Source organism: Coenobita brevimanus, chromosome 116 (genome assembly GCF_032717465.1).
Source record: "Coenobita brevimanus isolate Jiangsu-jjx chromosome 116, ASM3271746v2, whole genome shotgun sequence".
Classification (NCBI taxonomy): Eukaryota; Metazoa; Arthropoda; class Malacostraca; order Decapoda; family Coenobitidae; genus Coenobita; species Coenobita brevimanus.
This window is the reverse complement of record NC_137069.1, coordinates 49,074,329-49,146,417: the sequence shown is the minus strand read 5'-3', so window position 1 is coordinate 49,146,417 and position 72,089 is coordinate 49,074,329.

Genomic DNA, 72,089 nt, shown 5'->3' with positions numbered 1-72,089 from the left:
GGTGTCCTGCCAAACTGGAATCATGAGCCACTCGAATGATATCCTGCCTACAAACACGAGGGATGACAACTTGATGTACAACCTCCCATTCACAGTCGGCTGATGCTGTTGGGGGTCTCCACTTCCTCATAAGTACTCCTGACCTTACATAATAACAAGTAGAAGCACCGGCTGACTCTTCTTCACTGTAAGCAGTGTTAGCTAGACCTTTCAACTCAGGGTCAGCAACCTGCAACTCAACCAACTCTTGACGAGACAAATTATCAACACTACGGGGTACTGCCTCATCTGGTGAGTGGTCCAAATTAGCAAGAAAAGTGTCAGCTAGGATAACATCATCATCATCATTATCCTCTAAATCACCAGTAACTTTAGACTTAGCCCTAGTGACAGCACATGCAGGGAACACATCAGGGACATCACAATCCTGGGACGCAGCCACTGGCTCACTAGACAACTGAGGAGCTGGACACACTTGACTTCCACCAATATCATTTCCAAGTAAGAAAGTTACACCTGACATTGGGAGTGTCTCAACCAACCCAACCATAACGGAACCATTAACAAAACCAGACTCTAAATTCACTCTGCACAGAGGGACAGAGAAGTAATTATTCCCTACACCTTGTAAGATTACAGTTTCATCAGAGGAATTAAAATTAGAGCCTAGAACACTGGTCAGCATAAGGGATTGGCAAGCACCTGTATCACGATATATTTGAACTGATTTCCTGTCATTACTGTCCAGAGGACTGACAAAACCATCAGACAGGAAATTAGCACATGAACTCTTGAGAGTGTCACCCACGTTACTGCTCAAAAGAGGAGCTCCATCATGAGAATTTAAGTTACCCCTCAAAGCAGGTTCAGTTTACTCAGTTAAAGAATTCTGGGAACTCTCAAGAGTGGACACTAGACCAATTGACTGAATATTTAAAGACTCCTTTTTGTTCACATCACGCTGTCTCCTGAAACATCTCTCCGTAGTATGACCAAGCTTACTACAATAAGTACATTTACGTTTCTGAAATCTAGAGGTGAAGCTGGTATTTACTTCCTGAGAAACATCATCCTTATTCTCTTTCCTGTTATCTGTACTCTGAGTAGAGGCAACGTACTTACTCTCAGCTTTCCCTTTTTCTCTAGAATATCTCTTGTGAGTGAGAACATACTCATCAGCTAAAACTGCAGCATCAGACAAATTATCTATTCTTTTCTCATCAAGATATAGGCTTACATCTTTATAAATACACCTTTTGAAATCATCCAGCAAAATCATCTGCTTAAATTTACCAAAATCAGAATCCACATTCTTAGAATTTAACCACTGCTCTAACAGATCTTCTTTGATTTTTGCATACTCAACATGGGATTGCTTATCTTGCTTGTAAGTTGTCCTAAATTTTACTCTATAGGCTTCAGGAACAAGCTCATAGGCCTTAAGAATCAAGCTCTTAACTACATCATAATTATCAGACTGATCCTGAGGCAAAGATGCATAAGTTACTTGAGCTTTACCGGTGAGAACAGTTTGAAGGAGTACTGGCCAATACTCCTTAGGCCAATTAAAACCTGTAGCTACCCTCTCAAACAACTGAAAATACTTTGTTAAATCAGATTCATTAAAAGGAGGGACAAGTTTAACATTTTTAGCCACATCAAAATCATCAGAGCTAGATGATCCAGTTCCACCTTGTTTCATGCGATACTCATGGTCTGCCTGAATCCTGGCAAGTTCAACTTGTGCCTCAGCCTCCTTAGCTTTTGCCTGAAATTCAGCCTCCTTAGCCTTAGCCTCCTGCAGGGCTAGCTGTAACTTGGCTAATTCAATCTGCGTTTGCTCATTTGGAGGAGTTACATTGAACAAGCTTTCATTAATCATGGCAACAATCTGATCTTTAGACTGATGAGAGCGAACAACAAATCCCAATTGTTGAGCAACAATCTTAAGTTCATTCTTTGTTCTGTTTTCGATATCACACACTGTTTGCACATTTGACAAAAAATACCTGGCTTCATCAAGTGTAGAAATAGTAGCCATCATGAATATATCACAGTCACAAAATATCAAACAATATCCTTATGATAATATCCTGAATATCCTGATATGAGGTCGCCAAATTTATGTTACGGAACAGAGAAAGATAATGTACACTTTAAGTGAGAATACTAAAAATCACTACTGTCCCGTAAAGTTCCAGGTTCAAAACAAAAGAGTTAGGTAAAATTACAAGTTAAGGTTTAATGCTTAAACTAACAACAAAACATTCAGGACTCATAAGGATAATGTAATGGCAAAAACAGGTTAAATATATGGTTAACTGCAATAGCCTCTATTAACACGAAATTAGCAAGAGTAAATTTATCTAAGTCAGCCCTGATAAAATGAGATACCAGATAATACTCAGTGAATGCCAGATAAATAATTACAGATACAAACTATTATCAGAAATGATTGACATAAAGAACCCCACACGAATTACAAAAACTTCACTAGGCCTACAAATTAAACTTATGCTATACAGTACAAGAAAAAATGCAACAACAGTTATACTCAAATTACACACAGCTGCTAGATGGTTGGAGACTTCTTGAGCACTCACAATAATAATATCTGTACAGGGGAGGACAGAGATGTGAACAAAATGAGGAGCAGATCTAAGTGGCAATGATGCAGAGACTGAGCTCATTATATAGGAGCCGGCAGAGCCTGACACAACTTGTAAGAGGGACGCGCAAATGAAGCGATGGGGACAAACGATCGACAATCCCGCACTGAATAACAGAAAGGACGACTTACTCTACTATAACGGTAGAAGGGGGGGACTGAGGCAGAACACGCTCGTGATCAAACATGCAGCATACTGTGCGTTAAAATTACACAAAGGATGATGAAATCATAGGCTATGTAACAATATATATATATATATATATATATATATATATATATATATAGAGAGAGAGAGAGAGAGAGAGAGAGAGAGAGAGAGAGAGAGAGAGATAGGTAGGTAGACAGATAGATAGATATAATATTATGTAAACACAAGCACTCACGGGCGGAAGAAATAGACCCACAGGCAAACATACAGAGAAGAAAAAGAACAACAGATAAATACAAAGCGTAAAGTTGGCACCACCACCCGTCCATGTATATTGCGGTTGCTCCATACCAGTGCCAGCCAGTCAGCAAAAGGTGACATAATAATTTCCTGGATCTATATTTTCATCCCCCTTGCTCAAAGGCAGTCCACAAGTCAGCCAGGTTTTATTCACCTGTCTGCTTGGCTGTTTCTGACCTTTCCTGATTTTTTAAGCGCTTGTATTTTTACATCCCCTGCTCACAGCAGCAAGGTGGCTGATACGTTGTGCTTTGTGTGTGTGTGTGTGTGTGTGTGTGTGTGTGTGTGCGCGCGCGCGCGAAGTAAACGCTTCGAACGGCATTTAATCGATTTTGTAAGAATTATTGAATGGGTATAAGAGGGCAACCAGAGATTACGTATGTTCTTACTGTGAACGGCAGGTCAAATGTGAAGACCATACTGAAAGGTTAACTTCAACAGTTTTGAACTAATTTCAGTTAAACTTGGTTGAAGATTGGATAAAGTAAGAACAAAAGAGTTAAGTTCTGAGAACACTCAGTGCAAATTCAGGGTCCAAGGGCAAGCTCATAGTTGGATCTATGTGTGTCTGCGTTTTCAGTGTAATTAAAAAGGGTCTCACTTGTTTTGATGAAACTTAGCGTTAATGTTGAAACTCAGCCAAGGTCTTGTTTTATTATTTTTGAAAACAGTCAGCCAAAGGTCAAAGTTACATATCAAGGTCAACTTGAACTATTTTTATCCGATTTAAACTAATCTTTATGGAAGAGTTCAAGACATGATTAACTTGAAGAAAGGCTATCCAATTTAAACCATACATTGTAAAGGTCCACAGTAAGGCATGGACGAAGGAACTCGATTTTCAGAACAATAAGACAGTCAAAAGTCATGGTCACCAGGATGCTAAGACTCCTCTCAACAAGGTGGAGTCAAAGGCTTTTCGTGTCATTAACTCTCCTCTTACGGGCTCCCATCAACCTCTGTCTTCTCGCCGCACTGTTACATCTTTATCTCTTTTCTATCGCTTATTCAGTGGTCACTGCTCCACTGAACTATCTGCTTGTACCAATCCACCACTACTACAGGCACGTAGCACCCATCTATAGTATCCCTCGCGTTAATGTGTGCCTGTGGTGTGACCCGCACCTGTGTACAATAGTGCCACGTTTCCCCAACTTGCGATGTGAAACGGAAGCTATTTATGTACAAGGCATCACAAATACGATAAATTCAGATGAATAAAACTTACACTTGTGTATTTTGAAGGATGAATCAACAGTAATCTTATTATGCATAAAATATTTATACAGTAACACAGAAACATGGCATACATATTGTACAGTTTGCTAAAAGAAATTGTAGTCACTTTTAATGGTTTTTAGCGTAGTTTTAGGGTGGGTAATAATATCACAGTTATGGATATAAGATAATGAGCCTGAAAAAAGAAGAAATATGCCAATATCCAAAGTAAAAGAAATAATTCATATAATTCTTGTGAGTGGCAACACTGACACACCCAGTCTGGCCTAAGGTAAAGTACGTACCCCCATAGACCCAAGCATAGCTTGTACAGATATTGCTAGGGAAAAATGCTCACATTTACTGGCTTTTACCGTAATATTAAGGGCGAGGAATAATCACATTTATAATCATAAGCTAATATATAGGACAAAATAGTAGGCATATGCCAATACCGAAGTAAAAAAAAAAAAACATTATTCACTCGCAAGAGATGTGGTAATTGACCATTACATCGATTCTTTCAGTATCACTTTCACCTCTTCTGATGAGGATACATCATAACTCTTCTATCCTCTTTTTCGCACTTTTCTTCCTCATGTTTCTCTTCCTTCTTTTTCTTCTGTTTTTCTGCCTTCTGTGAGAGATAGAGGAATAGGCCTATTGGGGACACCTCTTAAAAAAAAGTGTGCCAAGACAAAAACCTCAAGGGTGGTGTGGAAATGATGTCAAATTTACAATATATACAATATTATGAAAAAGAAAATATCCAAAATGTCTCTTGCAATAAAAGAGAGAGAGAGAGAGAGAGAGAGAGAGAGGCAGGCAGGAGAGGGGCAAGGTTGAATGCATTGTCGGCATGACGGGGGATGGTGGTGGTGGAGGCATTGTCGGGCTGAGAGAGAGATGGAGGAAGGGGAAAGAATGAATGAATGAAAATCAATCATGGTACTGCAATAACGGGTCATCTGCCGCCGTATACAAAAAATGATAAATATCACTAAATATAACAAAACCAAATTAACAATTGAAAGCACAATTATAAATAACTTATAAAAGAATCAAAAATATTCAGGGTGGCTCACATCTCCCGCCAGGAGAGAGAGAGAGAGAGAGAGAGAGAGAGAGAGAGAGAGAGAGAGAGATAACGGTATAGAAAACGTGGCAACACTGTATACAGGTGCGGGCCACACCACAGGCGCAAATTTACGCGAGGGATACTATAGCAACAACTCTCATCCTTTTTCTGACCAGTGCTATAATGGCGGAGTTAACCGTTACTCCCAGCTAGTCCTTCATTTATGCAACAGGTAAACTCTGGAACTGTCTTCCTCTGTCTGTATTTCTTACTTACTATGATCTCCAGTCTTTCAAACACAGTGTGTCTAGGCATCTCAAACTGAACGGATATTGATTTTGGCTCTCTGTTGTATTGTTTTTGTTTTTTCTTGGAAGGAACAGTTTGCTGGCTCCTGGACTTTGGTTCCTTCTTCCCTGCATTAAAAAAAAAAAAAAAAAATGCTTGACAAAGTTAATTTACACATTTTCTTCCAATTTAACCCGCCCTCTCCCAACTGATTTTCCACCACTGACTCCCCCCAGTCCTGACCAATTTTGGAAAAAAAAATTTTTTTGGCTCAAACCACTGCTTTTGGTGAGAAACATCGAAAATTCATAGAGAAATCGCTCACCTGAGGTTTATAATAATACAGGTAGCAGTACCCCTTACCTTACTAGGTTTTCTATCAGGCTGGCTCCAAAGAAAACGAGTTCTGTGGGAGGGTAACTATTCCACACCATTTATAAACAGTATGTATTTATTTACTTGGTACAAATTTATATGTAGTACGAGAGTATATTGGTTTTCACACAGTAATATAGGCAATATAAGCATTGTTTCACTCACCAAACACATCAACATATCTGATCTTTTTTGGCGACATTACCTGATCATCATTTCTGACTGTTTCTTCCTCTAATGATACGTAAACTTTGTCCTCCACATTGTCATCGATTGGGGAATCACTCTGGCTCTGAATTTCGTACCATGGCATGACATGTCTTAACTGGCCAGGTCACTGGTAACAGGTGAATTGCCGAGACAATGGCGTGCGGGGGGGGAGGTCATGCGGGGTAAGACATTGACCCTGCCTGGCATCTTGTAGAGGAAGGTGTCCCGTGTATACGTACCAAAAATCACACACAAAAATTGAAAATTGTGCAAATTAGGGACCTTGCAATTGATGCACGTTTATATATTTCAACGGGACTGACAGTGACAAAATGTGTGGATGTATATATACGTCAACGGGACGTGGCGGGTTAAGGGAAATCTGGAGGAAGAGTTTAGCGTAAGGCAGGAACAAAGGAATTGATTTAAAAAATAAGAAGTCGATGTTGCATGTCGTAAGGAAAGATGTCAGTGTGAGAGTTTGATATGTGTTAGCCTGGTTCTGATCAAAATTGCTAAAGGTGTTTTATTATGATTTTATCAAGATTCAGTGGAAGAGTTGAGGATCGGCCAAAGTGAATCCTATTATTTTTAGAACAGGATGTTGAAGGTCAAGGTCAGATGGCAAGATGAGATTAGACATTATTACCAGATTTAGACTTTCATTTTATGGTAGGGTCAAAGTAAATTAAGAATGAAGGGACAAAATTTCAAATGTCTAAGTCCAAAGTCACAGGGTGAGGTCAAATATTCATGCCTATCTCAGAAACAGTATATACTAATTCGATGAGGACCAAATTTTGTGAAAGGAGTGAGGGTTAGCCAAGGATGAACGTATTCGATTTTGAGAACAATAAGTGACAGGTAAAGGTCACTGAGCAAGGTCAGCAAAAGTTTTTCATTCAATTTGGACAAAAGTTGGTGTAAAGATTGAGTGTCAAGTAAAACTATGGGAACTTGATTTCAAGAACAATACCTCAAAGACTGTTATTACAGGACAAAGTCAAATGTTCGGTCTTTGGGCCAACTGAAGACAAGAGTGTTGCACTCCCATAGTCCTCCTCCTTTTTACACCCGTATTCGCGAAGCGAGAGCAGGTGCTATGATTTGAAGTGTGTGTGGGGGGGGGGGGATGGGTTTTAACAAGATAACACAATCAGTTATTATTCAGTTTTAACCAAACATTGCAGACAGGTTTAAGGACCATAAGACAATTACACTTTTCCTTTTGTTTCGTGTTGCTTTGCTTTAAGAACAACAAGCCTAAGGTCAAGGTCCCGGAGAAGGTCAATTTCATGAGTATTCATCCTATTTAGACCAAATGTTAGGGAACGACTGAAGAAAAGACATGATAAAGATAATTCGATTTTTGAGAACAATCAATCAAAGGTCAAGGTCACCTGGTCATCTCAGACCATTTTCAGCTTATTTGAACCCAAACTTGGTGGAATGATTAAGGGTACAGCTAAGAGGTAGGCATTCAGTTTTGAGAACAATCATTCAAAGGTCAAGATGTCATAAAGCAAGATCAAAATTCTTCCCATTTGTCCACAAAATAACTAAAGTAGTTTCATATCTATCTATCTATTGCCAGACGCCTCAATCCTGTTTGGGGTGGCCACAATTATGATTTTGATAATACTTGGTAGATAGACATAGGACCAGCCAAGAGGTTGACTTATTGCTTTTGAGAATGACAGATAATAGGTCAAACTTTTATGGAAGGAATTGTGTTACAACAAAGATAAAGATTTCGGTTTGAGAACAGTCAGCCAAAAGTCAAGGTATAAGAGAAAGGTTAAATCCTACACGCTGGGTATTTTCCAACGTTACCCACTCCTCCCTAGAGAGATTTCTGTGATTTTGGAAAAAATACCCTTACTTCAAACCCAAATATCTGCCAAACTATAATAGCTAGAGAAAAAATGAAGATACATAAGACTCATCAACTCTTTTTCAAATGAAAGTATCCACAGGTCTCCATTCGGTCCCGTCAATGAGCAAGTATAAGTTGAAGCTGAGTGGCTTTCCAAGTTTTGGCGGGCTGTTTCTGAGCGCGTGGCACTGGCAGTGACTTTAGGCTCCCTGGCTAGCATTAGCAGCGCTGACTGGAGTGGTGACTGTAACACTGCCTGGGCTTCCTTCGAGTGAAACTGGAATTTTCCACTCAGTCTTTGACTTTTCCATACTCACTGTCGTAAGGATGAGTCATCACCCTGTTAATGTGGCTCCCTGTTGGGTTTTCCACCCATTTCACAGTGCCACTATGCCCTGTAAGTGTGAGGGAAAAGAATAGCACTTTGATTTTCTGTACTCACTTCTTGTGTCAAATATAATAATTTCCCTCTACTATGGCACTTATACTTGCACTTGACATCACAATTACAGGAAATTGCATTTTGAGAAGTAAATGCTGTGGCTGTTTCATGCAGTATGGTTGAGTATGAGGTAATTACTTGAACTAAAGTTGTGACTGATTGGGACTAACCAGGGATATTGTGAAAATATTACTAATGTTATACACAACTTGCATTTGTTGTACTTTACATTGCAAATATGCATATTCTCACATAATCAGCATTACTTTCTGAGTAACAAAGGAAAAAAATTAATTGTAGCCAACCAGGTCATTCTTTTTCTCACCCACTCACTCATGGTTTTCATTCATGTAACAGGTAGGCTTACTCAAGGTATTTCCAATCATTGTTTCAAAAATAACTATATACAGTAACACTTATTGCATTGCACTTGTAATGCTTATTATAAAACACTTGCATCATAACACTTACTAGATTTAACTTATATCTTACATTTTTCACTTATGTATAAAAAATAACACACTTGTGCATACCTGTTTACTATTTACAATTTCCCACACACCTACTCAATACTCACGCTCGGAGTGGCACTTGCCAGAACATTTAGGGCACAGGTGGCCCTTGCATTCCGTGCACTGACAAGCTGTCTCTTTTCATGCTGGGTGACGGCATTTGGTGGTATTGCAGACATGGCACTGCCCGCAAGCCTGATGACCTGCAATGGTACAGCCAATCTCCACCAGCCTGCGGCACCGGAAATATTCAGCACAGCTTAGCCTGTCAGCTGTAGGTGCTGTCTGCGTCCCCCGCCTAGTACCTGGCACCAGTGCAGTTGAACACTTTTGAAGGAGTACTCATGCAAGCTCTCTCAAACTCTCGTAGAGAGAGAGGTCTCTTGATGACCTCCTTGAACAGTATGAAACTGTTCAGGACGGTGATATCAAGAAGGTGTAAAAACGCCTTCTTGTACCACTTGCGGGACTTACGAAGGAAATCAACTTCACCAACCTGCATGTCCGACTTATCAACAAGCTGCATGTTGATATTATAATCATTGTCAGCATTGGGCTTGAACACGGGTTCCTTGGTCCTGTAGTATGCCTTCCTTGTTTCCTCAAACACACCCTTATGTACTGTTGGCAACATGTTAACCCGTCTCTTGTCATGCCAGAGAAGGGCTAACATGTCACATTTCTTGGTAAGAAGGGCACCTTTCTCAGTATTTACTGGGAATTCAGGGAATTTTTTCCTGTTTGCCCAGACAGTACCACAGGCCCCAGTACCGTGTTCAAGCAAATACTTGGTTCAACACCGGGGCTGTGTAATAATTATCAGTGTACAGAATGTGGTACTTGTTGAAGTACCTTTCCATTAGCACTTTCACGACTGATGCCGAGAAACCGTGAGGATCGTCACTAGGTATATCAACATCCGTAGCCGAATAAACTATCATATCAAGCACATATCCAGTTTTGCAGTCTCAAAGGACAAAGAATTTTAGTGACGCGTTGATGGCACGTACTGAATAAATGCCAACCTGCCCCAGAAGAACACCAGCGACTCTTCAATAATCACTTTCTGAAATGGACGAAAAAACCCTGGAAAATGACTCCTTAAGCATGGTCAGGATGGGTTTAATTTTCCATAACCTGTCATTCGGTGCAAGCCTATAATTTCAGTTGAAATGCAGGAACCGTAGGATTGCCAAGTACGTGTCACGGGCCATACTTACTGAAGACAGATGTGCCCACGAGTTCATCAACTGACCAGTAGTCATGGAGCACATGTTTTCTTACATGCGCCATCAACATGGTAAGGGCTAGCCACACAAACAACTCCCCCACATACACAGGTATCCAGACCCTCATATGCTTGCTTACACTGGTAGGCATGTCCAGCCACCGCACACTCATAGCCTGGTGGAAATTTATTTCTTCCACCCGGTATTACATAACTGCAGCGATAAATATTGCCTTACAAATATTGCTTATAGTCCAGGGCCTGGGGAAAACTGATCCTCCTGAACACCTGTCCCTTCCTCATGGAAAACAGGCACAGAGGGCTCAAATCCTGCTCCATCCTCCTACACAGTGGTATCAACTCTGCCGACACCTGGTAAAATAGATCGTTTTCCATGGCCAACACGTCTTTCAGAGTGCGTGCACGCCCACTGGCAGGGGGTGAGGGGGAGAGCTGTGGGAGGTGGGGGAGTGTCTGTGTGCAGGGACATTATTGTGATGTCAATGGTTGTCTGTGTGTCGAGGGGGGGGGTTGTTGGAGGTGGGGGGGAGGTGTTGTGTTTGGTGTGATAGGAGAGGTACCAGTGGGTGTATTGTGCCTGTCACACACCCATGTATGGTGGCTATCTCTGACGTCTGTTAGTGTAATTCATGTGATGTGGGTCCATTTTCTGCAAGATTTGCACTGAATAGGTCCACGTTTTCGGCTGGTGCTTGTGATGTGTAGGGAACAGGAAGCTTTTATGTATCGTCTTTGACGCCCAGGACTGGTCCAAGTGTCCCTGGCTAGCGTGAGAAACAGGGAAATGACCACCGAAGAGTGACTTCCCTTTATGTAAAAACGGCGTAGGAAGCGGTTTGCTCCATGCGAGATATGGCACCATCACAGGCTGGACTGTGGTCCTGCTTGTAGGACGCAGGGCAGGATGAGGAGATTTCGTTCCTAGGCAGGATTTACATCTACTTCTCTCCACTCAGGGAAACTACGAAACCTCCAGGATAAACTATAGAAGTAAATTATGGCTGTGGAAGGAATCATACCGAACGAGACAACTATAAAGCATGCAGAGTACGACATTGTAATTAATAATGCGCTGCTCTCACTTTTACATTTGGTATTACATCCAGTGTGTCAGGCAGACATTGCAATGGGCTTAGAAAGAGTAGTTATATTGTCTCCAGTAGCGGCTAAAAAATAATAATAAATAAATAAATAAAATAAAAAATAAAGTAAAAAAAAATAAATAAAAATAATTATCATAGTAGTGCATTAAGGGTTCATTAAATCCTCATAGAATCGGAAAATAAGCTGATATATGGCATAAGGCATAAAGGGAAACTCCGAAATATCATTCATATAAATATCCATGCAGTATCTTGTCCCTTGAAATTACCTTTTTCTCCAAATCAGCTAACCCTCCCTCTTCTTCTTCTTCTTCTTCTTTTCACTTGTCTTGACCTTACACCAAGTACCCAAAGTTTCATAGTAATAAGACAATGTTTACTTGTGTCCATTCTAAAACCTGATTTTGCCTGGTAGTTAAGCAGACCACACTGGAAGCCTATTTTTAATGTGCTTCTTAACATGACTGAAACATACATTTGTTGGATTGGATTGCTATGCTAAACACATACACATGATAAAATAAAACTGAAATATTTGGTTGCTGATATAAAACTAATATAGCTTCAAGTGCATGAGTAACTGTGAGACAATCTTCACATAGAGAGTGAGAAGTCAATCTGTGCACCGACTTCATGGTATACACTGGACTTTTTGCTTTATCAGTGGATGGTACAAACACTACCTTCCATGTTCGTCTTCTTTCTCTGATTTGACAATCTACAGTATGTCGTTAACTTTCAAACACTTGCAGTATGTTCTTGTAACGACCCTCCAGTTCAGTAATAGGAAGTTACTGACCAGTCTGACTCTTCATTTTGGATTGTCTTTTACAGTTTGTAGACCACTTACAATTTGCAAATTAGATTCATAAGATTCAGAGTCTTGCTACTGATTAACCTGCTCTTATAGGAAGTCAGTGCTGAACTTAAGAATGCTGAAAAATCCCTAAGAGCCATGTCTCAAAAAAGGGAATTTCCTTAGTTATTGGAGCTCAGAAACTAGGGTTTCCATAGCTCGTGCCATAATTCTGCTGAAACTGTTTAGTTCTTTCATACTTCCACAGTTCAGTGCACAGAATGTCTTTGCATAATTTAGTTGCTTTCTTGCTGAACAAAGGAAAAGGCATTAGTTCTGCAGTTATCTTCCGCAAAATTAATGCCTAGCAAAAACTTTCAGAGCTAAGGTAGCAGTTGGTTCGTCGACCGTTCATAGTTCTTAATATTCTCAAGTAACGAGGTCATTTAAGCATACATCGATTACAGTACAACAGGTGATCATGGAACACAGGTGGAAAAAGCAAAATTCACAAAGCAGCAAATGCTGTGCTCTGTCAAAGATACACCCTGCTGGAAGAACCTTAAAAATTTTGGTTTCCAGCCAGTTGAGCGTACTTGTGTAATAAAGGTATGCCATCCATGTTGCCTTGAGTAAGGCACTGGACCTTAAGAAAGCAAAACTTGTGGCATTTTTCCTTAACTACAGAATGGCCAAAGTCAGAATCTGAAAAATAATTTCCCATAAGGCCTGATTTGTCTTTACTTAGTAACAAACAGTTCACAGTTCCTGGATCAGTTTTTCAACTCTTCCTTTTGAGCAGGCAGTCCAGGTTCAACACTGTCAGTTTCAAAATGAATGTTAGAGAAGTCTCCAGATGTCATCCTGTCAAAATTTTGTCGATATCGTTTGAAAGGCGAAAATTCTGGACTTTAGCAAGCCTAAATCGTCAAAGCATTCCACACAGAGGTGAGAAAAACCTCGGCCATATGATTACACCAAGCACACCAAAGCGCTGATATTTCAGATTTTCTCGAGCTGATATACAACCTGTATTTAAATTACAGTAAAAACAAGAAATGTCATGAGCACTGGACCAATTACTAGTTTCTTTAAAACATAATTTCTTTTCAAGGAATCCTACTGTCAACAAAGATGTAATGTAACACGTTTAACATCATTTTCACACTACCTGAAGTGACTGCAGTTGTGTCAAAGACCATAGCAGCCACTGAATCAATACATCGCCAGTCCTGTATCTTTTTGAAACATGCATTGGATATGAGGTTTCTCATCAGTTCACTGTCAGAGTCACACTTTCTGAGAAGAACTGGGACTCCAAGTAATTTTACTCCTTCATCACCTGGTGAAATTAGAATTTACAACATGCTTAATTATGGGATTCCAAAAAGATTTTTCTGATGTTTATTATTTCACTAGCAGCTGAACTGAAATTATATCTTAACCGAAAGTAGGCTGACAGACGATCCTCTTCATATCTGCCTCAAAGGATGTGAGTGAGTTTCCCATCCCAGAGAAAAGTGTCAACCATATTTGGTTTCCATGTTTCTTTTATGTTTTGTGCGATGTTTATATATATATATATATATTATATATATATATATATATATATATATATATATATATATATATATATATATATATATATATATATATATATATATTTTTTTTTCACATAGTTCTTGGATAAAAGTCCATGAGTGACTTAAAGAGAGTTTTAGGGCAATTATGTAAAGAGAATGGTCAAAATGAAACATACTTTCCCTGGAAGTATACGGGTATACGAGTATAAACAAAATTCACTTCTGTGCCGTTTGATGGATGCAAATTAACTTTTGCAGTTCTTGCTGTGATGGCAGATTTAAGTGGTCCTGATAAAGCTGTGGATGTAATGTTGTTCTGACCAACTGCTGAAATTACCATTGTTGATTTCAAAATATCAAGGGATGTTCATTTTTTTGGTGTCTGTCTTTTTCCTGTGCCTCCTCCTCTAAACTCCTGGCTCTGCTGTAACTGAATCTGTGTGTCTCTTATTGCTGACACACATTTCTGACTAATCACCTCCAACGAGTACTTCACCACTTCTGGGCAGTTGTAAAGTCTTCGTGCTGCGTTGTTCGCTTTCTTAAAATGTTTACGTATCATTATAAGATTTTCTCCAGAGTAGATTGGAACCCTTTTACTCATCATCCAGTATACAACAATTCTGTGTGTGTGTGTGTGTGTGTGTGTGTGTGTGTGTGTGTGTGTGTGTGTGTGTGTGTGTGTGTGTGTGTGTGTGTGTGTGTGTGTGTGTGTGTGTGTGTGTGTGTGTGTGTGTGTGTGATATTTCAACGTTATACACGAAGATCGAACACAAGGATATAAAAAAGAAGTTGGATTGGACAGTGCAAGTTGCTTTTAAAGGACTGAATAAGAATTTGATCGCAGTAGGTGAACACGAAGGATACTGAGTAAATAAATGAGATGGCAAAAATTTTACGTTCTCAGAGGATCAGATATAATAGATATGACAAATTACCTGGTAGAAACCTGCTTTTTTATTTGTGGAAATATGGTTTTCAAACAGTGCATAGGAATACCCATGGGAACAGACCCAGCCCCATTCATGGCAAATCTATACTTATATGGTTATGAATTCAAGTGGATGGAACGAATGTCAAGGGTTCAATATTCAGTAGCGAAGAAATTTAACAAAACTAGACGATTCACTTATGATCTAATATCCTTAAACAATGATGGAGAAATGAATGCAAGGACAAAAGAAATATATCCGGAAGCACTAGTATTAAATAAAGAAAACACCGACCACTGCCAAGCAAGCTTTTTGGAAATTAATATCAAAATAGAAAACAGAGATATCAACAAAACTCTATGATAAAGTAGATTATTATAATTTTGATATATATATATATATATATATATATATATATATATATATATATATATATATATATATATATATATATATATGTGTGTGTGTGTGTGTGTGTGTGTGTGTGTGTGTGTGTGTGTGTGTGTGAAGTGGATTTATGTCTTGAATACAGACTGTTCAAAGCACATCTAAAGAAGACAAGTGAACCATGTGGTGTGTTGTAACTTATTAAAAAATGGAAAAAAATAAAAAACTTTCGACCGTCCATTTAACATAAGGTAGTTAAGTTTGGTTCCATGTCAGTCATTAAAAGATAAATTATGTGGGACTTTCCTCAGCTGATATAAACTGAAGGACCTTTTCCATAAAAATATACACAGGTTTATTCAGTGTATTGCATGGCAGATTTAAAAAAGATAAATAAATAACCTTGGATCCTGTTAGATAATGATAAAAAAAAAAAAACTTGCCACGCTTGGCTTTTCTCAGATACGAGTAAGTAGGATGGTCTGGCAATTGCTAAAATAAAGACTAGTTGGTCCAGTCCTGCATAGGGATAAAGAGGTCAACTATTTTTACTCGTATTCACATGCAGATTTAACTTTAGATGACATATTTTGTAAATTTTTTTACAGTCAGGCTCCAGTTACATTCGGTTTGATTTACTTGGTGCTTCACACCAAAACGTATTAGTATTTGGTGTTGATTGCTTCTGGCGGTTGCATCACCTATGTGATGAGTCGACAAAATATGGCAGCAGGTACATCAGAGACAGCTAGTGATATGTTGTGTGTCACTGCATGACAGGATGAGATGATGCACGTAATTTCCTTTTTGAAGAGTCTCAGATTTAAATAAATCGATCTAGGGACTCGTTTGGAAGTAATGACAACATTTCAAACAGTGGGTGCTGCAATAAGAGAGCGGAATTGTGCACTGCCCGATGAAAGTAGGAATCGAGTTGGAATCCCAGGTGGCAGGGAGTGTGCGTGGGATAGGGCGGGTGTGACCGTATATTTGTACTCGCCAAAAATGGAGCAGCGGTTTTGTGAAAGCGGCCTCGGCAGGAGGGGACATTAAGGAACCCTGAGAGTGCAGGCGGAGTGAAAGTAGGCCACTCACAGTGGCGGGTGTCGGGACTATCAACACCCACTGCCATGAGGGAGAGAGGAGAAGGAGGAAGGGCAAAAGGAAGTGGGAAAGAGCGAGGATAGAAAAGCGAGAGGGAGCAAGGCTAGGAGAGAGTGACAGGCCTGCGAATGAAAAGAAGCTCGGATTAGGAAGAGAAGTTTTGTGAGCGTAAAGAGTACGTTCCCTTGGGCTCTTGCCTTAAAAAAACTGGTCTTGAAATGGTACAGCAATAACGATATGGCAGTGCGTGCCTTCCTGTCTTAAATGGTCAAAGTAGGCTATGCAGGCTTGCCTATTACATATCAGGAAAAAAATGCAAAAGAATCATCACTTTCTTGTATTAATGACAATAATAAAAAGAAGCATTATATTGTGTTTCTCTGTCCACTCAGGAACATTCACTGGAATAAATAGAAATTCATATTCGTGACTAAGTTCAGAAGACGTGGATGATTTTAGGATTTTATTAGGTTGATTACGGTTTATCCTGTACCTTTTAAAACAAACCCTAACGCTTAATCCAACCATTGATAATATTATTGTCCTGCGCAGGAAGCAACCTTCTCTGTGAAAACATTGTCTATTCTTTATAAACCTATGGTATCGGGACCCTTTTCATAAAATATCTCAACTAGTTCGTACGATAAGCAGTTCTTCATAACAGACAATTACTGCATTATGTAGTACTGTTTTGTCATATTTTTCACGCTGTTATTCATTTTACTTAAGTCATGAAGTGTTTGGCGGCAGTACTGAATGGGGAAAAAGCATATTTAAATCATCTTAATCGCATCCTAAACCCAAGAAGTTTTATGAACTCTTCACCACAGGCGCTCAGTCTCTTCCGCTTAAAGACCGAACTTTACAAAAAGTTTTGGCGTGTTGCATCCTTCATATAATAAATGCACGTAAAGTGACACGTAAAAGACATAAGTGGTGAGAGATGGACGCCTTCCCGCGGTGGTACCAATGCGATCACACAGTGGAGCTGCCATTTATGCAAACGTCTGTCAGTTCTCTCTCCATCTTCCGATTGGGGGATGATGAGATGTAGATGGGCAACTTTAGCTCGTAGTCCACTGGGTTTAAGTCCGGATGAACTTGAGGTTGCAATTACTGCTACTGCTGCTACTACTATTGCCACCACTACTGCTGCCACTACTACTACTACTATTACGAGTACTGCTGCTGCTGCGGCGTAAAGCACACGATTACCAGTATTTGTTCAGTGACTAGACTAGACTACTATAATTCACGATCTGTTATGCCACAAGGTTGATTATTCATTTTAGCTGAGTCATGGTCATTGTTTCAGTAACCAGTAGTAACAGAGGAGTAACCTCGGTCTGTCTGGACGAGCAGACTAATCAACCGCAGGTAAGCAGTCGTCCCTGCAGAGCCGTCGATTGCAGTGAACGAATTTTCCCTTTTGATGGACAGCATCCTTTCCCCACTGTGGCGCAAGGAAGAATGTGGAGGTTTGGTTCCCGGATGGAGGCCGCATTTGTGTGACCACCCAGTTAACAGGGCACCACAATAGGGTCCACTCTCCCCGCTAATTGGTTCCATGATTACCAACCAGAGTTATAAATGGATTCCTGGTTTACAGAAAACGATTAGGCTCGTCACTCGTTGTAGAGTCACCTATACAACAAGTAGAAGCATTACAGCAAGTGAGTGAATAATGGTTGCCACTACCTACCGTATTCCAGTGACCATAAAAACATGAGATTCGAAATATGACTAAATTTTGGAGATCAGTGTCGACAAAACAACTGATAACTGGTATAGTCACTAGTTTTATGCAAGGGGGTTTGACGGAAGTGGAGACGGCTGGCGGGACACCCCTGGTATAAGAATGTGACTCTGAAGGCATGCTTACACAGTCAGAAGCCTTGGAGCATATCTGTGCAGTTTGATTTTTACCCAGCGAAACTGCAGTACTCCCGGAACTTGAATACTAAGTCGTTACTTGAAATTTGATGAACCTCAGCTACTGGGTACAAATGAGTTACCTTGGTTGCTGATCGACCTTCCCCTCTGTACTTTGTCTTCAGATGAACTAAAAGGGGTCAGGGATCTTCGTCAGATTAGAAAAAAACACTACAGTCTCTGTCTTGATGCCAGGGCCCTTTGTGATTTAGTTTTATTTAGTTTATAATTACTGCTATGGGGAAGCCAGCAGTGTATAGTATAACATGCTGATCTTGCAGCAGGAAGAACTTGTGTTCAATATTTGTGGAGGACAGTCTCTTGCACGAAGAGATTCCCCTTTGTCCATGTTAACCCAGCGGGACAAATATTTTGGACGGATAACTGAGGGCCCCGATGTAACATCAACAAAAGCGGACCATATTCTGCTGAAAGAATGGAACTTCACCAAACTCTGCCTGCCTGATTGACCCTGGTGCGCCCGGTAGGCTTTAATCGTAAGCCTTATTCTTATTCTTATTATTTTGCTTCGTTCCCTTCCTGACATCTGACAAGATTAAATTACTTATCTTAAGGCAGCTGCTGCCAGACAACAAGTTGAGGTGTTTTATGATTAATACTGCCAGACGAACATTAACTGAGAGACGAGGTGGTGAAATGATAGGAAACAATTCTTGATATCCTCTCCAGTTGCATAAGTATCCTTTTATTCCTACTACTGACAAATAATTATAATAAACTTGGGATATGGTATTGGACCTATAATAAGAAAATATATATATATTTTTTTTAGAATTTATGGTCATTATCATTTCCAACAATAATTGCCCATGGTAACTGATGGACGACTGGTGGTCTTGTGAAGGAGACTAACACTAGTCGATAGGCCGGTAATCTCAGGATTAATGAAATACTGAGAGACGGAGAGGTGGTGCCCTCGTTTCACCATCAAAATATGCAAACCATGGTTTTGTAATAACGATAATAATTTATCATACACTGATATGCGTTTTCCTTAAATTAACTGCATTCCACTGCAATTTTTAAATATTTGACATGATGGCAGATGATGAGCTCCAGCGGGATGGGGGTAGGGGGGGGGGACGGAGAAGCGAACATAAGAAGGCCAACCCCTGTCCTGGTGACAGTAAACTGAGATGTCCTGTAGCAGTCTTTGACCCACTTCCTGTAAGTGTCTGCAACTTTCGTGAACAGCAGCACCAGCCGAACAGGGTGGGAGCTGGAGCTCTCGTTTCATCAGGCCGTCGCATTAGTTTCGGAGCACCCCTTTTGCTTAACCTCTTCAGTGTTTCAGCAATACAGAGAGTAGGTCATCATATTCTCCTGTGCAACTTCCTCTGACTGTCAGCACCAAACTACTTGCACATTACACACCACACATCCTATTCTAATTTCAAAAAAATAAAAAAAATAAAAAAAAAATAAAAAGACTCCAACACCCAGCATCAAAGTCCCCTGAGGAGGGGGAGACGGGGAAACCATAAAAGCCCCCACCATCCATTGTGTTTCCTTGTCTAACCCTTCTCCATAATCTGTTATGTTTATGGTATCTTCAGGCTATATTTATGTACCGGTAGTTTATGACAACAATGCATTATTAAAAAAAAAAAAAAAAAAAACTAAGTTTTGGTTTATATTGGCTACCCTTTATATGAGTCCAGCTCTGTCCATAAACTTTATAGTCCGTTGCTTGAGACCCAGCAGCTCTCCTGCCAGCCACACACCTTCAGATGTCGTCATCTAGGCGCTTATATCCCCGAATTATATTTTCATCTGTGTTAAATCGTACACACACTTTCATATTTCACCACATGGGTAGCAAAACGCACCATCTGTAATAGATACATGCTAGATATGTCTACACACACTTTCATATCGTCAACCTTGGGCTCTAATACCCAACTACCATACTGAATACATTCTTGGGCTATAGTATTTAAGTACTGGTGTGATGTCACTAGTGGGAGTGTTATTATGACATGTCAGTAGGTGTTGTGAAGACCAGTAAAGTCGGTTCTGAACAGATTCAAACAACTACTCCCTCGGCCCGTGATAGAAACGGAGTCTTCAAGCATCAGACCACATCAGAAATGTTCTGAATAGCACTAATCCCACTAGTAACCGCTGACCGTTGTATCAGTGCCAATACATGAATGCCTTGCTTTCCAAAACTTTTAGTACTGTATATAATTAGGAGCATAATGTATCATGTCGATTAATACGTTACTCGGTTTGTTCAACTTCATCGCGATATATGTCTTAAAACCCTTCAGGATAGTTACTCAACCTGATGTACGTATGTTGGACACTCTCAGCTTGTACAGCGGAGGAAATAATATACTATGTGACTGGAAATGAATGACAGTCGTTTTCTGCATCACGACTGAGCCAGAGTTGTGACGGACATATTGGTGACTCGCTACAGTTCCTAGGTAATGATTTTGAATATTGAGTTGCTGGTGAGATATCTGAACCTTGAGCAGCTGGCCAGCTGCTTTCGACGGTTTCCTCCCCCCCCCCCATCTCTCTCTCTCTCTATAAAACATCAGGATTGTTATCAGCTTATCTTTTTTTTCACACCCAGAGGTAGGGTAAGGCAAAAAAAAAAAAGAAAGAGAAAAAAAGAAAATGAAACATGATAGTGGAAGAATCAACAGCAACCCCAGTGAAATAGGCCACATAGTCATTCACTCAACGCTGAAGCTTCCAAAGTGTACAGGACCTCACAGACATACCTCTCCACACATATACGCTGCATATGTAACTATCAGACAGTCGATCAAACAAAGGTCATGTTAGAAAAGTAATGTCAGACCATTACAAAACCTGTCAGTAAGCTCAGTCACCAATCAGTTCCCTAGCCTCATAAAGCTTACAGTACATTCTCACACACTCCTTTACTACATCTATCTCCCTACTTCTTGGCCTACCACACCTCCTTCTTTCAATTTCACTTTAATCCCTTTTCACCACCATGTTTGTCTATCCTCTCCATATGTCCATACAGTCTATCACGGGGTTATTAATGTATACAATATTAAAGAATAATTATTCAGTAATACTTGAGAACAGGACAATGAATTGTCTTGTGAAAATCAAGCAATGATTACTTTATGCCGGCTTACTTCGCCGATTCTCTAAGGACGAGAATTTATAAACTTTCTCAACAGTACACAGCAGAGACTAATTACTCACAAATGCTGTTTATTAGTACTGTTGGCCTCTGGAGAAAGTGACTCCACCCCTGACAATCAATAACTAATGATATTAATGATAACAGATTCTTGCTGATGCATCAACTCCTGGTTGCACAATGGATTTTAAGCTTAATACAAAAGGACTGGCCTAAGTACCAGGTATGAATAGCAAAGCATTTATGCAAACTAGGAGCTATAAGTGAATTAAGCTCGTGGATAAAATAAAACACGAATTTACATTACATTAAGCTCAAGAAAAAAAACTGTTAATTTATTGATTACAATAAAATAAATTAACGTTACACGAGTCTCAAGATGAATTCAGATAAGGAGATCGCACTCACTCGCTCACTCAAAAGCTAAACTCTTAAGCCTAGGAAAATACGAAAAGAAAATACTGGTCAGAAAAGTGGACACAGTGGATGACTGGGCGTCGTTACTGAGGAAGGACACTGCACACACTGAATCTCTCGCCAATCATGCTACGTGGAAATCCAACGGCGGCGGTGGGAACTAGGCGTTGTTGCTTAGGAAGGACGCTGCCACACACACTACCTACTTCCGCGGCTCTCAAACCTTGACTGATTTCAAATCGTGAGAGAGAAGCAAGTGTCAAGCCGCACTTACTAAGGGCTAGAATGAGCGAAACGCGCCCATAATAAATCACTCAGCGGAAGTGCTAATGTCTTGCACAAAGACAATCACTTATGAAATAGTGAAAATTGTGCTGAAAACATTCCCAATCGGGTGAATACGTGGCAGTTAAACTGAGCGATAAATACTGGGATTCCACTAGAGTTCGCGGTTTCCCACCAAAGTTAATGTCACGAGTTTATTCAAATACTTAATCGCACCGACTCGTGACATTACGCCCCATGAAAAACAAATTTTTTTCTTCAGAAAAAAGAAAAATTTCAATATACATACATATAAATCCTAAGTCAGTCACACAAGATTCACGCTATGGTGTGTGTGTGCTATCCTGCTACAGGAAAAAGTCACAGTCGCCAGTGAGCGAAAAAACCTCGTATTTACGTTAATAGAAGCAAGCTTGAGGGAAAAACTCCATGACGATGGTGAAAAATCCTGTACTCAGGTCAAACTGAGCAAAAAGTTCATTACATTTACAGTAACAACTAATTGTTATGTAGCGTGATGTATGTAATACATGGTGCAGGTGTGACAGTTGTGGTGTAACTGTACCTACGTGTAAAATTATGTAATACAAATTTATAGTAAGTAATGACGACGAGGCAGAAGAGAAGGGGCAGCAGCATGCGACAGGGACGACCAGCTGTTCTGCACGACAATGCTGCACCCATCAGCTGCACCTGCGAAAGGAATCAAGGTGGAGCATCAAAAGTGTCATTTCTCTCTCTCTGCCTAGCAATCAGTACTTATGTCATTATTAACAAGGAAACATAGTCTTAGGATTCACAAATCTCTCAGGACTCTTATAGTTTACTGGTTAACACTTATTAACTAGGAAACGTGCCAGTTCTTGAATTGCTCAAACCTCTTAGAATGGGCAGTTTACTAGTTAACCTAACATTATTAACCAGGAACGTGCCAGTTCTTGAATTGCTCAAATCTCTTAGAACGGGCAGTTTACTGGTTAACCTAACACTACACTTACGACTAATAACAGGAAGCTGAGAATCGCTACACAATCTCGGAGCAGGTCACATATTAACACCCACCGTGGGTGTGAACACTCATGTGGATATTGTGCATTCTCCGGGAATCCTCAGAGAGGCCCACAGCTCGAGACGTTCCACAATGTAATTCATACACAGCCTCGGACTGTCTCTGCGGGGTTCTCGAACTTCCCCCTTAACTTATTGTATACATGTATATACAGGCCCTGGACATACTGTGTCCTGTGGGGCCAATGGGTGAGACGTCAGGTCTACACTTTTAACTGGGAACCAGGCTGGTCCTTGGATTACTCAAATCTCTGAGAACGCCTATCTTACGGAACCCAGCATACAACAGTTGCCCGTGTTAGTTAGCAGTTAGCAGGCGAGACATCAGGTCTGCACCTACTTCACCACTGCCCTGTCTCTCAACTGACTCAGAGATTACAGGTGTGGTTTCAAATGGCACAGGAAGGACATGTCCCTGATTAGTGGTACATGGACACTCATTGCAGGAACGCACAAAACTATCTATTTCTCGTCCCATCCCTGGCCAGAAAAAGTCAGCTCAGATACAGCCCTGGGTCTTCCTTTTGCCCATGTGACCTCCTGAGGCTGAACAATGACCCCATTCTAACACTGCTAGCCGGTACTTCGCGGGAACGATGAACTGTAGTCGAACCTCGCCCTCGGGTGTTCGTGACTCACGGTAGAGCTGTCCTTGTTTACGAAGGAATTTGGCTCTACTTCCCTGTGAATACTTTATCACTCTACCCTTCTATTTCTTCCGCACGGTAGCAAGTGTTGGGTCAGAGTGTTGTTCTTGGACAACAAGTTGGCTACACATCAGATCTTGCAGCGATTCAATGGTCACTGGGGTGACACAGTTTGGAGCCTCAGCGATGGCTCGTGTTACTGCAGCCGAAGTCTGAGTAGCATCATCTTCGGTGCAACTATCCTTGGCACCGGAAATATTGCCTATGATAAGGTAAAATAAAGGTTCTGGCATGACAACTGCGAGTGTCGTACCAGTGTAATATGGAGATGCCACCTGGATACATGCCTCAGGGAACAATCTCACTGATCCATCAATAAGGTTAGCTTGGATCTGTCGACCTGTGTACTGCTCAGGCCAAACTAGACTCTGCCTGACAGAGCAACCTGAGGACCCATTGTCTCTCAGGACCTTCACAGGAATGCCTCTCACAAACCCTGGCTGAACAAAGAAGGCACTGTCACCTGTGGGAGGGCCTGTGGAGGAAGCAGCTAGCCACTGATTAGGCTGCTGAATAAATGATGCAGCAAACATGGTGGCTTGTAAATTTGATACTTGAGGGGTCGTACTCACTGCCTGGGGAGATGTAGCATTGGCCATCTGTGGAGGGGGGTTCACTGTCGCCGTGGGACTAGTGAACTGTGGGGAAGTACCCATACTGCGAGGGACGACACCACCGTGCTGCTGCTGAGGAATGAAGGCTGCGTTCACCTCCTACCTCCGATACACTGGGGCTGGTGCTGAAAAGAAGAGTCTCGACGGTCGGTTGCGTGGCTGATACTGCTGGTGGTTAGTGGACTTGTTGTACCTCTTCCACTCAAACTTCTGAGTGTTTTGCCCCTGGTCCTTCCTCTGCGGTTTTGGACCTTGGCCATTATTCTGAGAACGGCCTTGTTGCTGGGGTTCAGTCTGAGACGGTTTCCCAGATTTATCAGGTTTCCTGTTCCAGGTATGCTGCTTGCGAGTTTGATACCCGTATGCAGTGAAAAATGCGTCGGCCTTCTTCACCATTTGGCTGGCATCCTTTACCTGGCAGATCTTAAGCTGAGCCATAAGTTCAGTAGGCCACGACCTTTCTAGCTGCATGTGCAGCATAAGATAAATTTTCCCCTCACACGTGGAAGGAGTTTCATCTTTCTCCATCTACTCACCTAAGTAAGCAGTAAGACGGTCAAGAAACTGAACAGCATCTCTTTTTCCTGTAAACGCGCCCTCATGAACTGACTCTTGGCGTCGTCAACTGTGAGACTGTACGCTTTGAAGAGTGCGGCCTTCATCATCTCATACGTGAGATTGTCTCCACGAATTCTGTGGAGAATATCGAGGGCAGGGCCCTCAAACAGGCTAAGAAACTGAAGCCGCTTAGCTGCATCATCCAGCTGGTAAAGCCGAGCCATGTCTTCAAAACGAGCTATGTATGGCACGATTCGCTCGCCTTCTTTGTATGGGGGAAGCTTGATGTGTGGGGCCGTCATAATATGTGCAGGTATAGCGCTCGTGGAGCTTGGGCCAGCTGCACCAGATGTGTCTGAAGCCAAGGAATCTCGCTTGAGCTTCAACATTTCAATTTCATGTTTTTTGCATGCTTCTCGCTCGGCACGTTCGTGTTCTCGTTGTTCTCGCTCATGTTCTAACTCGAGTTCACGTTGTTTCCGCTCATGTTCTCGTTCTCTCTCACTTTCCTCGTGCTGTTCTCGCTCGTATTCACGCTCTTTTTCGCGTTCCTCACGCTGAATTCGACACTCCTCACGAGCATCACTCTCGCGTTGCTGCTCGTAATTATACTGAGAGAGGACATAATCCTTTATTTTCTCCAGATCCGTAAGCCCCATATCTTTGGCTTCCTGTACATAAACGCTGGTAGACATGATGCTAACTCAATCTAAGTAAACTAGTGACTCAGTATTGACTGCAAGTTTTTCAGAGAAAGACGCCAATAATCGAGAATAAAGAATATAGGCACAGGTTAATGGTGACGAGTTTTATCTAATTAAACTGGTAAAGAAAAAAAATAAACAACAACTGACTGTGTAAATTATTATGTAAATTAATAAAACTGAATCAATAATCACCAGTAAGATAATGCCTTTAGGCTTTAATGATAAATACCTAAGTATGAGTGAGTATTATCTCGTGAATAACTTTAGAGCTAGGAGTTAATATCCTGGAATGAGGTCGCCAGTGTCACAGGGTTTTTAACCCTTTAACCGCGGGTGTCATTCCAGAATGACATTACAAAAACTGGACCAAACCGCGGGTGTCATTCTCTAATGTTTGTGAATATTTTGAATACCCCGCGTTTTTTCCGTGCACCAATTGTTTCAAGGGAGAGTAGCTATTAAGTTCTTTCACTCCAGCCGACCTCCACCTCCCTCCTCCCACCCCCCGGGCCCCCACCTCCCACCCCCCGGGGCCCCCACCCCACCCCTGACCAACACGCATCAGTATCTGTCCAGCTGTGTGAGTGACAACATCGCTGATGTGGCAGTGAAGTGCGGGCAATTACAGTGCCTTTTACCTGCTTCAGTGAACACAGAGTGGGTGTTTATCGTATGTGCAGTGTTCATATATGTTTATAGTATTATTATCAGAATGAGGTTGGCATTTGGTAATGGTGTGTGAGCGAAAAATAGTGATTACAACACTGCTGATGTGGCAGTGAAGTGCGGGCAATTACAGTGTCTTTTACCTGCCTCAGTGAACACAGAGTGGGTGTTTATCGTATGTGCAGTGTTCATATATGTTTATAGTATTATTACAGAATGAGGTTGGCATTTGGTAATGCTGTGTGAGCGAAAAATAGTGATTACAACACCGCTGATGTGGCAGTGAAGTGCGGGCAATTACAGTGCCTTTTACCTGCCTCAGTGAACACAGAGTGGGTGTTTATCGTATGTGCAGTGTTCATATATGTTTATAGTATTATTATCAGAATGAGGTTGGCATTTGGTAATAGTGTGTGAGCGAAGGTAATGGTGTGTGAGCAAAAAATAGTGATTTTAGATCGCTCACTTCTAACGGCACTGCCCATCCAGTGATAGTCAACGAAATCATGAAACCTACATCAATGCAAAGCCGAAGGTTAGTACTTTCTAATGGTACCTTATTTTTCGCTCTAGATTTATTCTGTGCAGAGTTATAAATATTTAAATTTTGTTTACATTTTGGCTGGAACCCCTGCGGGCGAGGCCAGTCGGGGCAAAACAATGCCCGCGGTTAAAGGGTTAAAAGTATGCAATATTAAAGAATAATTATTCAATAATACTTAAGAACAGGACAATGAATTGTCTTGTGAAAATCAGGCAATGATTACTTTATTCCAGCTTACTTCACCGATTCTCTAAGGACGAGAATTTATAAACTTTCTCAACAGTACACAGCAGAGACTAATTACTCACAAATGCTGTTTATTAGTACTGTTGGCCTCTGGAGAAAGTGACTCCACCCCTGACAATCAATAACTAATGATATTAATGATAACAGATTCTTGCTGATGCATTAACTCCTGGTTGCACAACGGATTTTAAGCTTAATACAAAAGGACTGGCCTAAGAACCAGTTATGAATAGCAAAGCGTTTATGCAAACTAGGAGCTATAAGTGAAATAAGCTCGTGGATAAAATAAAACACGAATTTACATTACATTAAGGTAAAAAAAAAGAACTGTTAATTTATTGGTTACAATAAAATAAATTAACATTACATGAGTCTCAAGATGAATTCAAATAAGGAGATCGCACTCACTCGCTCACTCAAAAGCTAAACTCTTAAGCCTAGGAATACGAAAAGAAAATACTGGTCAGAAAAGTGGGCAAAGCGGATGATTGGGCGTCGTTATTGAGGAAGGACACTGCACACGCTGAGTCTCTCGCCAATCACGCTAGGTGGGAATCCAACAGCGGCGGTGGGAACTAGGCGTCGTTGCTTAGGAAGGATGCTGCCACACACACTACCTGCTTCCGCGGCACTCAAACCTTGACTGATTTCAAATTGTGAGAGAGAGGCAAGTGTCGAGCCGCACTTACTAACGGCTAGAATGAATGAAACGCGCTCATAATGAATTGCTCAGCGGAAGTGCTAATGTCTCGCACAAAGACGATCACTTATGAAATAGTGAAAATTGTGCTGAAAAAATTCCCGATCGGATGAATACGTGACGGTTAAACTGAGCGATAAATACTGGGATTCCACTAGAGTTCGTGGTTTCCCACCAAAGTTAATGTCACGAGTTTATTCATCGCGCCGACTCGTGACACAGGCTAAGGACACTCTCTTCATCTATAATGTCCACTATCCTCCACACCTTTCACAAATCATATCATTTCTTACCCTGTCCATTCTCCATACGTCATACACATTTTCCATTAATACCATCTCCATTGCTCTAATTCTTGACTTCGGTTACATGTCACGCCAATTTCTCACACCCATTGGATAATGTAGACACTGCAACACTTTCATGCACTTTTTTACCGCTGCCACACCTTAAACTTTGTTTCACATCGTGGCCTTGATTGAATCAGTCACTTTCCTTTTTTTTTTCTTATTTTTTTACTTCCTTTTGAAAAACTCCCCCTTTTCTGTCATTGTAACAAGGTTTTCAGACACGCACTAATTCAAGTCTCTCTCCATTCACTAGAGTATCACTCTGCAAGTCCACTTTTCTTCCAACAATCATCTCCCTACTCTTATCTATATTTCTTTTCAACGCATGACGCTAACAAACATAAACCAAACTTTAAAAAATGAAGAGGAATTCTAACAGAAATGGTCTCCTTTTATTTGACCCAATTTGCGACCATTATTTAGCCTGTGTGAACTAACTTGAAACAATATCAGGATTCCTACCACCTGCCAACCACCAAATCACCTGACCGAACTTTCATATATCTTTCAGTTATTACCTCATCTGCTTCATCATCGTTAACAATAGTATCTCCTTCCGCCTTGCTAAAAGAACATCACGATTTCTGTCTCCTACGACTTTGGAACCATCATTTCACTTGCCGGACTATCCTGAATAGGTTCATGAATGTCTGTGTCTCTTCACTGTTTGGCAGTCATCTGATTGTTTGAACATCTGATTATCTTTCACCGAAACATCTGTATCTCTCCTACCACTGGGTAGCCGACCCATTATATCTCCTGTCTCACCAAACTCCAGTCATGCATCTCTCAGCTCATCTGCCTCACGAACCTTGCAACCATCAACTCCTCTATCGTGCAAAGGAGCCTCAGCATCCCTGCATCCTACCACAAACAACCAGTAATTCACCAACCTAACTGCATTTCACTAAACCTTAATATTTCTACCAACTTTCATCTTTTAGCTCATGTGCCTGACCAGCACTGCAACCATATGTCTCCTGCTACACTGCAACCATTAGGTCACCTGACCCACCATCCTACCAGGTGGCAACTCTCACGTCATCTTTCTCACCGTCCACAAGCCTTGTAACTGTCAGTTCATCTACCTGACCATCATCAATATACCTTACTTCCGATCACTTTTCAACAAAGATATCAGTAGTGCCGCCTAACCACCGCTCAGCCATCACTTTGCCAGCCTGACCATCGTAGAATATCCCTGTCTCATCTCCCTGCCTCACGGTCGCAACGCTATACCCTTGCTACACTACACCCTTGACGCCCTACACCCTTCAAAAGCACAAAAATACCACTCCTTCACTGCTGTCTGTTGACCCCCTGCACTAAGGGAACCCTCCCCCAGGTGAATAACACTTTGGGTGCTTTGGTTTTCTCTGAGCTAAATAACTTATTCGTCGTATGCTAGAATAAGAAGCAAAGTTAGTTTTTACCTGCAGCATTCCAGACTCATCTGCTACTTGCTTAAACAAAATATAGAGCAGATATTTTGCAGCCACGGTGATAAAACGGTTTGATGATTGCAGGAAAGACGTCATCGGCCTGAAAAATTTCGTCATAGCTAAAAGATTTCAGCCAGTGACATCATCGTGCTAATAGGTAAATGGAGATTACTTCTAATCCCTTCACCACGCACGCTTTTAGATGCAGAATATTAGTGTTTGGCGGTAGCAAAAACAGAATACAAAGGCTTCATCGCACTTGGTGATATACATTCAGATTTCCCATGGGCATTTAAACGATTAGTGGCAAAGACACCCAGAATAAAAATCCATTCCTATCAATATGCCAGGACCAGTTTTGTTGAAAGGACTGGACGGAAGGAAATACGGACTGAGGAAAACAGTTTCACAGTTGACACCTTGCATGTATGAATGATTCAGAGGATCGGTTAACTCTTGCATTTGAGAGATGAACAGAAAAAAACGTGACAGTGTTTTGGAAGTCGGGTGCTTTGTGTCCTCTATAATGGAAGAAGGACGCAAGCAGAAAGATCTGAAAGGCAGTGGCCGCTGAAATGGCATTAGTAATTAGGTAAAGTGCAACAAAGCGGCGAAGAGAAAGAGACTGAAAAGTTAGTAAGTGGATAGGAGATGATGAGATGAAAACCTTTTGCCCACATATGGTTTAGCCTATGCAGTCCAAGTGAATTCACTTGTAGCTCTGCTATATAAAATGCTGCCGGTTGAATGTACAAATACACGAGCGTTGTACTTCACACAGGGCCGAATAACACATCTGTTCAGTTAGTAGCATCCATTACAAATGTCTGCCACGGCGTGTGTTGAAGCCCTAGTCCGGGACAAACGCATCATCAATCGAGTAAACTACAGTTCGAGTCACCTTTGCTCTGCATGAGCAGATAACATTCGTCAATTACATCAAAATTACTGAAGCAAATGTCCCTAAAATGTACACAGCCTAAATCGGACCTCCTGCTGCACACAGCCCACTTCATCCCTCGTTTCTGAAAGCGTGTGTGTCCATGCGCAAAACTGTCTCATACAGTGCAGGGCCAACTGCCACGATAGTTGAGATGCAAATATTGGCTATTTCTTTTCGGGATCGTGAATGCACATGTAAGTCTATGCTCTCTGTCTTCTGTTAAAGGGACAAATGCAGTTAAAAATGACTCAGATAGCAGGCCTATAATTGTCCTCTTTGTAAACAAGAGGTACTTTGTTTTGGTCTTTTGAATGCGAAGGGCATACACAGGACTATCTTCTAGCATTATTCACACAAGTGTTGCCAAAACTGACCCATCAGCCACCTAGATGTTCTAGTGAGTATGGACTACTTCCTGCTGTGCTCCTGAAGTGCTTCAGTGCATATTTGTCCCCCTTTCTCTCCTTCTCTCCTGACTCTTTGGGGGGAGGCGGTGGCTGAATCGGTAGAGAGGCGGCCTGCAGTCCTGATGGACCCAGGTTCGAATCCCGGCTGGGGCAAGGAACAGTTTAAGGATTTGAATTTCATAGAAGCAGACTTTCCTGATCTACCAGATGACCCGCCGACATGTCATAAAAGTACCCCCGCTAATACCAATACACCAGTCCTGTATGAGACAGCCCTAGCATGTATTCAATATGGACGGTGGGTGTTAGCGCCGAAGTGGTGACATGTGGAGGTGTAGGAGGACTACTGGGCCTTGGGATAGGCTACTACCCCCGAGATATAGGCCCTGAAGCCTTTGCCCAGAGTCGGACACATTAAAAAAAAAAAAATATTCATACCATTTCTTAATACTGTGTATTTGAATCTCAGGATTTGTGGTGGAGAGTGATGCTTGTGGTACTGCACGTTGTAATAAGAGTGACAAGGATATGGTAGAAGCGAAAACGGTAATTCTGAAACATTTTTTGTCAGTAAGAAGAGTTGTAGCGGAGATGGACAGTAGTACAAAAATGCAAATGCGGAATGTTCAGAGTCCTTCATTTAATGTCCTTGATGTGGTGTGGTGTAGGAGGGGGATTTTGTGTGATAATGAGTGACGGTCAGGGCCACTCCTAAACATTACCTCTCTCCTGAAACATTATAAGCCCATTATTCTGTTTACTCGATATCGTTTAGAGCTGCATTAAGACTGGAATATACCCTTGCACCAGCAACGCCACTGGAAGTCAATGCTTCTTAAAACTATTATTCGATTGTTTTAGGTATCCATAAAAAGGTCATAATACGCGAAGCGTAAAAAGTTGAATGGACATTGCAATATATTAGGCCAGAGACACAGTATAAAATCTGCGATTTCATTACGTTTACTGTATTAATGCTAACATTAAACGACTTGGTTCCGCTCTGGGACTTTGGGGAGGCATTGAGAAATACAAGTAGAAGAATTCAATACGGCTTGCATTAGCTACATCACCGAAACTCGTTCCCCAAGTTAAATAAATTAGTGTGGCAGAAACAAGGAAAAAAAATGAAAATACGTTATTGAACTAAAGGGGCTCACAAAGGATAGCTTAATTTGCTTATTGCAAAAGATTGTAATATTCACTATTGATACATTTCTTGGAATCCAGCGACGTTGAAGGCAACGATGCAAAGCATCAGTGTGGACCGAGTCAAAGTAGAGCCCGAGCAGGCAAAACACAGCCTAATAAGACATGATTGCTGGGGGTAAAAAGATGATTACCTGTAACTGTCTGTAATTACCGTGCTCACCCTCTCACGCCCCGCTTCCCAGTACAGTACAGGAAAACGAGCCAGTGATGAACGAGGGGTTGTGTAAATATCATACCACACCCCCTCTCAGCCCACTCTGCCACCACAGCCCCCTCCCCTTCCCTGCACTTCTCTTCATTCTTATAGCTCATCCTTCCATCACCTCGCATTCACTTTCCACTTTTGTACTATTCACCCCTTCACTTTAGGTAGGCCTCGAGTTCCCTTTCAAACGTATCTCATTTCTTTATCCATATTCATTATTACTTTGTCCCCCTTTCTCTCCTTCCCTCCTGACTCTTGTTCATCGCTACCTTCTCCCATCCCCTTTCCCTTCAAATTCTCATTCATCTTCACCTCTTCATTCCCTCCAAACTCTAATTTCTCTACTTTCTCCCTCCTTTTTTTTTTTTTTTAGACTCCCCCTTCTCTCCTTCCCGTTTTTCATTCTCACCATTCACGTACTTCACTCTCATTTTACACTCTAATTCGTACCCTCCATTCAGACATCTGCGTTCGTCTTTTTATGTTTCTCTCGCTCCTTCCTTCACCCCAGACTCCCTGCCCTCGCTCACTCCAGTCTCTCCCTTCCTTCACCTCACATTTACTTCACACTAGAGCACCTTTCCTTCCTTCTATACTCTTCAGATTTCCTCCCTTCTCTTTCTTTTGTATCTTTCTTCCCTCTCCTTTCCTTACCATCTCTTCCCCTCTACATATACCAACTTTTCATCTCACATCTCTTTCCCTTTACCTCACCAAACACCCTTTTTCCAATAGAGCTCTCTCTCTCTCCTTCCCACTACACATTCCTTACCTTTATAGCTCCCCTTCTTCCCTTCCCTTTAGATCTATTTCCTCTCTTTTTCTCTTTCCATCTCCCTTTCTATATATATCTCTTCCCTTTAAGTTTCCCTTTCCTCATTGCATTCTTATATGTTCCCGAATTCTCCCTCCGTACTCGAGACTCTCTCTTCCTTCCCTCCCTCCTTTACGCCAGACTGTACTTTCCCTCCCTCAGTCGACTCTCTCTCTCTGTCTCTCTCTCTCTCTCTCTCTCTCTCTCACACACACACACACACACACACACACACACACACACTCAAGACACTCCTTTTCTTCCATCCATCCTGACTCCTAACTCTCCCTTCCCCCTAACCCTCCCTGTCTTCCCTCCCTCCTTCCTTGACTCCATTGTTTTTCCCCTCACCCCAACACCCCTTATCCTCCGTCTCTTCCTGTTACACATTCTCTCTTCCCTCACCTCACACTCCATCTACACTCCAACTTATCCCTTGTCTTAGGATTCCTTGGAACTTTTCACCCCAGAGACGTCATTGTTATTATTATTCAGGTGTTATTATTCAGCCTAGGATACACTGCTCACACTGGAAGTATTAAACAAAGCCTTCACTTACCTCATGGAGACTAAGAAGCTCCCCTGAGTTGAACAAAGTCGTCTGGCAGCAGCAAAAAAACACTAAGGGAAATGATTAACTCTCCCTCCCCTGCTTTCTCTTTAGATATTCCATCCTCTTTATCGTCTCACATTCCTTCGTCAACCGTACGTATTCCAACCTTCTTTTTCCTCTCACTACAAATTCTCTGTTCCTTTACTCCCTACACACCCTTCCTACACTCCAGACTCTCTTCCCTCACTCCAGTCTCCCTCTTCCCTCACCCCCAACTCTTCCTCCCTTCACTCCGGACTCACACCTTCCTCTCTCTCTAGACTCTCCCTTCCATCACAACGTCTCTCTCTTCCCTCACTCCAGAATTGGCAAACGATTCCAGTTGCATGAAGCTAAGCATTTCTTTTTCAGTAGAACTGTAAATATATGGAACGAATTGCCCTCCAATGTAGTAAATTGTAATATAGTACTGACCTCCTAAATAAAACACGTGTATGTACATTCACATTTTCTTTTCCGAGCCTGGATCAATTTATTAAATGCAAATTTAGTATAAGCCCAGACTAGGACATGCACAGATAACCATGAGTTAATGGTCACTCCTCTTACTTTAGACCTGTGAAGGGCTGTGGATCACTGAGGGTCCCTGTTAGTTAAGTGACCACCATAGGGATTTCTTCAATGTACCAGGGGTCACTGATTCAGGAGGTGACTTGTGTGCTTGTCCCGCATGGGAAAGTTTCTTGTCTCAGTGGAGTGAACGCAGCTGGGGCCTGACTGACTGCTGCCTACCTTAAAAGCGCCAGGCAAGGATGCCGCACCATTCCTGAACATCCACACTGTGCACTGTGCATTTCCCACGCTGTGTCTACAGACGTCCCGTTAACTCAACGTACCCATACATAATGGCATGCCATTGTTATTTATTAATTTGATTATTTTCTCTTTCAGGTTATTCAAACTGGTAGCATATAAATAAAGTATTATAATCAATGTAAACAAAAGGCATATTATAATCAATGTAAACAAAATGCATATTGATCTGGCCAGATCACATTCTACGTGGAACAGACAACAGACTGACAGCCAGGGCAACTGTGTGGCAGCCCAGAGGAGTGAGAGGATGTGGCGAACAGAGGACGAGATAGCGAGATGAAACTCGGAGATTCACTGGGACTGAATGAAACAGGCAAGCAGTTCATAGGTCGAAGTGAAAAAAGGTGGGAGACGACATTGGTCTGGAGTGAAGTGACTGGGGTTGATGAGACGATGATGTACAGGTACTATGGTAACTGGCGACTGCACAAAATCGTACCACTGATGTTGTAACACATTTCTAAGTCATATTATTTTTCTGGAGAAACATGAAATACCAAACCATAAACGTAGGAGAAAATCAATAAACAAACGGTATTGCAGAAATTCACATTGTGAAAATGTCACGTGGCACGTAATGCATTATTTCTACATGTGTTCTGGAACTACTAGCCTAATGGAAGAATAGCTTTCTCCTTTATTTTAGCAGTAAACTGCTGTTTTAGTTAAAACAGTATCATTCCCACGGTAATATATTTTATCCAGTAGTACGTCATAAAATCGGATGTAGATTATGCATCAAAGAAAATTTTTCCTTTGTCGAGGTCATCGAGATAACACTTATTTTATAAACCTCGTCAAAACAATGAAACCATAACAATTTCAAAGAGGTGTCCCTATTTCACCATGGTGTTGTAGCCTACCTCGAACTTACACATCATGAAGACATGCCGCCTTTAAATTAAGCAGCCTCATGTGAATGACACATTTGTTTTTTTAGTCTCAACATGTTTATAATGTGCGGATCAGAACAAGATTAATTATTGGTCTTTCCGGGACCTGTACCGACACGGCAACTCCCAGTCGGTAATGTGACATTAAATTTTTTTACGTAACGTCACATGTTAGGCAACGGGATGAAAGTTATAATAATCTCTTCAATGGAATACTTTAATTCTGCGGGGGATATTTGGAAATAATTAGCAGATACGATCCTGCATGATTTTAAGTAACCACTCAGTATGTTTTAACGTGAATCATAGATGCTACATTATGAAAGTGTTCAACATTAGATTATCTAGTGAGGTCAAAGGATTTGCCGCTTGCACTATGATGCGATTATTTAATAAACAAAGAGAATTTTCGCACGAGGCATAGCTACATTAGTTCATCAGGAAGTGAAACTAAATTCGAATCAGGGTTCACTCAGGCACAGTACTGTATCTCAAAGCCCAATTCGAATCACCTGAAGTTGTAAAGGATACAGTGTTACCACACGAAACGCGAAGGGGTTGGCTAGCAAGGTACTGTACATCACTTCTCTTATGAGTGACTGTACATGGTCCCCAGTTCTCAAAAGGGATGGAAGAAGTGGTTATGGCAGTGTTTAGGTTTACTTAAGTCAAACACTGCTAAGCATATCTAGGGATAGTTAACCCAGCAATAGCAACCGAACTTGGGATGTATATCTCGGTACTAACAAAGCAACTAAGAACAAACGGAGTCGACTTGTTATTATCTCGGCCAAGGAGGTTATGCTTCAGGTCGCGTTGGTTGTTGGTTTGTCTGTTTGTCTGTGTGTTTGTCTGCCTGTCTGTTGGCAGAGTTACTCAAAAAAGTTATGAACAGATTTTTATGAAATTTTGTGGAAGGGTGGGCCATCGGCCTAGGAAGAAATGACTAAATTTTGGGCCGGATTCGGATCCGGAGTATCCTGTACAATATCTTCAATAATTCTCTGTGAACTTCAATGAAACTTTTGTGGAAATGTGGACCATGGACCAAGAAAGAATTGATTAGATTTTGGAACTGATCCGGATCTGGATCCTATATTCACGGATCAGGGTCCGGATCCTATTTAATGGCAATAGCATTGGTGAAGAAATGGGTCCTCTGAGTGCTTTTGGGCTGAACAGTGAAATACCCACACATTACTATAAAAGTCAAAGAAAACCACAGCAAGTGACAAACAACACGATGCATTTTTTTTTTTTTTTTTTTGGTGCCATTAAAGACTGTAAAAATGTTAGTGTGTCGCTGAGAGAGTAAAATGTCTAATCGTAAGAAATACAGGATGATGATCATTTAAATACATCCTTAAGTTTCTAGAATTCTAAAAAAGTTTGTTAGTTCCTCATTTATTCCATTCCCTTTACCTCCCTAGCTCCGGTCCTTATGTTAAATATCAACACTCCTTTTTGACCATTGACCCTAATATTTCACAGTCCAGTACTTCGTCTTTAATATTTCCAAAACCGTTTTTATTCGAACTCCTCATGGTTACTAAAAAGACTCATTCGACCAAATATTATGTTGAGTCGTTCTCTCTCTCTCTCTCTCTCTCTGTTCATACGCTATTCTATTTTTCTCTTTCCTCATTCAGCCTTTATTCTCCGCCATTCTCTCCACTGAGCGTTTCCGTGACGTCATCGGTCTGCCTGTTGTATCAGGGTAAACAGAGACAATGATTTAGGGCAGGTGAGGACGAGAGAGAGAGAGAGAGAGAAAGACAGAGAGAGAGGAAGGGAAAGAGAGAGAGAGAGAGAGAGAGAGAGAGAGAGAGAGAGAGCTCTATCTCTCTCTCTCTCACACACACACACACACACACACACACACACATACACACACACACACAGTTGGAGTTTTCCTTGGAATCATCTATTTCGTATTAAAACATGAACTATTAAATATAAGTAGCTACCAACCTTCAAGAAATTGTATTTCTTGGTCTGGGCATTCAAAGTTACGTTAAGAAATGGCTGGCAGATGTAAGTGCTGAGACACAACCATAAATATTACATACAAGTCAAACAGACAGAAAAGACCATTACACCTGCACAACACTTGCATCTAAAAAACATTACACCTGCTCCTTATGCTCCTTCCCCCCACCCACTAATCCTCCCACCAATCCTACTCCTACTTCCTCCACACCTCCTCAGCCTAACCCACCGATCCTTCCCACACCATCCAACCCCCGAACCCCTTCCATTCCATCCCAAACCCCTTCCATTCCATCCCATCATAATCCACCCCAACCCTTACCTCCATCACAACCTTCTCCTACCCCTTCCCTCCCACCCACACCACCACCTTCCCCCCTTGCTGCAGCAGCCAACACACATCGCACACACAACATAAACATCCTTCGGTTAAACATAGATGGCATAAACACCAAAAAACAAGAATTCACACAATTCATCAAACAACAAAACATACACATTGCCATCTTACAAGAAACAAAACTACAGAGAACACAAAAAAACACCAACATTTCATAATTTCACCATCATTCGACAAGACCGGGTCGACGGCGGTGGCGGTGGACTCATCACCCTGGTACACAAATCCATCAACTCTTCGGATACCAATGCACACACAAAGTCACTTCTCCCCCCACATGACACCACAAAAGAAATACAATCAATTGAAATACGCACCGGTAACAAATCACATATAACAATCGCCAACACATACATTCCCCCTCAATCGTCCCCCACAGTACCACACAATTACTATCGACAAATACACCACATCACTAACATACCCAGTATCATCCTGGGTGGTGATTTCAACGCCAAGGCGTCGGCCTGACATGTCAACAACCCTGACACAGACAGAGGACTGGTACTACAAACCCAAACAGATCATCTTTTCATACTGAATAACCTTCATCAACATACCCACATCCCACACCATGCCCTCTTCCTCCCATCATCCCCAGACATCACCTTTTGCTCCCCAAACCGCGCTCCCACAACATATTGGAGAGTGGTCAAAACCCTTGGATCTGATCACCTTCCAATCATCATCACTACCAAAACCAGAATCACCCCAGCTGGCCACAGACACACATACACAAATGTAAGAGAGCCAACTGGGAGACCTTCACAACTGAAACAGAACAACACTTTGAAACATTAAACAGTACATCCATCACAGACATCAACACCGCTGTGCACACTTTCAATAGTTATACAAACTGCAGACAAAAGACACATCCCTAGAGGCAACAGAAAGAGACACAACCCCAACTTCACACCAGAAATTCAAGGCCTCATCAGATAACGGGACACACTACGACACTCCCCAACACCCCATACACAAGACACTGTACTACAAATACAAGAACTCAACACTCAAATAAACAATAAAATATCAGTACATCAAACACTAAACTGGAATAATTATCTCCAAACTGTTGACCACAAAACAAACACCAGCAAACTCTACAAAACATTAAACAGCATCACTCTCTCCAACAGCAACACTACACAATCACACGCTGCCATCACAACAACAGACACCATACCTTCAAACAAACAACAAGCAAACACTCTTATCAATCACTTTTCACATGTCAGCCATCTGAACCCCCATCGGGACGACCGATGTATCATCTGACTTAAGAGACCGTTCCCCACAGACCCAGACTTCGCGCCTTTCACTTACAACTAGACGAAGCACATCATTAGCAACCTTAAGCACTCATCTGCATGTAGACCAGACAACATAAGCAACATTCACCTTAAACACCTTGGACCACAAGGCATACAAGCACTCACCAACATATCAAACTACAGCTACTCACACAGCATAATACCCAACATCTGGAAGCATGGCATTATCATCACCATCCCCAAACCCAACAAAGACCCCACGTTACCTTCCTCACACCTCCCCATCACACTCCTCTGCACCCCCTCTAAAGTCACTGAGCGACTGGTGCTACAACTAGTTACACCTCACACACCCCTAGCCCCATCACAACATGGCTTTAGGCCACTACACTCCACAAACACATTTCTTACAGACCTTACACAGAGAGTTTTTGATGGCACGAATTCAGCTAGGCCACCACACAGAACACTCCTAGTCACACTAGACATTAGCAAAGTCTTTGATGCCATCCCCCGCCACAACCTCACAAACAAAATATTCAACACAAACATGCACAGTAATACAAAAGATGGCTGGTAAACTACTTAGCAGGCAGATGTGCACAAGTAACATTTGCTGGTCAGTCTTCGAACATCAGAAATTTCAAAAATGGCGTCCCCCAAGGATCTGTTTTGTCCCCTACACTCTTTAACCTATACATGCACGACATACCCACATCCCAAACACCACAGAGACACATAGCTTCCAATGCAGATGATATAACACTTACATGTACGCACCAAAACGCAAACACAGCTGCACACATCCTCCAACCTTACCTCAACACACTACACGAATGGTTCACCACAAACAGATTCAAAATAGCCCAAGCCCCAACCAAATCTACAGTGACCCTTCTCTCAAACTGGAAAGCAGAACACAGTCACATTCCACACCTCACCATAAACAATACTCCCCTACCACACACACACACACACACACACACACACACACACACACACACACACACAAAATCTTTAGTGTAACATACAATACATCAATTTCATTTAAACTACACATCACAAACATTACAAATAAAATAACACCAAGACTCAATGCCTTGAGGTCACTTGCCCATACAACATTTGGACACAACAAAGAAACCACCACCACAGTATAAAAACAAGATATACGTTCAGTGATGAATTATGCAAGATCTGCATGGGCTCCTACCCTCACTAAAACACACTACAACACTCTACAGATCATATAGAACAAGGCCTTAAAAATAATCACAGGCTGCACAGCTACTACACCCACAGACCACCTACATCAAGAAACCAAAGTCCTCAAAGTCAAGGATCATCTAGACATGAGAGGCACCCAAATTCTCGCCGCAGCCTCCACAAACCCACAGCATCCACTACACTACATGGCAGCACATCCACACACACGAAGGAACATCAAAACAACACCCAGCACACGATATCATACATAAATACTGTCATCTCTCCCCCCCTCGCCTGCCTCAGACCAGCTTCCAGAAGCATATCCATACTCAAATCACTCGCCGCTCCATTCAGTCACTTAAGACAACACACAGCTGCATGCACGGCCTCCTGATATTCACCCTTCAGAATCCTATCTCCCTCGCGAGGACAGGGTCCACCTGGTCAGGCTGAGATGTGGGCATCATCCAGCTCTGTTAAGTTACCAGAAGAGGCTGGATGACTCCGTCGCTGATGTCTGTCCAGCATGTAACACAGCACCCCATACTATTAAGCACATTATGGAAGACTGCATTGCACACAATCACCTACACCAACAACACAACATACACTCCTTGAGAGCTCTGTGGGAAAGCCCGATCTCGGCCGTGGCCTTCCTTAGGGACTCGGGGCTGTTTGGCCAGACTGCCTACAGAACAACTACTGCTACTACTACAGACATAAAAGAAAATATGAAAAGGAGAAGTACGGAGACGGGAGGCAAAGTGAGTTGGGAGGAAGAGAAATGCTGGGATAAGTGGGATCAAAGTGAAAGAGTTTAAACCAGGTGGAAGAAAGAGAGGAAAAGGAATTGGACAAGGAAGAAAAGGGGTCAACTGAAAGTATCAAATCTAATGAAGGAGGAATGGAATTAGAAAACAAGAATGAGAGGAGAGAACGCATAAATTCAGAATGACAGCAGATAAACCTAAAGAAACAGCGGCGTTAGAAAAATAAAGAAACAGAGAATAAGATGAAATAACATCAACTACCACAGGTGTGAGATAAAAGATAATAAGCACAATTACAAGCAGACGAAAGAGAATTCAAGAAGATACTGTACTCCACTAGTAAGGATAAATCATGATTCATTGGAATAGGAATCTGATAACGTTTTCTGTTCAGTACGTTAATATATATATATATATATATATATATATATATATATATATATATATATATATATATATATATATATATATATATATATATATATATATATAACTTTTAAGATTAGGAGGCTACCAGTAAAGTGCACTTCGGAAGCGCATGACAGGCGAGCAAGCACCATGTTATCACAATAATTTCACTCTGATAAACGAAGACAGGATTGTCAAGATTGTTATTTCTCGAATTTTAGTCAAAAAGTTTGCTCATGTTGTGTCCATAGTAACTTCAGTGAGGTTTGAATATCCAAGGGCGCATCGACTAACTACGAAAGAAACTCACTCGTGTTCTCTTCAAACTTGCTCCCACATAACAGAAGCATTAAACTGTACCAACCACGCGGAATATTCACAATGGCCGAGTATTTTCTATGAACTACGGCAAATTGTCGGCTATCAATCGCAGGATGAAAGCCAGAAACAGGGCATTTCCCCTGGATGATTTCTCCCTGAATAATTTTCGGCTATTGATTAAATTTGAGTAGGCTATTGTGCAGTACACGAAGTGAAGAAAACCGAAGTTCGTAATACAGCTAAGGGTTTGTTTGAGCAATACAGATTCCACTGGTAGGTGAGTGGTGGTGTAAGGCGGGGCGCCATAGTATTCATCACACCGGCAATGCAAAATGTTACAATCTCCTCTGCCAATCTGCTGTGTCGACGAACCTGAAGCCATAATGACTTGGTCATTCATCATCATCATCATCATCATCCGGACTTCCTTTCCCACGCAAGGGCAGGGTGAGGAGTACCAATGTCCAGACAGCCCAAATTTGCCCAGTCCAATGGGCCATGCTTCCATTCACTCATCATTGAAGGCCCCAGAACCCTGGCTCTATCGGATACGCCAAAAACATTCACCATGCTCAGCAGGTTCACACAAAGGTATCCGGACGCTGCCACGTTAAAAAGGGGTGCCAAGATGCCTGATCATGCACTTCTCCTCACGACATTCATCAAGCCAGCTCGATCTCTTGTCAGTTCCTTAGCCTCACCGACTTCCAAACCTCTCTTCCTCACACACTCATCCACCATATCTCTCCACCTTCTCATTTGCCTACCTCGCCTCCTCCCTCCTTCAAATTCGCTCAGATATACCCTTTTCACCACTATTGTTATCCGTTCGCTCTACATGACCATACCATCTCAGTACACTCTCTTCAGTTCTGGTGTCCAACAACTTCCTCACTCCACACCTCTCACGAATCACATTAGTCCGTATCCTATCCACCCTCTGTACCCCACATACAAACCTCAGCAGTCCCATCTCCACTGCTCTTACTCTTAACATCTCATTTTCATGACACACCATCGTCTCACATCCAAATGTTGAAGTTGGCACTAACACTCCCTCATTTAGCCTCGTGCAGCTGCAACACTCAAGCCTCTGTTTCTTATCAAGGCCTTCATTGCACCAGGTACTTTTCTTCCTTGTGTCACTCTACTTTCAACTTCTTTTGCACATTTTCCTCTCTTTTCTATCACTGTACCCAGGTATTTGAACTCTCTCATCAATTCCAGTCTCTCTTCATTCACTGTAACATCACACTGGGAGTCACCTTCTCTCTCAGTGACCATCATTTTACTCTTTCCTACATTTACTCTCAAGGCACGACGCTCACAGACATCAGCAAAACTCTGCACTAGCCTATCAAGTTCTTGTCCGGTACTTGCAAGCAGTACTGCATCATCAGCATACAACCAATTTGAGATATTCCATCCATCACCATTCATTACCAACGCCATCCCTCTCTCCATTACTCGTGTTTTTACTTCTCTCATTACCCCATTCATATATATATTAAACAACCAATGGGACATCACACAACTTTGACGCACGCCCACACCGACCGTGAACAATTCACTTAGCTGTCCATTAACCCTTACACAAGCTTCACTACCATCATAAAAACTCTTGACAGCACCTAGCAGCTTATCATCTACACCGTACCTGCGCAAAACTTTCCACAATCCCTCTCTGTCTACTTTGTCGTATGCTTTTCCAGATCCATGAATGTCTATTACAGCCGAGCACTCCCTTGGACAACTCGAGATTCCAAGGGGTTACTACGCTTTTATGGATGAGTTTTTATTTGACAACAAAATTTATTGAATGAATGTATCACATGCAGAAAGAATTCAACTAGAACACAGAGGAGTAAAGTTATTAGCTTCTGCATTGCGTAACGGTCGGGTTGGGCCGGGATGATGCTCATTTCCAAACTTAACTGAGAGTAAACATCGGTCGCTCGCTCGTAATAATGGTGAAGAGCTTAGGATCTCCATAAACACATTCGGCGCAACAATACTTTTCAAATTACTGTTATTCGGAAGCCTCAGTACTGCTGCATTCAACTCTGGGACACAGCAAGTACCGAAATAATACATCTGCAGTATAAGGTTAAACTACTTAACCACTGAAAATTTAGGCAAGCACATCACATCTGTTAACACAAATACCATAATGGAAAGAAAAACAACTTACAAAAATATACTGGAAATAACTGCAAACAATGTCGATGTAGCTATTAAGGCAGCCGTCGCACATATCATAATAGCTTTAACGTTTGCACAGTACCACAAATATATCAGTGAAACATGTCCCAACGGACCAGCAACATGTCTGTCAGAGGAAGGCATGACTAAATTATTTACTCAGTTGAATTTGTAATCTGTCTTAAAGGGGTGAAGTCATTTGGAAGTACAGTGAATGATTTCTTTCATTTAGTGTTCCCTTTTCTCTCTCTACGAAAGCTTAAATTCAAAACAAATATCATCATGGAATATATATTGATCCTACTATAACGTATACTGTACCTACTACTACTACTACGACCTCTACTACTACCACTACCACCACCACTACTACTACTACTACTACTACTACTACTACTACTACTACTTCTATTACTGTAGTGTGGTTGCTTTTATCTGAAAGTTCCTTAGCCCTTTCCCAGTTTCGCTGAGGGCAAAATGTAGTCAAATTGTGGGGTAATACTGAGTAGTAACCAAGGAGAATCATCGCTATCTCAAAACAAAGGCTTATTTAATTTCGCACCACCACGACTGAGAGTACGAGTAGTGGGAGTAGCTTAGTTCAGTCAGACGAAATAAACCGGGTATTCCACCACCAACATTACTACCACCACCATCACGATTACCACTACAACCACCACCACGATTACAACTACCACCACAACCACGATTACTACCACCACCACCACCATCACGATTACCACTACAACCACCACCACGATTACCACTACCACCACAACCACCACAATTACCACTACCACCACTACGATTACCACTACCACCACCATCACGATTACTACTACCACCACCACCACGATTACTACCACCACCACGATTACTAATACCACTACCACCACCACCACGATTACTACTACCACCACCACCACGATTACTAATACCACTACCACCACCACCACGAATACTACTACCACCACCACCACGATTACTACCACCACCACGATTACTAATACCACTACCACCACCACCACGATTACTACTACCACAACCACCACGATTACTACCACCACCACGATTATTAATACCACTACCACCACCACCACGATTACTACTACCACCACCACCACGATTACTACCACCACCACGATTACTAATACCACTACCACCACCATCACGATTACTTCTACCACCACCACCACCACGATTACTACCACCACCACGATTACTAATACCACTACCACCACCACCACGATTACTACTACCACCACCACCACGATTACTACAACCACCACGATTACTAATACCACTACCACCACCACCACGATCACTACTACCATCTCTACGATAACCACTGCCACAACTACCACCTCTACCACGTCCCTCATACCTCCACCTCAGTCACTACCTTCACCTCCACTTCTGTCTCGCCTCCACCATCACGTCCAATTCCATTACTTTCACCTTCACTACGTCAACCTTTACAACCATTCCTCCTCCACCTCCATTACTGTCACCATTTCCAACACTATTTCCATCTTCACTTCCACCTCCATTTCCATCACTGCCTCCATATCCATCACTACGTCTTTCAGCATCGCTACCACCTAAAAGCACTACCTCCAGTCACTACCTCAGCACTTTCCATCTCTGTCCTTACCTTTCCTTCCATCATTACCAAAAGTCTGTCACTACCGCCTCCATCATCACTTCCACCTCCATCACCACCTCCACCTCACCCTCATTACTTCCTCTACTTCCACCACCACCAATATCTCCATCACTATCCCACCTCCATCACTACCACTGCCTCTATCATTGCCTCCACTGTATCACTACTTCTAACCTACATGACCACTTCCGTTTCCTTCACTACCTCGACATCCACCATTTGCTCCAACCTACATCACTACCTCCCCTGGCATCACTACCTCTAACCTACTTCACCACCTCCACCACCATCACTACCTCCACCTCCATCACCCTCTCCACATCACTACCTCCGGCTCCTTCACTATCTCCACCCCATCAATACTTACACTTCTACCTCTGGCCCTAACTTTTTATCTAACCACAGTTCCACCTCTTCCTGTGACTCTATCTCAGCCTCTATCACCAATATTACCACCATCATCACTACCACCACCAGTACTAAAATCCCCGGACTCTGAGCGACGGTACCTCAATAAATATAACTTTAAAATACTTGCCATAATAAAGCAGACAAGTACAGCATTATCAGGCCACAGGGAGAAGGGGTAGTTACTGAATTACTCATTGTTTTATCTGGCTTATGTAATTAATATTATGACGGATGGTATGTAAATGACCACAGAAATGAAAGCTGAGGATTTTGGTGGTTGGGGCGGGTTGTTGGGTATTTAGTGGTATAGCATGGGGTACGGGTGAAAAGAAATAAATAAAAGCAGTGGGATAGGGTATCAGCAATAACTGGCATATAGAGTGGCTGTGATGGGTGTGGTGTGAGGTGGAAGGGGGAGTGGGAACGTGAACGATAGAGGGGCGAAATAGCATGGATGGGAGTGTTGTGTGTGTGGGGGGGAGGGGGTGGCTAGTTGCATTCTGGGGTGTTGAGTATGAGATGGCTGGGGTGTGGGGTGTTGGGTGGATGGCACGGTAGGTGTGAGTTGGGTGCTGGGAGGTGCAATGTACTGTGGCAATGACAGGTGAGGTGTGGAGTGTAAAGGGTGAGGTGTGGGTGCCAAGCATTAGTCGGGTGTGGGGTGATAGGGATGGATGAGGTATGGGGTGATGGATGGAATATGGACAGTTGGGGTAATGGGTGTCTTTTATTTCTATAGGCAGTCTATTCTTTACTGATATTGGAAGATTTAGAATCAGTCACCACTGACCTCTTCGCAATGTGAACGATGAGAGTATATATATACATACACACACACACACACACACACATATATATATATATATATATATATATATATATATATATATATATATATATATATATATATATATATATATATATACGTCAGGGTAGGGATCACAATACTATCATGCAGTGACTTCTTGACTTCCATACTCACCTCCCTATTTCTCATCACTGCTTTCAGTGAACCAACAACCTTCCTTCCCCGCTGTACCCTTTCACGCACTTCATCCCCCAAAGTTCCATCCTTACTCATCACACTACCCAAGTACTTGAATGCACTTACATTCTCCATATCCTCACCATCCAACCTCACTGTACATTCTGTGACTTCATTCCTCTCAAACACCATAATTTTACTTTTGTTTACATTAACTTTCAGCTTCCTCCTCCTACAGACTGTCCCAAATTCATTCACCAAACCTTGCACCTCCCATTCATCTTCACTCAACAATACTGTATCATCAGCAAACAGCAACACCGGAATCTTCCAGATCTCACCCTCATTCATTAGAGCCACCCCCACATCCACTGCCCTACCTTGCACCTCCTTTACAACCCCATCCATGTATATATTAAACAGCCATGGAGACATCACACAACCCTGTTTCAGTCCCACATTTGAGATCAAAGAACTCACTCAACTCACCATCCACTCGCACCGTAGCCCTAGCTCCTTCGTACATACTCTTCACAGCATTCAGCAATTTCCCATCCACTCCATATATTCTTATTACCTTCCACATACCTTGCCTATCTATTCTGTCATAAGCTTTCTCCAAGTCCATGAAGGCAGTATACACTTTCTTTCCCTTCTCTAGATACTTCTCCACTAAACATCTTAGGACAAATATCTGATCTACACACCCTTTTCCCTTCCTAAATCCCCCTTGTTCTTCTCCAACTAGCTCCTCTGTCATATGCCTAACCCTATCAATGAGTATTCTACCATATATTTTACCAGTCACACTAAGAAGGCAAATACCCCTATGTTTACCACATTCTTCTCTCTCCCCTTTTCCTTTGTATAAAGGAACAATTATACATGAGTTCCAGTCCTCTGGAACCCATCCCTCTTCCCAAGCCATTCTACACAACTTCCATATCCACTCCACAACAATCTCACCCCCATACCTAAGCATTTCACCACACACTCCATCAATTCCTGGGTCCTTTCCCAACTTGATCTTCTTCATTGTTTCCACTACTTCCGCCCTACTGATCTCTTCCTCTCTCCTCTCATCTCTTCTTCTCCCAGCCATTTCCCAACCACTTATACTCGCACTGCTCTCACTCTCCACATTCAACAAATCCTCAAAGTGCTCCTTCCATCTCTTCAATTTCTTTCTCTTCTCCACCAACAATCTATTATTCCTATCTTTCACTCCCCTACTATTTCCCCTTTCACACTGCCTTGCTGTCTTTACCTCCTTCTAAAACAGTTTCTTACTCTCCCTCCATTTCACACTCAGATTCCTCCCAAACTCTTCATCCACTTTATTTTTACTCTCCTCCTCCAGTCTCTTCACCTCCCTTCTGCTCACATATACCTCTCTCTCCTCTCTCTCATCTTCTCCCCTACCTCTACTCGCTAGCCATTCACTATATGCCTTCTTCTTTTGTTCCACAGCTTGTTTTACCTCATCATTCCACCATGCTGTCCCTTGCAGACCCTTGCATCTCCTCCTCACTCCACAAACCACCTCACACGCTGCGCCTATCTTTTCTGTAAAAATCTTACACACACACACACACACACACACACACACACACACACACACACACACACATATATATATATATATATATATATATATATATATATATATATATATATATATATATATATATATATATGAAGTTTTACACCGTGTCCTCTTTATCTGGTAAGGGCTAAGGCGTTGCCCCTGGATATAGGATTTTTGTTTTGGAGTGTGTAGCACCTTGTTACCGGATGCACTTCCTGATGTCTACCAATAAAGGGGCGTACTCGACCTCCGACCCTCCAGTCAGAGCCTCTAACTCACTGAGCCACGGCTGCGACAACCAGCGGGGTGACAGGATAGTGCTACCTCTCCCGGCTTGACAACTTACCTGGGCGCGGCGCGAACTAACAACTCTTCGGTCTCGAGTCAGTAGCTGAAATTATAACAGAAAGTGGCCAGATAGCAGGAGGAGAGATGAGATAATGAAGTTTGCAGGCAAAACCTGGCAGAGACTGGCTCAAGCAAAGAATTTGTCGAGAGAGTGGAGGAAGGCCTTTGTTCAGCAGTAGACTTGCTTTGGCTCATGACTGTGATTATATATATATATATATATATATATTCAAGAAAGAAGGAACCAAAGGCCGGAGCCAGCAAACTGTTCCTTCCAAGAAAAAACAAAAACAATACAAAAGAGAGCCAAATTCAAGATCCGTTCATTTCGAGATGCCTGGACACACTGAGTTTCAAGGACTGGAGTCCATAGGAAGTAGGAAATACAGACAGAGGAAGACAGTTCCAGAGCTGACCTCTTGCATAAATGAAGGACAGGGAGTATCGGTTAACTCTTGCATTAGATAGTTGGACAGATAAAGGATGAGAGTTTGTTGCTAGACAGGAGCTACGCACCCATTGTAGGGGTGGAAGGATTCAAGCAGATAGTTCAAAAGAGCAGTGACCATTGAAGTAGCGATAGAAAAGAGATAAAGATGCAACAGTGCGGCAAAGATACAGAGGCTGAAGGGAGCCAGTAAGAGGAGGAAAGTTAATGAGACGAAAAGACTTTGACTCTACCCTATTGAGAAGAGCTGTATGTGGGGAGCATTCCCACATATGAGAGTTGTATTCTAAATAGGGGCGAATAAAACCCGTGTATAAAGTCAACAACTGTGCAGGGGTAAAGAAGGTACGAAGCCGGCTTAGCACACCTAATCTCTTGGAAGCAGATTATACAAGTGATGCAATTTTATCTTTCCAAGATCAGTTCCGAGTGAATGAAACCTGAAGGATGTTCAAAGATAATGCAGGACTGCGCTGGATATTATTAAACATTAGTGGGTCCTGCTGTGGAAGATTGTGTCGGGTTGATAGGTGTAAAAACTGAGTTTTTGATGCTTTAAAAACAACCAGATTATTTTTACCCCAGGCAGAGATACGAGTCAGGTCAGACATTAGGTGCGCCAAAACCCCATCCCTTGTTAGTTGGAGTAACTGCTGAAATGGACGTTGCGGGAACCGAATGGAAAGGTGAAGGGTGGAATCATCAGTGTATCAGTGGATAGGAAGAGAGTTGGTGATAGGACAGAGCCCTGAGGAACACCACTGTTCATAGACCTAGGAGAAGAACGATGGCAGTCCACAACAGCAGCTATAGAACGACCAGAAAGGAAGCTATAGATGAAGGCACAGATAGAAGGACAGAAACCGTAAGAGGGCAATTTGGAAATTAAAGGTTTTTGCAAGACTCGATCGAAAGTCTTTGAGATGTCAAGTGCAATGGCAAAGCTTTCGTCAAAGTCACGAAAGAAGGAAAACCAGGGGCCTGGAAGGTAGGTGAGAAGATCGCCAGCAGAGCGTACCTGACGGAACCCATACTGACAATCAGAAAAAATATTGTAATAGGAAAGATGTTTTATAATTTTTCTATTAAGAATTGACTCGAAAGCTTTTGAGACACGGGATGTTAAAGCAATTGGATGATAGGTAGAGGGTTGGGAATAGTCACCCTTCTTTGGGACTGGCTGAATGAGAGCAAACTTCCAGCAAGTAGGAGAGGTACAAGTTGACAGACAAAGGTGAAAGAGTTTACCTAGGCAGGGTGTAAGCACAGAAGCACAGTTCTTGAGGACAACAGAAGGGACTCCATCAGGCCCATATGCCTTGTTAGTATTGAGGCCAGTGATGGCAGAAAATACATTAGCTGAAGAAATTTTAATGTCAGCCATGAGGAAGTCTGAGGGGGGAAGTGATGGAGGAACAGCACTGGAATCTTCTAAGGTGGAACTGGAGGAGAAAGTCTGAGTGAAGAGATCTGCCTTATCAGTAGAAGAAATAGCTACAGAGCCATCAGAACAGAAAAGAGGAGGGAAGGACGATGAGGTAAAGTTGTTAGAAAGGTTTTTTGGCAAGGTGCCAGAAGGAGCGGGAAGAATTCGAGTTGGAGAGTTGAGAGCATTATTTTTAGCAGAGCGAAAAACAGACTTAGACGATGTCGGGCAGAAACATAAACAAGATGTGATTCAGGGGTGGGTTGGCTCTGGTACCTTTTATAGGCCATCTCCTTGTTGTTGACAGCATTAGAACAAGAGCGATTAAACTAAGGCTTTCTTGCATTAGACAGAGGATATGAGAAGGGAATGTATGCTTCCACGCCCGAGAGAATAACCTCCGTAATGGGCAAGGCACACTCAGATGGCCCCCGGCCACGAAAGCAGTAATTATTCCAGTAAAAATCGAAGAAGAACTGCTTGAGGGCCTCCCAATCTGCAGTTCCAAAGTGCCACAGACATCGTTTCTTTGGAGGGTCCACAGGCGGTACCAGAGCGATAAGACAGGTTAAGGTAAAAAGGTTGTGATCGGAGAAGCCCAATGGAGAACAGAGATTAACAGTGTGAGGAGAAGGATTAGTTGTAAGGAAGAGGTCAAGTATGTTGGAGCTCTCTCCAAGGAGGTCAGGGATACGGGTAGGGCGCTGTACAAGCTGCTCTAGGTCATTAAGGATAGGAAAAGATGTAGACTTGTTTACCAGGTGGATCAATGAAAGGAGAGGAGAGCCAAAGATGGTGGTGAACATTCAAATCTCTTAGATTGGAGATTTCGGAGAAAGGAGAAATGGATGGAATGTGTTCCATCCTAGAAATAAGATAGTCGAAGAATTTTTCATACTCAGTAGAATTAGGAGATAAGTAAACAGCGCAGATATATTTAGTCATAGAATGGCAAGAAACCCGAAGCCAGAGAGAAGAGAATTCAGAAGAATCAAGTTCAGGAACACGAGAGCAAGATAAATCGTTGCGTACATATACACAACAGGCACCTTTGGCTTTAAAATGAGTATAGAGAAAGTAGGAGGAAACAGAAAAGGGTTTGCTGTTAGTTGCCGCAGACAGCTGAGTCTCTGTCAAGAAGAGATGGTGAGGTTTAGAGGAGGAGAGGTGGTGTTCGACAGAGAGAAGGTTAGAGGAAAGGCTGCCAATGTTGCAGAAATGAAGAAGTGAGTCAGACAGTGGTTCCAGGCATCTCTCTGAGTCGTCACCGGGAGAGGGGACTTTATGGTCCCCCCCCCCCCGCTGGGGACTCCGAGGCCTCATTTACTGATAGAGAGAAAGAGAGAGAGAGAGAGAGAGAGAGAGAGAGAGAGAGAGAGAGAGAGAGATGTAGATATATATCAGAAACGGAATATGAAGGTGAACGTAGGGAAGAGTAAAAGTATCGTCAGCGAGAGAAATGAAGTCAGTGAATGTACGGTGAGTTTGGATGAGGAGGAAATGGAAAATGTGAATGCATTTAAATACTTTGGTAGTGTGATGAATAAGGATGGATGTTTAGAGGGTGAAGTGCTTGAAAGGGTACAACAAGGAAGAAAGGTTGCTGGTTCCTTAAAAACTGTGATAAGAAACAGGGAAGTGAGAATGGAAGTGAAAAAGTTACTGCATGACAGCATTGTGATACCATCTCCAACGTATGGAAGTGAAGCTTGGACCTTGTTGGAGGGACACAAGTCAAGAGTGAGAGCTGTGGAAATGAGTTTTTTGAAAAGAGCATGTAGAGTCACAAGGAGAGACAGACTGACATATGAGGAAGTGAAGGAGCGTTGTGGCGCGATGTGGATGTGATAGGAAGCGTTAGAAGAAACACACTGAGGTGGTTTGGCCATGTGGAGAGAATGGAGACCGAGAGACTAACGAGGAAAGTGTATATGAGGTGGAGGGGGGGGGGAGAGGGAGGGGGAGGCCAATGATGAGATGGAGGGATGGAGTGAAGAGGTATATGAGAGACGGGAGTGTGAGCTGGGAGCAGGGCAGTGAAGTGGCGGGGGACAGGGCGACACGGAGATTTGTTTGTGACCACCACTTACGGGATAAGACGTCTGGCAATGTCTATATCTATATCTATATTTATGTCTATCTATCTATACATGTATTATACTGTACAGAAAGAGAGAGAGAGAGAGAGAGAGAGAGAGAGAGAGAGAGAGAGAGAGAGATGTATAGATATAGATATATACATGTATGTATGTACGTATGGATATGGTGTTTGGGACATATATAAAAAATGGAAAACTTTAGATCCATAACTTCAGTAATATAGCGGGTGTATACTCCTTAATGGTCCTATTACAGTACCCTTACTGTATGAGGATCACGTGAGGTGTTCAAAAATTCGTTGAAATATATCAAAGGGAAAATTACGCTGGAGGGTGTCATCCCAGTCTCCGTCCTTATTTGCTGTATGAATTTTGCTGAGCCATATATATATATATATATATATATATATATATATATATATATATATAATGTTTGAGGTGCTAGAAATAATTTAAATGATTTTAAAGGGATATTTTTCGTAGCAACCAGATTAGAAACATTCTCCTTGGGAAACATCAGTTTTATCTGCTTACCTTCTAGGGTAGCTTTTGCTTTATGAAAATCATATATTGTTACTCTGAATACAGTGCTGGTATTTTAGTGCATGTTTAGTAGGTTGATCTTAATTAGAATAGTCAACTAGAGTAAGCTGGAAGACGACTAATTCGTATTATGAATGTTGCAACCTGATTTTTTTTTTTTTTTACGTCATGGAGACATTCACAGTAAGTTTAAAAGATCGCTGTTAATACCTACACCGTGAAATGTTTCCCAAACGCTTAATATTATCATCTGTGAGTTGCAAGATATTACCAAAACGACGCCCTTGAAGTGTGTCCATAACATCGGAAGAGAATAGGAAGGTATAGGTTTATGTCTATGAACTGTAAGCGTGTCATGATGTCAAACACGCAATTCTTTTACTATATCAGTTTTCCCACTAAAATACGACCCGTATTAGTCTAGATTATTGCCAGGTCCCCGAATGTGTTGCTAGTTGATCAAGGGCAAGAGTTAGAAACATATTTTGTCCAAGAGTCTGATCAACTCAAGAATAGAAGGTGGCTTTTTCAACTGACATTTAAATTACTAATCCACGAAGCACCGGCTCCCTCGCCACGAACAAACCAAAGAAGATATAAAATAGAAGGTCGGCAAACGCTTGTGGCACGCGAATGGCTGTGCATGAGAGGGTTTAGTCATTGCCAGAGGTTAAGTGAGTCATGTGGGAGGCAGGAAAGTTTTGGAGCGAGTGCTTGGGCTTTATGAGGCCATGAACAGCCAGAGGTGGTATTCATAAACTTTCTCGAGCAGGAGTTGTGCTAGTTCTTCGTTCTTATACATTTATCTTTACTCATGTAGCTGTCAAACACTTCAGACCAAACTATCGCGATCAAGAACGTAAAATAAACTGCGAAAACTAAATAACTCGTGGAAATTTGTATCGCTGTAGCTTATGATATTAATAATTGATTTCCTTTTGTATATTTATGATGTATTTTTCATTCTCTTGTACCCATCGTCATGGAGTCTGGCTCTGCTTTGCAATGACTTTCTAAACTGGAGGAGTGAGATATAAACTTTAACTCCGCCCGTATGAGATGTCTTTCGTAAGTTGGATATCTCCTCTTGTAGCTGCAAGATAAAATATTCAATATTTCATCGAAGTGAAGAGCTCAAGATCCTTTATGAATATTGTAAGAGGGATCATATAAGTGACAGCGAAAAACAGCCAGCTCTGAAATCTCGCTAGAAAGCGAATAGACTGCTTGGATTCGCCTTCACTCATGGCAGTCCTAATTCGCAAAGTGGTAGGCAAGGCCCTAATCTGACTGACAGTTATGGAACCTTTTTCGAAGAAACATTACCTTGCCGTGACAAAGAGCTTGTGCATCCCAGTGATCAATGGATCTGCAATTAGATACAGTTGTTCTAGCCAGGTTCACTGGTACAGATCCAAAAGAAAACTGCTGCCCTTGCAATATGTGTCTGAACTAACTTTGCATGGCATCAGCTCTAATCTCCTTCTAAACCACGATGACAATACGGTCACACCGTGGCCCCAAGTCTCTAGAAAGGATGACATGCCCCAGAGAAAGGGGTATTACGAATATCTGGGTTTCACAATGTGCCTGCCTTTGGAAACTAATCATCTGAATGTACAACGTCTAGAGGTTTGCCAGTGAAACCACATTGGCTGTATATGTTTAAGATCTGAGAAATATACAGTAGCTGGGTTATTATGTGTCCTACTAAGGGTAGAAGATCACGTGAGGCACTCAGTGAATTACGTGTTGGTCAAATACTGTGCTAAATAGGCACAAGAATGGAAGGAACAAAGCGTAAGAATTTTTTATCAATAAGCACTTGGGTGGATATATTAAAGATTTTTTAAGAATAAATGAAAGGTAGAAGGCAGAATATGAAAACTGAGTTAGAGATACAAGATGTACTCGTACTTAATCCAAGTCAGCGTTACAACACCTGTTAATGGTAATGAATTAAACAAAAAAATAGGGAAACCTTTCTAAAGCACAAAACAGTAAACGTTGATCATAGAAGAATTTAATGAAATGGTAGATAAGGAAAAAGATAGGTGGTTGGGCTACCCTTAGGTTACTTCTTCACTGAGTGACCACCCATAATTATTATTTCCTAGTGGACCAGAAAAGCATATACTACTGTGGGTGGTAATCATGTATCAAAACCAATCGTGTTCCCTACGTGGCAAAGTGGATTGGCAGAAGGCAAACGTCCCGCCCCATAAAATCACTTAAAATAAAACAGTGAAACCTCAGACCCGGACGGACCCATAGTCAACGACAACTGACCAGACTAAGGGCATGACAAGGATGGCCACCTGGATTATGAGATGTGCAAGTGGTTAGGTGAAACAAGGAGAGATTGTCTAGGTGCTTGAGGGTGACATGTATGGGGTGACCGAGACCAACTGGAGAGGTGAATGTATAAGAGAGTGGGAGTATGGATTGGGTGTACACACAGGAAATGTGAATGAGAGGGCAAAGTGTGTATGTACTGCTGTATGCAAAAGAGGGAAGGAGAATATAAGGGAGTATGGATCAGTAAGGTTTCGGATAGTATGAGTAAAAATGAAAGTGGGAATACAAGCGTGGGCGATTTTTTGTGCATATGCCCCAATACTCAAGGCCAAATATTTTAGGATCCCCCTTGATACCAGTCATTGTACAACTTGTACTAAGGTATGAAATCCATATCTGCCTCTTTCACTAATTCTGAGAATTTTTCTTATTTGGTGAGGAGGGTTGATCCATTGAAAATAATGGGGGAAAACTTTATTGTGGTAGACATATTCAAGGAAGCAGATGAACAGACCTGAGAAGTTTCATTGAAATCCATGTGCTGACTTTCCTCTATTTCTAATCATTTTTATTTTGGGAAGGGGGCTGATCCCCCAAGAATCATTGGAGGGGGGTCACACTCCTTCCGGCGGCTTTGCACACTACCACCCCTACATCTTCATCTTCATAAAGTTAATTCAATGTTTTCTTTTATACACGATTGTTAAGAGATACAACATACCACCAGATAGTTATGCTAACCATGCCGGGATGACAAACACAGTAAACATTGAGAAATTCATCTTAATGCTGACTCCACGCCTGACACGGGGAGTCAGAGTTGCTCTTAATCTCTAAATGACGAAGGCGTCTTTATCTTTTCTTCTGGCTATCGAGTATACGATCTATTGCTGTACAGTGAAGGAACAAATAAAAGCTATATCTAACCCTTAGAGTTTCAAATACTTTCCTAAGCCGGTGTGGTGGCTTGGTAGAAGGGAAAGATACTTCATTAGATTCAGAACAGCTAGGTGCTGAGGCAGAGAAAGAGTTACTCAAATAGATTTTGAAGCCACTGATTGCTCGGATTTCGCTCAACAAAAAGAAAAAATCGCAGTTTGTCTAAATTTAAGACCGTAGTGCATCACTACAGGGAATATTAGGTGGATGTTCCCAATCAGGTACTGAGGATGAAGATAATTATATTCCTTACTTGGTACTGTACTTCAGGCTTTCAATTCCCCTGAGGCCCTGTCTTCTCTAGTAGTTTATTCTACCTAACGCCATGATAAAATTCAGCTGAAAGCCAGTCAGTGGAGCTTGAAATAATTAGCATTGTCACCCTTAACCCTCTCATAGTCTGCATAACTCCAGTATACTATTCTTGCTAACACTGTACCCTGTAATTCAGGTAAGGGTGAGTCACTGAACCCTGATAGAGTCAAGTGGATATCCCTAAATAAACTCAGTGAAGAGGCAGTATCCTTTGAAAGTGTATCATGTCCCTCTCCCTGGTATCTGATGCTCTTAAATGAGGAGCGGGAGAGGAGAGGCTCCCTGATGGAAGGGCGAGGGTGGCCTAATGTAATCCACACAAATTTGCGGTAATCCTGCCCTCACCCCTGCATTCGTTTCATGCCTCTTACCATTATATTTAGATGTTTAATCTCTTCTCTAGAATGACGTCTTTTTTTATACGGTCTTGCTGTCTATAGACGGTGTTACTGACCTTAGGAGAGACCTTTGTATGTAAAGGTTTTAGATATCGCCTTTATTAATCGTTTTACTGTTGAAATCCTTCCAAAGTTAATTAAAATTATATGCTGTTAGTCTTGTAAAAATGAAAAATGTGTGTCAACGGAGTGAAGGAATTAAACAAGAAACTGAGGAGGATGCGGGGATGGCAGGGTGAGGGTGAGTCTAATGTAATCCACACAAATTTGTGACATTTCTACCTTCACCCCTCTCCTTGATACATCTTACTGCTACACTTAGCTGTTTACCTTACGATCGTATGTGTGTTTAAAGGTTATATTATTAAAAAAGGAGGTGATCAAGGCACACCTCCATTTTTCTGTGACAGTTTTTCAATCATGTGATTATGATAAAATGCGCCTGGCAGCTTTGCATCATACCTGACTGTGCTCTGAAATGTGGGACGTAAGCTAATAAAATCGAATTATATTAAGGATGCAACAAATCACACACACCAAAAAATATAGTGTACTTGCCTTCACTGTCACTTCTTCAGTTATAATAATACGGAACCTAGATATATACCGCCCTGGTTTTTATTTACGTTTGCCTGTGCGGCTGCTTAGACATTAATATTAGAAACTGATCGTCGATGAAATGTAATTGATGACCACAAACATAGGCGAGTTTAGGTATGAAGCCAAGGTTTATTGTCACGGGACTGAAAAGAAATCAACCCCATACAGCCACCTGGTTTTTAATTCTTCGATATTCTGTTTTCTGTTTTCTTGTTAACCACCACATTTATTATTGGAAAATCGAATTTAGATTTTGATAATGATGTTTAGTGACAGTGTTTGTTAAATAATCCAAGAAATAACCACGGTAAAATATACCATTATCAGTAAGCTATATATCAGTGCATTACAGTCCATGACAGTGCAAACACCAGAGATCAAGACCATCATATTCATCACTAACATCACCATCAAACCCTCCAAGAGAATCCTGACTCAGATTTCAGCAATCAGATGAGTTGGGCGATACAGGGCAAAACCGAGCTCTGAATATTTCCTCGAATTACAGGAAACACATATATAGAGTTTACAAGTTACAGACTCCATCGCGTTAGAGTGTCTTAACAACCTACAAGACCACCATGCGTCATTTGGCGATATGAGTACCAGCCAGCTTAGTAAAGGATTTTCTGGATTACAGAAAACCATTTTGTTTGTCACACAATGAAGCGTCACCTGAAAGTAGCATGGCATCAAATGAATGGATGATGTGCTCCTCGCATGACGACGAATCTCAGCAATCGACCGATAGCTAGCACGCCGGAGACAGGTTCATTGTTAGCGCACAAATCGGTCGATTTCTGGGCAGATAATACATGATATACAGTATATCTGAGCCACAGATGGCTGGTCCTGTTTTTCAACATGTTGCAAACAGTTTTCAGGTATGCTTTATCGTAACGTCACCAGTTAATATTCATGTTAACTGTCAGTTGATAAGGATATGTTTTCAGTTTATGTTAGAGAGAGAGAGAGAGAGAGAGAGAGAGAGAGAGGAATGAGGAAGGGAGGGACATGGAGAAGAAAGAAGGGTGAAGTAAAGGAAGTGGGGAAGGGGGGGAAAGTTGGCGTGTGTGTGTGTGTGTGTGTGTGTGTGTGTGTGTGTGTGTGTGTGTGTGTGTGTTGGGATACACAGGAGAGAGAGAGAGAGAGAGAGAGAGAGAGAGAGAGAGAGAGAGAGATGTATATAGATATTTATATATAGATAGATGGACAGGTATAAATATATACAGTATATAGATATATAGATAGAAAGATATAGATAGATAGATAGGTAGATAGATATAATTGTTAGAAACCATGCGAAACCAGTAATAAATCTCGCTAAATCAAACTTTCTTCACAAACAAGCATATAAACTATTTTTTAATCCTAATGACAATAGGATAGTCTGGTTAACTTGCAGTTCTTTCAGTTATAACTTTAAGTCATCACCCATTTCCCCACTAAAATCTTCAGATGGTAACACTATCAATAACCAGCGGGGTATAGAAAACATCCCTGTCTGTACATTCCCAGAAATTCTATCTTAGAGGATGTCTGCCAGAACGTCCCTTCACTAGAACTTGAATCTCCCGAAACTGCTCCATTTAAGATGCAGACTAGATACGTATAATCCACCCTTGACAATTTACCATCAAACAAAGCCCCAGGTCCAGATGGAATTCCTCCAGTTGTTTTGAGCAAGTGTTACCCACAACTTGCTCCTGTTCTAGCTAAATTATTCAGACAGTGCATACGTACTTCTTCATTCCCAATATATATATATATATATATATATATATATATATATATATATATAGATAGATAGATAGATAGATAGATAGATAGATAGATAGAGAGAGAGAGAGAGAGAGAGAGAGAGAGAGATAGATAGATAGATACATATATATATATCCAGGGGCAGGATACCACTGCTACCTGGCGCGTCCCCGGGTGGCGGATAGGGGAAGGCCTTGTGGATATACGAGGTACCGTCATAGACAGCGCGGACCATGGGACCCCCTATAGATATATAGGGCTCCACCGAAAATAACGAATAAGATGGCACCAAAATTACATCTCACCAGAAACTATGTTGCAGGGAGGTGAGATTATTTGCCACAATCTCCCAACCAAACATGAGTTCTATTGCAAATGAATTGACGTGCTTTCCTGTTAGATCATCTTCTACTAAATGTCCGACCGCACTGCCTCCTGTGCTTACGGGCATCGTGCCACCGAAAGTGAGTATGCACTGTGATGGAAAATTAGACTCTTGGATGTTAAACAAACTGAAATCGATGAAGATCTATGCATACAATGTAAGAAGCCTCGCAGAAGATTACAAACTTGATAACCTAGTGACTGAACTGGAAAACATTAGTTGGAATGTTGTAGGTTTGAGTGAGATCCGCAGAAAAAAAGAAAAAGTAATTCAGCTCGAAGACAGCAAACACCTATTTTACTACAGAGGAAAGGAAAATGAAAGAGTTAGTGGTGTAGGATTTCTAATTAACAGAAATCTTGCTGACATCTTTGTTAAATTTAGCAATGTATCTGACAGAGCAGCATTTGTTGTCATTACACTATGCAAAAAATATACCATGAAAGTCATACAAGTATATGCACCAACTTCTCAAATCCCAGATGAAGAAATAGAAACATTCTATGACGACATCTCCCAGATTATGGAAGAAGAAAAGACAACATATACTATACTCATGGGAGACTTCAATGCAAAAGTTGGGAAATCGAAAAGTGGAGAAACATGTATGGGAAAATTTGGAGTGGGAGAAAGGAATGAAAGAGGAGAAATGTTGGTAAATTTTGCTGAAATCTGTAACATGAGAATAATGAACACATTGTTCCACAAAAGAACAGGAAGAAAGTGGACCTGGAGAAGCCCAAATGGAGAAACAAAGAATGAAATCGACTTCATTATTTGAATCCCAGCTGGGGCAGGGAACAGTTTAAGGATTTGAATTTCATAAAAGCAGACTTTCCTGATCTACCAGATGACCCGCCAACATGTCATAAAAGTACCCCCGCTTATACCAATACACCAGTCCTGTATGAGACAGCCTTAGCATGTATTCAGTATGGACGGTGGGTGTTAGCGCCAAAGTGGTGACATGTGGAGGTGTAGGAGGACTACTGGGCCTTGGGATAGGCTACTGCCCCCGAGATATAGGCCCTGAAGCCTTTGCCCAGAGTCGAACACATAAAAAAAAAAAAAAAAAAGATAAGAATAACACGATCACAAATGTCACAGTTATCAACAAAGTAAATATAGGTAGTGATCATACAGTGGAATGGTGGGTTGCACAGCCAGATTCAATTTCAGAAATGAAAGAAAGAAGATGATTAAAGATAAAAAGATATGCCCAATAATAGTAAACGAAAACAAAGCAGCCTTTCAGTTGGAAATAAGGAACAGATTTCAGGCACTAAGTAATGCTGAATGTGACACTGATGAGCTGAATGACATACTAACAAAAGTGCTAGGAGAATCAGCAGAGGCAGTAGGAAAACCTAATACAACCAGAGCCAAGAAGTATTCAGAAAAGACACTCGAGCTTATGAAAAAACGAAAGGAAAGGAAAGACAAAGAAAGACGAAATAGAACGAGCAGAGTTAAATAAGCTTATCAACAAAAGACAAAGGGAAGAAAAAAGAAAGAGAAACATGGATCAGATCAAAGAAACCATCAAAAGTGGAAAAAGTCTGAAACAGGTCCGAAATAAAATGGCACTTGGAAAGCAACAAATTACATCACTAAAAGAAAAAAACAGTGAAGCCATTAACCCCTTAACCGCGGGGCGTCACTTTTGTGACGCTCGGCCACAATGGATCATACCGCGGGGCGTCACTTTTGTGATTCTGTGTTATTTTGAATTATCCCGGGCTCTCAAGTGGTGGCTTGTATCATCTATCAGTACTGCCAATGTCCAACACTAGTCAGCACTCCAAATCTCATCTGTACTCCCATCCATTGTTGACATTTTAGCGATTTTACCCCCTTCGTGACTCCCCTCCCTACCTGCCCTCCATTACCCTCTCCTCTCACCTCCCACGCCGCGCTGCGCTACGGAAATTTCCCCCTGATTTTTCCACAGATTTCATCCATTGAAATAAGCCCTATGCCCTATATTTATACCAAATAATATATACCAAAAAAAAAAACAGGTAAGTGATAGTGTTATACTCCAGAAATTGGCTAATTATCACCCAACAAAACCTCATGTGCATTCATTCGCTACATTACCATGGTAATTTCCCCTTTGATTTATGCCTTGTAATCGATGTCTGTAATAAAAATATATATCAGAAAGGAAGGGAGAATCCTAACTGACATTTACATTCACCTGGAACTACCTATTTCTTTATTTATTGCCGAGATTTTCTACCTATAAAAAATTAGCCTGTAAGTTAGCAGCAGTCAGACTAAAGTGTCATTGTCAACCCTTCCCTTCTCAGATAAGCCGCGGCATTTAGTTCCTTGTCCTCCGCTGTAGAGAAAACATGTTGCACTCACGCCCCGCCATTCCTGCTGCTTCTGCACCCATTGCAAAGGGCCCCATGACCTCTACTCCAAAGAAAAGTGTTGAGGCAAGCAGGAAAGGCCTCAGTGACTCTGCAGTGGCACGAGAACGTGCAGAATTGTCCATGATAATGATGGACAGTGACTATGACGATTCGGGTGAATCGTGTGATGAGCCGGGTGAGGTTATCGCGCCAGAAACAGCGACAACGAGTGCTTCAAATAGTGAATCAGTGTCTAGCTCCAAGGGAAAGGAGCCTTTAGTGCAGGAAGGACAAGAATTTGGGAAGGGAGTGAAAAGGCGGCGTGTTAGCCCCAGAACAATGTCCCCACGTGACCCAGCCCGCCATGAGTCACGAGTGCATTCACCTCCCCGTTCCCCAATCCCCGCTTTACTCATCTCGTCATCATCGTCGGCTGAGTTATCTCCGGAGTCTTCGTCGTCGGAGTCACCACCAGCATTAACAGTGAAGGCAGGCCGTAGAGGTAGAGGTAGATCTAAGAGAGTGAAAAGTAGTGTAGCTAGTAGGGTAAGGGCTGCTAGTGCTGTACGGCAACCTAGGGTCAGTGAGAGTGACCTTGACAGAGATAAGCCTCCCTCACAGCCAACCTCCACCACCACCACCACCACCCGCCCTACACCGCCACGACAGGGAATCCTGGACGCCTTCGCGTGGACGGAAGGGTCAGATTTTGTCCCCAAAAATCTTGTTTTCGATGAGAGCTCCTCAGGAGTTCAGCCTGCCTTCACTATGGACGAAAATGCTGAGTGTGTCGACTACCTTTTGGCCTTCCTAGATGACGAAGTCATGCAGCACATATGTGATGAGACCAACAGGTACGAATCACAACGTGCTGCTAGTGGTACAGGTGCAGCCAAGATGCAACAGTGGTCCACGCTGGGAGTGAAGGAGCTGTATGTGTTCTTTGTCCTCGTGCTTCTTATGCCACACTCCAAGAAGCATGAGTTGGAAGAATACTGGTCCATGGACCCCTTACTACCCTCACCCACCTTCAATAAGTACATGGCCAGAGATCGCTTCCAGAACATCATGGGAAACCTGCACTTTGCCGACAATGATGTACCTTCCCAAACCGACCCACTCTGGAAGATCCGGGAGATTCTGAGCAAAATGAAGGATAAGTTCATGTCATTCTTCCACCCATATCAGAAGGTTGTCATTGATGAATCCTTGGTTTTGTTCAGAGGACGTCTTCGGTTTGTTCAGTACATTCCAAGCAAACGCCATCGCTTTGGAATTAAGTTCTTTGTACTGTGCGACTGTAAGACGGGGTACATCCTTGACTTCGTCATATATTCAGCCAGCACTGTCGATCTCGATAAAACTCACCCCCTTGGCTTCTCAGGCTGTGTAGTGAAAGTGCTCCTAGAAAAGTATTTTGGTGGGAATCATGTGCTGTATACAGACAACTACTATACAGCACCGAAACTTGCCAAATACCTTTCTGAGCACGGCATTGGCTCCTGCGGCACTGTGAAAAGTAATCGTGCCAACTTCCCCAAATTCCCAGAGGCGGGAACCTCACAGCGAGGGGACGTGCACCTACGCAAGTGTGAGAAGATGCTGGCAATACGGTGGCATGACAAGAGAGTCGTACACATGCTCACCACCGTGCATAAGGGGGAGATGAGAGACAGTGGGAAGGTCGACCGTAGGACAGGCGAACCTGTGATGAAACCTGATGCTGTGTTGGACTATAATATCAACATGCAGCTGGTGGACAAGTCCGACATGATGATTGGTGAGATCGACTGCCTCAGGAAGATTACTAGGTGGTACAGGAAAGTTTTTCTGCATCTCATAGATATGACGATGCTGAACGCCTTCATCCTGTACAAGATGAAGGTAAAGCCACCCAAGTCCTTCTCCCTGAGGTTGTTCGCCAGGACTTGTGTCCAGCAGCTGCTGGAAAGATATGGTAGGGTGCAAGCAGCAACTCCAAGGCGCCATCCAGTAACACTTCCCGACCGACTTGAGCAGAGGGCGTATATGGATCGGCACAGACTTGAGCTAATGCCTGCCACAGGAAAAAGGAAGGCTGCGATTCGCAGGTGTCAGGTATGTGCGCATACCACACGCCGCACACCTGAGCATAAACGCACCTCTTGGCAATGCGCTGAGTACCAGGTTCCCCTCTGTGTTACCTGCTTCTTCGATTATCACAGCCAGAAGCATTCTAACAGTGCAAGTGTGGAAGCAGAATTATTTGGAAATAATGTGTAAATAATGTGTAAATAGCATGTGAAAGCAATGGATGTTCAGTTCATATGATTGAACAGTGTATTATAGTTTTATCTTACTGAAAGTGACAGTGAATAACATAGTGTAAGTAAAATAGCGGGGTAAATATTGAAAATAGAATAGAAAATGTAAATAGTAATGTAAGTAATTAGTAACATAAGAATATGAGTACAAATAATTTATGTTATAACAGTGAGAGTGAATCCGTGGCTCTCTACGTATTTTACTGACTGAAAAATTGAATGACTTCAGTGACAATAAACTAATACGACTGAAGGAAACTTATGGAGAAAGACTCCAGATATATATAAGTGTGATATAGTAATAGAAATATAAAGTGTGAGGGGTTTTATGAATAATAAATGACAGAGTGCCTAGAGCGAACTAACGCAAGTGCGACGATCAGACGCGCTCGTAATTTCCATTGCTTTCACAGTGTTTTTTTTTTTAGTATGGATCCCAAACTACTTGAAAATTGTAGAATAGTGTTTATAGTGTTTGTATCTGGCTGTGGTAATCATATTACGGGTTGTCGGGAAGTGTAAAGTGGAGACTTAGTTACCCTACTTCAGAGGTGTCCACAAGTCCTATGGTAACCGATGAAGGCTCAACAATCATTCCAGGAGAAAGCTGAAGGTATGTGCCATAAGCATATGTAATTTTATTATCCTAGGACTAATAACTGATTTTTGGCAAATATTTTTTGAGAGTCTGTCGGAGCCCAAATAACCCCGCAGGACACGCAAGTCATTGGTAAACAAGCCCGTGGTGTAGGGGTTAAATGCAGAGATAAGATGGTGAAGAGAGTTGAAGAATTTTACAAAGAACTGTATACATCAAAGACAGTAGTACCAATAGCTAACTTTTCAGTTGACACAAGTGAAATACCTAAGGTAACACCAGACGAGGTAAATATTTGTCTTAAATATATGAAAAGAGGGAAGGCTCCGGGAGAAGATGGAATAGTAACAGATTTACTGTTGGATGCCGGGGTAGAAGTACAATATAGGCTTGCTCACTTATTTACCCACTGTATAAAACAGACGAAAATTCCCAAAACATGGTGTAATGCAATAGTTATTTTACTCTACAAAAAAGGTGACTCAAAAGATCTTAGTAACTATCGACCCATTTGCTTATTATCAGTCATTTACAAACTTTTCACTAAAGTCCTTACGAACAGAATAACAACAATTTTGGAGGAAAACCAACCTCGTGAACAGGCAGGATTCCAAAGCGGGTATTCGACCATTGATCATCTACATACAATGAACCAGCTAATTGAGAAAACCATAGAAAATAATAAACCACTATGCTTAGGTTTTGTTGATTACGAAAAGGCTTTCGACTCAGTGGAGCACATAGCAATTATAAATTCATTGCGAGAACAAGGAGTGAATGAGAACATTGTAAACCTGCTCGAAAACATATATAAAGAGGGAACTGCTACAGTTAAATTACATAAAGACTCAGAAAAAAATAAGATTGAGAAGGGCGTGCGTCAGGGAGATACAATTTCACCAAAATTATTTACAGGATGCCTAGAAAGTATTTTCAGAAAGCTAGACTGGGAAAACAAAGGAGTGAACATTGATGGAGAAAAGCTAAACCTTTTAAGATTTGCAGATGACATTGTCCTAATCTCAGAAACAGCGGAGGCATTGCAAGAAATGTTAAATGACCTGAACAGAGAAAGTCTGAAAGTAGGACTGAAGATGAACCCAAGTAAAACTAAAGTAATGTTTAATCCACAAACACCAAAGAGCGTCATCAGAATAAGCGCTGAAATTCTTGAAGAAGTTGAGGAACACTACTTGGGACAAATACTAAAATCAACGAAAGATCATGATAGCGAAATAAAAAGACGCATTACAATTGGATGGAAAGCTTTCGGTAAACATAGAGACATTATGAAAAGTAACTTGCCAGTTTGTATGAAACAAAAAATATATAACGAATGTATAATTCCAGCTATGACTTATGGTTGTGAGACCTGGAAACTAACAAAATCAATGGGAAATAAATTAATCCTTTCTCAGAGAGCAATGGAAAGGTCAATGTTAGCAATATCTTTAAGAGACAGGAAAAGATCAACTTGGTTGAGAGAGCAGTCTAAAATCAAAGATATTATAGAAGTTATAAAAGAACAGAAATGGAGGTGGGCAGGCCATATAGCAAGAATAAGGAATAACCGATGGAGCAAGAGGCTGACTGACTGGACACCAAGAGAATGTAAGCGCAGCAGAAAAAGGCCAGACCGGAGATGGAGAGATGAGATAGAGAAATTTGCAGGGAAAACGTGGCAAAGCTTGGCTCAACCATGGAATTCGTGGAAAAGGTTGGGGGAGGCCTTTGTTTAACAGTGGACTAGTTGTGGCTGATGATGATGATGATATATATATATATATATATATATATATATATATATATATATATATATATATATATATATATATATGGAGAGGCAGACTGGCAAATGAGGAAGTGAAACAGCGTTGTGGTGTGGATGTGGATGTGATAGAAAGCGTTAGGAGAAATACAGTGAGGTGGTTTGTCCATGTGGAGAGGATGGAGAGTGAGAGACTAACAAGGAGAGTGTATGTGAGCGAGGTGGAGAGGGGGAGTGGGAGGGGGAGGCCAAGGATGAGATGGAGGGATGGAGTGGAGAGGTATATGAGAGATAGGTGTGTTAGCTAGGAGGTGGGCAGTGAAATGGCAGGGGACAGAGCGACATGGAGGTGAATTGTTTGTGGCTCCCCCTTACGGGATTAAAGCGTCTGGCAATTGACAGATAAAGAAATCATTTCCCTCTCCCTGTGCCTGCTTATCTGACAGTCTCGTCCTCTGCATGAGGCGTCACTCGTTTTTGTTGTATCTATATGACCATAAATATTTTCTAACTGGTGTGCATGTTTGTGCTATATGCATGGAAGAGTAACCTGAAAAATATCAAGGAACCAACTTTGTTCATTATCATTTGTTTTTCACAGATACAAAAACAAAGTAGCAACTGCGATTTCACAGTAACTTATCATAAGGTTGGTCACTCACACCAATAGCACTTTGTCACCCTTCTCTCCCACATTCCACACTAGTAACCTCTGCCATGCTTACCCTTCTTATCACCTTCCACCACTACAGCTTCTTGAAACCCTGACCCACAGTCTTTCACCACTAACTCATGCTAATACCCATTACAGATGGTTTACTCAACCATAAATGATGTTATATAAAACGTGTCATGCTTTCTTTATTGTCTCAGGAGGCAAGGATGATGACCACTAATTATATATTTTAAATTTGTGTGTTGTGGAGAATACCTCAGTGTCCGCACCATGCTATATATCAGAGAAGGTATATATCACAATAATTGCCCACATGAAGCATGTATCTTAAGGATTCTTCTCGTAGCATATATTACATGATTGCGAGATAACAATACCTGTATTAACAAAAGGGAAAGCATGACGGTAGAATGAGTGATTTTATGGTGAGTGTGAAATGAGGTAATGATGGAGCAGACATGTTGATGGGCAGGCTGTTGGCGTTACTGATGATTCTGATGCTTTACAAATATGAATGGGAGTAATATCAATGTATGTGTTAATTTTGTTCACCAATAGCTAAAGATATAATCAACAACATGCTTGGGAATTATATCTGAAGCTTTAGTGCGACAAGTTTTGAGGTGAAGGGTTGAGGGTTGATGAAATGTCACTTTAGTTTGGTCTTTACATAATTAATTATCTTTCCTCTGACACATGTCAGTGAAAACAATGACTTAGTGATTATATTTTATCGCTTTGAGAAACATTGGTATTACATTCCACCAAATATTCCTTGTTTCATACCAAACAGGCTGTAACAGTAATAATGCATGGAGGCAGGGTTTGATCTGCTAACTTTCACGCCACAGTAACAATCTCTATAGTACGGGAGACATAATGAGGTCGCTGACTAATAAATTTAGTGTTAATATAGAAGTGTATCGGATGTCTAGGTGATACGAAATGGAACAGTTGGTCACTCTGACTCGACTGGCCTTCGACCTGGTTTGGTGAAGAGGTGTCAGAGCATGATGGAAAACTGTTGTCACTGTTTAATTTCAGCTAGTTACCTTCATTATATTAAAACAGCTGTTGCTTTAACTATAAGACTGTATTAATATACTTATTGCGAAGGACACATTCATCAAAACTTCTTGAATTCCAATGAACAATTATTATATTCATGCTGTTATCTGCCCCAAGTAATGGTACTCTTCAACTTCATCAAGAATTTCGTTAATTTTGATGACGCTCTCTGGTGTATTTGGATTAAGTATAAGTTAACTCCGGTTCATCTTTTGCCCTACCCTGACACTCTCTTGTTAGGTCATTTAACATTTTTTGCCGTGTCTCTGCTGTTTCTGAGATTAGGACAATGTCATCTGCAAATCTGAAATGGTTTAAGATTTCTTTTTCCAACAATGATTACTCGTTTGTTCTTCCAATATAGCCTTCTAGAAATATTTCCAAGGCATGGTGTAATTAATTTTGGTGAAATTGTATCTCCCTGACGCAATCTTTTCTCTGTCTTATTCTTTTCTGAGTCTTTATGTAACTTGACTGTAGCGGTTCCCTCTTTATATTTATGTTTTCGAGTAGTTTTTCAATGTTCTTATTTCGGCCTTGTTCTCTATCTATCTATCTATCTATAGCCCGACGCCCAAATCCCGCAAAGGGTGGCCGCAGACAAAACGCCTCCAAGTCACTCTGTCACCCACCATTTGACTCCCCTCCCCCCAACTCACCCCCCCCTTCCTCATATACCTCTCAACTCCATCCCTCCACCTCATCCTCGGTCTACCCCTCCCTCTCCCTCCCTCCACCTCACCTACATACACCCTCTTAGTCAGTCTTTCATTCTCCATTCTCTCCACATGTCCAAACTACCTCAGTGTATTTCTCCTAATCTTCTCAACCACATCCACATCTACCCCACAACGTTCCTTCACTTCTTCATTCGTCAACCTGTCCCTCCACGTCACTCCACATGCTCCTCTCAAGTAACTCATTTCCACTGCTCTCACTCTTGACTTGTTCCCCTCTTGCAAGGTCCACGCCTCGCTTCCATACGTCAGGGTAGGGATCACAATACCATCATGCAGTGACTTCGTAACTTCCATACTCACCTCCCTATTTCTCATCACTGCTTTCAGTGTACCAACAACCTTCCTTCCCTGCTGTACCCTTTCACGCACTTCATCCCCAAAAGTTCCATCCTTACTCATCACACTACCCAAGTACTTGAATGCACTCACATTCTCCATATCCTCACCATCCAACCTCACTGCACACTCTGTGACTTCATTCCTCTCAAACACCATAACTTTACTTTTGTTTACATTAACTTTCAGCTTCCTCCTCCTACACACTGTCCCAAATTCATTCACCAAACCTTGCAACTCCCATTCATCTTCACTCAACAATACTGTATCATCAGCAAACAGCAACACAGGAAGCTTCCAAATCTCACTCTCATTCATTAGGGCCACCCCCACATCCACTGCCCTACCTTGCACCTCCTTTACAACCCCATCCAAATATATATTAAACAGCCATGGAGACATCACACACCCCTGTTTCAGTCCCACATTGAGATCAAAGAACTCACTCAGCTCACCATCCACTCGCACCGTAGCCCTAGCTCCCTTGTACATACTCTTCACAGCACTCAACAATTTCCCCTCCACTCCATATATTCTTAATACCTTCCACATACCTTGCCTATCTATTCTGTCATAAGCTTTCTCCAAGTCCACGAAGGCAGCATATACTTTCCTGCCTTTCTTTAGATACTTCTCCACTAAACATCTTAGAACAAATATCTGATCTACACACCCTTTTCCCTTCCTAAATCCCCCTTGTTCTTCTCCAACTAGCTCCTCTGTCATATGCCTAACCCTATCAATGAGTATTCTACCATATATTTTACCAGTCACACTAAGAAGGTAAATACCCCTATGGTTACCACAAACTTCTCTCTCCCCTTTTCCTTTGTACAGAGGAACAATTATACCTGATTTCCAGTCCTCTGGAACCCTTCCCTCTTCCCAAGCCAATCTACACAACTTCCATATCCACTCCACAACAATCTCACCCCCATACCTAAGCATTTCACCACACACTCCATCAATTCCTGGGGCCTTTCCCAGCTTAATCTTCTTCATCGCTTCCACTACTTCCGCCCTACTGATCTCTCCCTCCCTCCTCTCATCTCTTCTTCTCCCAGCCATTCCCCAACCACTTATACTCACACTGCTCTCACTCTCTACATTCAACAAATCCTCAAAATGCTCCTTCCATCTCCTCAATTTCTCTCTCTTCTCCACCAACAATCTATTATTCCTATCTTTCACTCCCCTATTACTTCCCCTTTCACACTGCCTTACTTTCTTTACCTCCTTCCAAAACAATTTCTTACTCTCCCTCCATTTCACACTCAGATTCCTCCCAAACTCTTCATCCACTTTCTTCTTACTCTCCTTCACCAGTCTCTTAACCTCCCTTCTCCTGCTCACATATACCTCTCTCTTCTCTCTCTCATCTTCTCCCCTACCTCTACTCGCCAACCATTCACCATATGCCTCCTTCTTTTGTTCCACAGCTCGTTTCACCTCATCATTCCACCATGCTGTCCCTTGCACACCCTTGCATCTCCTCCTCACTCCACAAACCGCCTCACACGCTGCACCTATCTCTTCCGTGAATATCTTACATACGTCTTCCACCCCTTCCATCTGCTCTAGCTCATACCTTCCCAATCTTTCTTCCACTATGCTCTTATACTCTGTCATTTTCTCACTATCTTGCAATTTCTCCACTCTTCTCACAGGAGCTGCTTCCTCCTGTCTTCCCCTTCGCCTCCTCAACCACTTTCTTTGCATCTTTACCTTGGCCATCACTAAGTGATGGTCCGAGACTCCATTCCCCCACCCTCTCCACACTCTTGCATCCAACACTTGTCTTCTCATTCGCTCATCCACACACACGTAGTCTATCATTGCTTTTCGTTCAACAAGTTCACCATCCATCCTCCTCATTACTCTCCATGTAT